The sequence below is a fragment of the Lactuca saligna genome, chromosome 4 (genome assembly GCF_052625555.1).
Source record: "Lactuca saligna cultivar CGN05327 chromosome 4, ASM5262555v1, whole genome shotgun sequence".
In the NCBI taxonomy this organism is placed as follows: Eukaryota; Viridiplantae; Streptophyta; class Magnoliopsida; order Asterales; family Asteraceae; genus Lactuca; species Lactuca saligna.
The window spans coordinates 121459577-121531665 of record NC_136420.1 but is presented as its reverse complement, the minus strand read 5'-3'; the positions used below and the strand labels follow the sequence as shown (position 1 = coordinate 121531665).

The 72089-nt window shown below is 38.5% G+C and overlaps 3 protein-coding genes and 1 non-coding gene across 4 annotated transcripts; 2 read left to right on the top strand and 2 right to left on the bottom strand.

The window, feature by feature from the left end:
- Window positions 1–18808: 18808 nt before the first annotated feature.
- Window positions 18809–18915, top strand: LOC145044499 (small nucleolar RNA R71). The gene has a single exon (XR_013681447.1). It is a non-coding gene; the product is annotated as a small nucleolar RNA R71 (small nucleolar RNA).
- Window positions 18916–34777: 15862 nt separating this feature from the next.
- On the top strand, window positions 34778–45121 carry LOC145042705 (Tetratricopeptide repeat (TPR)-like superfamily protein). Its single transcript, XM_078991166.1, has 23 exons — window positions 34778–35085; window positions 35185–35246; window positions 35324–35416; window positions 35780–35852; window positions 37727–38086; window positions 38176–38240; window positions 38422–38553; window positions 38660–38701; window positions 38762–39283; window positions 39366–39520; window positions 39649–40123; window positions 40230–40292; window positions 40368–40469; window positions 40566–40883; window positions 40963–41055; window positions 41813–41914; window positions 42006–42110; window positions 42198–42331; window positions 42437–42620; window positions 42701–42832; window positions 42967–43079; window positions 43179–43257; window positions 43612–45121. Exons 1-23 carry the CDS (start codon window positions 35016–35018, stop codon window positions 44995–44997), a joined length of 4860 nt encoding a protein of 1619 aa, XP_078847292.1. The 5' UTR covers window positions 34778–35015; the 3' UTR covers window positions 44998–45121.
- Window positions 45122–49052: 3931 nt separating this feature from the next.
- Window positions 49053–49834, bottom strand: LOC145038781 (VQ motif-containing protein 11-like). The gene has a single exon (XM_078987029.1). The coding sequence runs from the start codon at window positions 49730–49732 to the stop codon at window positions 49193–49195; it is 540 nt and encodes a 179-aa protein (XP_078843155.1). The 5' UTR covers window positions 49733–49834; the 3' UTR covers window positions 49053–49192.
- A 9601-nt stretch (window positions 49835–59435) lies between these two features.
- On the bottom strand, window positions 59436–59900 carry LOC145040100 (uncharacterized). The gene has a single exon (XM_078988080.1). The coding sequence runs from the start codon at window positions 59898–59900 to the stop codon at window positions 59436–59438; it is 465 nt and encodes a 154-aa protein (XP_078844206.1).
- Between the last annotated feature and the right edge of the window lie 12189 nt (window positions 59901–72089).

The following is a 72089-nucleotide window of genomic DNA, read 5'->3' as shown; positions in this document are numbered from 1 at the left end:
CCTCTAAGAAGCATAGCTAGTCAGTGGAGTCTTCCAGTGTTATGTGTTGATCCCGTATTACTTCTAAAGGGTGGGGTTCTCTAGGAATTTCTCCAATTCCCTCTTCCTCATCTGTCTCCTCATCAAATCTCTCATCTACATAGTCCATTTCTTGATATTCTTCGAGTCCTATCCCTGGGTCTCCCCCTTGAACCACTGTTGGTTCTTCATCAATCCACTCGTGGGCCACTAGGGCCTGGTAGTAGAGGTCGCCTTGCTGAAACTCAGCCATGGTGCGTGCGCGAGAATGGAGGTGTGATAAAAGTCTAGAAAGTGTACGTACGATGCTTATATCATATCCTAAAATACTCATATAGTATTTTACTTATTTAGGTTTGGTTCCTTTAAACTTTTGGATACAATGTTGGTAAGTTTTAGATTTATTGCTCACCATGATCACTCCCAAGCACATGTTGGTCGTATTTTGAATAAATGTAGTTGATCAGGCTATATTTACCCCCAATACAATTATATAACTGCCCGGGTTTAACCACGATGTTCAATTCCACTATAAACTTTTATAGTTTCTTCTCTTGATAATCTTCTAATATGCACACATATGTATGTAATTTATTTTTGTGACAACCATCAATTTCCGATCAAGTCAAAGTCAACCAAAGTCAACCGGCCAACTCATCTAACCCTTGTACATTAGGGTTTACACTATGTTACTATTGTACAACTCACTATTTTAAAAAGAAGTCATCGCTTGGAAAGTTTATTCGTTTATAAATTCTAAACCCTAATAGGGGTAAGTGATGAAACTATTCGATAAAATATTATTCTATACCCTTCGGGGGCATCTAACTATCATAACGAAGCTTAACGGGGTGTACGAACCTTGCGTTGCAAAGCTAAACACCCAAAAAGGTCACAAACAAAGTCTCTCTCAATCTCTCCCTGTCTATCTTTCTCTCTCCCAAATCTATCTAAGTATATCAAACCTCTCCCAAATCTCTTCGTGTATATGAAACCTCTCCCAAATCTCTCTAAGTATGTGAAACCTCTCCCAAATCTCTCTAAGTATGTGAAAACTCTCCCAAATATCTCTAAGTATATGAAACCTATCCCAAATCTCTCTAAGTTTGTGAAACCTCTCCCAAATCTCTCTAAGTATGTGAAACCTCTCCCAAATCTCTTCATGTATGTGAAATCTCTCTCAAATTTTTATAGTCATCCGAGTCATCCCGACCCTTAACTTAGCCAAAAACTACACAAAACAGAGACTTAACGTGAAGAACAGCCTCTTAGAGCCAAACCCTCTTAGGACCGAACCTCCCTAAGGAGTCGAGACTCCAAGGAACCACACCTCCCTAAGAGGCGAGGGCCCAAGGAACCAAACCTCCCAAAGGAGCCGAGACCCCAAGGAACCGAACCTCCTTAAGGAGTCGAAACCCTTGGAACCGAGACTGTCAGAACCGAGCATTGTCAAAACCGAACTTGCTAGAGCCGAAACTCGCATAAGCCGAAGCCGAACCAAGCGAACCGAGAACCCCCCTTTCGAACTGAACCTTCACCTTCACCTCCTTACTTCTGCGTTCGGTTCCTCGCCTGCGAATTTGTCTGACCAAACCTCTTTCTCGGTTCTCACCTCACAACCGAACCCTTCTCTCGGTTCTAAGCTTAAAGGACCAAACTTCGATCCTTCGTCCGGATCTTCGCTGATTCACTTGCTTTTCCCAGTTTTTGACCATTTTCGCGTTTTAAGCCCGTTTTTTGTGATTTTAACGCGGGATTTTCACCCAAACTTATATTTTGACATATAAGACCCCATATTTCCATAATCTAAACACATTTTCATAGAAATCTTTATTAAGAATAAAATATGGTGGGTAAGTTATTTAGGTGGAGTGTTGACTTATCCTTTGTACAAGAACACAAGCAACCTCCCACAATCACTCCAGGGCCATACCCAACCACTATTTCCCCATACCTAGTCAATCATTGTCCTCTTCCCACCATTTTTCCAGCCATACTCTTGATCAAAAGCTGGAAATCTTCATCCCTCTTCCCATTCCACTCCTTCTCCACCAAAGAGCAAAAAAAATCCATTCTCTCTCACTTTCTCCTACTAATATCGAGATTCAAGGGCAACTTCCAAGTTCTTCATCTACTTTTGGTAAGTAATATTATCCTTCATAAGGTTATTCCACATCTTTCTACTTAAATCATGGATATCTTACACCAACATCATCATAATTGTGTTAGATCTTTGAATCTTCAAGCAATCTTCTAAGTGTTCTCGAGTTGAACACTTCTTTTCCTCATCATCCATCTACTGAAATCACTCAAGGTGAGTTCATACCCCTACATTTTCATGTTTTCTTCAAGTTTTAAGGGGAGGATACAAGTTAAAACACCAACAACATAACTAAACTCAAACAACAACTTTCAATAGAAAACTTAATGTTCATTCAAGAACTATTTTGAACATCTTAAACTTTTTAGTATTCAAAACTGTATTAGGTGAAAATAGTTCAGGTTTATAACTTTAAAATGACTACTTGTACATGTCCATACGATGTTTCTACAATTTATGATGATTTTTACAAAACTATCTATCACTATAGCTACGAATTTGGACTAGTCTGTGAATATGAACATTTTCACACCAGTTAAGGACTTCTAAAAATCATAATAAAATGTTTGAACAAACTAGACACATTTTCTAAACTCTCAAAGTTTACGGATCTAGTTTTTGACCTCGTATGAATTTTCTGTGATTTTCTAAATCAGTGCAGAAATGGTAAAAACAAGTTCACAGATTACAACTTTATTAACACTTTGTAATTTGTTGAGCAAAGTGTAAAACCTTGATGTCTTCATATTTTCCATGAGTTTTCTATCTGGATACATTTATGTTACAGAAAAATGTTCACTAAATTATAAGAAATCTTTATCATTACAATTAATGCATTATGAAGCATGGTAAACCTAGAATCATTTTGTTATATACATTCTATTTACATAGAAAGTGAATACTACACACTACAAACATTGGATAAACTATAATAGGTGTAGTTTATGTTACATATACAATACAAAAGAATACATTTCTACAAAAGGGGTTTTCATTATCACATTACATAAATTTGTTAATGAATAAATTTGTGAGACATTCCCTTCACGTTACTTCCAAGTAACGCAACAAAAGTCCTTTAATTATAACCAAAATCTCTTGTAAGGAGAACATGATAGTTATGTATAGATATATATTGGGTTTGATAAACCCACACCTTAGCTACATGCAACAGCTAGACCAGCAGGTCTGGGGTGACAAATGTCATTAACATTCTGGCGCCTGAAGAACGTCGTATATAAGGCCAACTAAGTCATAGTATGGTTATAATAACTCACATGTGGTATTAACAAACATAAGATTTATGGAATTTCCATTTAAACTAACAAGTTTATGTCGATTTAAACTTGCATGAGTCAAATTTTAAATGGAAAAATACTAGCATACTATTAGTCTTGGCATTTTAGACTACAATACATTTTAGAGAGAAAATATGGGATTTTCTGGAACAAACACTACTTTTACAAGAAAGAATTCCAACGTTTCATTCTAAAAGATTCTGAACTCACCAACTTATTTATTGACACTTTTTCAAAACTACTTGTATTCTCAAGGAATCCGTAAAACAGGTAAGCACCGGCTTTTGAGGATGGAACGCTAAGGCATCAAACATTGTATTTTTGTCAACATAATGTAATTGATTTGGAAACATGTAAACCTATACTATGATGTAGCTTTTTCAATTATATTTGTGTTGGTTGTTTGTACTTTGAGCACTATTATAATTGTTATTATGATACTACACATGAAGTCCTCCACCCCCGGATGTTTCCGCCATCCTTGGTTTGGGGTGTGACAGATTGGTATCAGAGCAATGTTTATAGTGAACTAAGTATATCGAACCACATAAGATATACAAACTATAAACGCATTTGGGACTAAAAGTCTCTAATCAAACACTTTCAAATGACTATACTTTTAGAAAATAAACAGTTTCTTGGTAAAAGTATATGTACATGCATACATGCTTGCGTAGTGTCATAAATAGGAAAAACATAAAATAAAAGAGGAGGAGTTGTGCATTATGAGTATGCCTTGGGATATGTGGTCAAGTCTGGGATGGATATAGCCTGATCAACTATATCTGTCTGAGAAGTGACTTGCATATATCGGGGGATAGTCGTAGTGGGCAACAAATCTAACAACCTAACATCACCCTATAATGAATGCGCTAAAAACCAAACATAACATTTAAAAATACTATGGGAGTATTTTGTAACCTCATAACTTGACATTTTAGGTTCATTTCATATATCTTACACCTCTATTCTCATACAGACGACATGGAAGGATTCCATCTACCTGGAGACCCTTACTTCCCTAATAAGGGAAATGTTGGATGGCTCGAGGCAGAACCTGAGGAAATGATCGAGGAGGATCCTGAAGAAGACCCTGAAGAGGTTGACGAAGAAGAAGAACCCGAGGAGGAAGATGAAATGGAGGATGAAGAAGAAGAATCTGAAGAGGAAGAAGAAGAAGAAGAACCAGAGGAAGAAGTCATCAACCCTCCTTACATAGCCAGGGTGCCTGCGAACCGTTTCGGTTACAACAGGCATGAGCCCCATTGGGCAACAGTAATCGAGAGGTGGAGCCGACAACAATGCCAACGATCACCATATGGCGATCAAAGGGGTTACTATGACCTCAGCCATGGGGGACCGGATGACAGAGCCCTCCCCATCATGGTGCAGCATATTATGAATCTGGGAAACCATAATAGGGAAATGGCAGATCAAGTTCGAAATCTCGATGTTGTTACGAAAGCCACCGATGCACGCACCAGGGAGTTGGAAAAGGGACTTCTATCCCATGGACCAACTTATCGAGGACCTTACCGCCACTTGAGTGGAGGTAAGGGAGTACCAGGTGAGACACGCAACTATTGAGGAGAGAGTGATCGCGGCCGATTGCGGAGCTTCAGGGAGACTCGACCTCATCTAAAGGCCTCAGTGGACCAGATGCCTCCCGCCTCGAGTAGTGTTTACACTGCTCACATTTTGTTATAAAACTAGGATTTCAAGTATGTGTTGGTGCTACTTTTATTACAAGTAGGTTCGACCCTACGTCTAAGTGATTACACTATTCGAAGGGTCGTTATGCTGTCAAAATTTTCTTCTACATTGATGTAATGTAGACCTCCTATGAGGTCAAATTTTCTTAAGAAATATGTACTAAACTTACATCAATGAAATTGACTTGCATGTTATTTTGTTGATTAATTGGCATGAGAACTCATAACTTGATAATACAAACAATTGTAAATAAGAACTCTAAAATTCTTAAGTTGTACATCAAGGTTATGTGTAATTAAGGGACGGTCGACTTAGAAATGGTGAGTCCGCGTTAGGACCTGTTCCTTGTTTGGTTTTAGACTTAGCGCAGATTCATTAGGTTCAACGGTTTATTCAGGAGTGGATCAAGCGCAAAGTAAAACACAAGTATTCGGTTGAGTCACTATTTCTAAATTCATAATTCTAATCATGTAGACTTTTTTTTATGAATTGTTTACAATTACCGTGAAGTTGGGGCATAACACTAATAAAGTAGCACAAATATCACCCGACTTTCTCTTACTATTAATGACTTACCAAGGTTTTGTTAATTTTGGAAGAATTATGCCACGGAAAAATCCCAGACCTAATCGCAATGATCCACCCTCTCCACCACCATCTCCACCACCACCTCCGCAATTCGACCCCCCATATTTCAAGTTGTCGTAACAGCAGCAGTGGCGATTACAATGTCGCAAATAGGTACCAACAGTGTCAGTGGTTCTAGATCTGGCGCTACACACTCTAATCACGGGGACAGTGCGAGGCGTGTGAGGCAATGTTCTTACAAAGATTTCATGAATGGAAAACCTGATTCTTTCAATGGAACCGAGGGCATCGTCACTCTAATGCAATGGTTCGAGAGGACTGAAGCAGTCTTCAAAATCCGTGCTTGCCCCGAAACGAGCAAAGTCAAGTATGGTAATAATAACTCACATATGGTATTAACAAACATAAGATTTCTGGGATTTCCATTTAAACTAACAAGTTTATGCCGATTTAAACTTGCATGATTCAAATTTTAAATGGAAAAATACTAGCTTACTATTAGTCTTGGCATTTTAGACTACAATACATTTTAGAGAGAAAATATGGGATTTTCTTGAACAAACACTACTTTTACAAGAAAGGATTCCAACGTTTCATTCTAAAAGCTTATGAACTCACCAACTTATTTGTTGACACTTTTTCAAAACTACTTGTATTCTCAGGGAATCCGTAAAACAGGTAAACAGCGACTTTTGAGGATGGAACGCTATGGCGTTAAACATTGTATTTTTGTCAACATAATGTAATTGATTTGGAAACATGTAAACCTATACTATAATGTAACTTTTTCAATTATATTTATGTTGGTTGTTTGTACTTTGAGCATTATTATACTTGTTGTTATGATACTACACATGAAGTCCTCCACCCCCGGACGTTTCCGCCATCCTTGGTTTGGGGGTGTGACAGATTTGTTCAGAGTATTTTAGTCCCAATGTATTTATAGTTACATATTTGTATGATCAGATATGCCAGTTCAGTATGAACATTGCTCTGATACCAATCTGTCACACCCCCGAACCAGACGGCGGAAACATCCGAGGGCATGTGACTTCATCTTGTAATATCATTACAGTTTATATAATTGAATCATAGACAACATCATCACCATACATGAAATATAACAACCATCATAGTTTTACATAATTTCATTTGTGTACAAAATACATCACAAAATGTCAAATGTCCGATGAAAGAAAAAATACGACAAACATCCACATTTCCTTGGCGACCAACCTGTTTAACGAGTCTCTGAGAATAAAAGTTATTTTGCACATTGACAACATATATAATGTTGGTGAGTTCATAAGCATGTTTTTATGAAAAGTTTTGTAGTAGTTTGTAAACACCATAAAATTTGATACTTTCAGTAAAAGTAATTTGACAGTTTTATTTCAAATCTTGTATTAGAGCATGTGTGACTTTGTTTGATAATGTATAAAGAGAGTTTCTACGCAAATCCTATATTTTCTATATAATGAAAAAGTGTGGTCTTAACCCTAAGACCTGAGGGGTGAAAGTTTAAATGTGAATAGTAATTGTATAGTTTGTACTTTGTATCATGCGTATAGTATGTGCATTCCGTAAATTTATTTGTTTGTTATTCTCTATGTGAGTCGTTATAACCATGCTTGATATGACTGATATGCCTGTCATGATGTTCTTCAGGCGTCAGTTTCGGTAAGACATTTGTCACCCTAGACTAGTTTCATCTAGCTGTAGCAAAACAGCTCAGATGTGGGGTGTCAACTCCGTATAGATCTATACACAAATTCTCGCTCTCCTTCAAGGAGACTCTAATTCTAACTACAAGACTTATCGTGTACACTAGGTGGGTACGTGTGAAGGAGTGTCTCACAAGAGCCTTAACTAAATTTATGCAAATAATGTATCTCATTATTTAATAATTTAAATAACGTTTCGAGTATGTATTTTGACTACAAAGCATTGGTGATAAAAATATATTTGTTTTTATCAAAAACGTCAAAATATTTTATTGTTATCGTGGATAACTCATCGTTACCCTAAAGTATCGCGAATGACTCGAGTGTATTAAATTTTTTATTAACGGCCCAATTAACATAGAATGTGTCATAAAAGACCCAATTTGAATACAATTATCATATATGGCCCAATAAGAATGTAAATGGGCATATATAAGGCCCAATCAGAGTAGGATTACCATATATGGCCCAATAAATATGTAAATGGGCTTATAAGGCCTAATTAGAGTAAAAAATGTCATAAGGAGTCTGTTTGTTATCAAAATAATCGTTTTAGCTCAAATAGTACAAAAAATGACATAAAATGCCCACTTTTAGTAAAAATGACCCTTTTGGCCTAACAAAACCGAAATTGACAAAAAAGGCTCACTTTTTGCCAAAAATTCATATATATTTGGCCCATTAAAGTCGAACATTACCACCAAGGCCCATTTTTGTTAAATATAACATTTTAGGCCCAATAAAACCGTGTTTTTTCAAATAAAGGCCATTTTTATGAAAAATGACAGTTTTGGCCCATAAAACTGTGAGTTGTCAAATAAGGCCCACTAAACCGTGGGTTGTGAAATAAGGCCCATTTTTATAAAAAACAAAATAACACTTTAGGTCCAAAATAACTGAAAATCACACTAAAGACCCATTTTGGTTATCTTTATTGTTAAGTGTGGTCCTTTTGTATACTTTCTTTAGTTTTCTAGTAACTTCTAACATGTTTAATCTTTCCAAACAACATAAAAAGTTGCTTCAAGTAGATTTCTTACTAATATCACCATATCTTGGATGATATTTCGAATTTGTGAGTGTTTAACATATTTTCATGTCATATTCACTCAACATAACATGAAAAATATACACATACATGCATAATACTAAGATTGACCACAAAACTAGCTTGTATTCTCCCCCAAAAGATAGTAAAACTCGAAAACAAGGGGGTATGAAGCTTACCTCGGTGTTAGATCGGTTTTGAAGAGCAAGTAAATATGATTTTTGGCTTAACTTGCTCCTTTAAAGAGATTTTTAAAGCTAAGAGAATTCTAGGATTATAAACACGAATATATGGTGGTTTTGAGAAAAGATCTTAGCATAAGATGGAGTTAAACAACTTGAATGTGAAGTAACTTACCAAGATTCTATTTTTAAAGACCTTCTTGAGCTAATACACACAATCTTCGAAAATTTAAAGGGAAGGATGAATAAATTTCTTGTGTTCTTGAGAGGAAAGGAATTAAGTAAGTAAAGTTTGAAGTGAAGAGTGGAGAGAGGTGGGAGGTCTCGGCCAAGATAAAAAGGAGAGTGGGAAGCGGGGAAAGATTTGGTGGTATTTCCATGTTGGTTTAACATTTAAAGTTTAGAAGTATGGTGGTTAGTGCATGGATGTCCTCTAAACAAAGGTGAGGTGTCAAACACAAGTTAATCCCTCATTTATCTTTTTTTATATAAAAACCGAGAATTAGGAGAAGGAAAGAAAGAAAAGAATATTGGGCTTGGATTTAAAGTGTAATTGAGACTACATTGGCTCATTATGGATTTTTCGGTTTTGAAAGCTAAGCATAAATGATTTCTGGCATAATGAAGGGTCCATGAAGAGTATTGGCCCATTTAAGTTTCCAATTAAATCCTCGTGGCTCAATAAGGCCCAGTTGGAGGTTCACGGCACAAAACTATTTTGATGAAGAGTTTTTGGTCCAACTATGGCCCAAATAATGATTTTTTTGATCCATGTGGGCCTACATACGGGTTTGCAGCCCAATAAGTTTAAATAATTGGGCTTTTGGCCCATAGGAAACAAATTAAGAGGTCATCGGTGGCCCACGAAGGGTCTTATGGCCTAAAATACTATTGCTTAATAAACTTAGGTCCAACTGGGGCCTAAATATGGATTCTTGGCCTAGAAGAACCAAGTTGAGGGGTTATTGGCCCATTAGTCCTAATAAGAGAGTCCTAGTCCATTAAGAGGTTTAAACCGGGAAGTTTGGGTTAAAACCCAAAGTTGAGTGAATGCAGCGTATTGAATTAGCTTTAGAGCTTTCACGAGAAATTTTCGACTTGAATTGTCAATCTTTAAATGAACAAACTTGTATTTTGATGAAATTTGGCTTAAATCAAAAGTAAGGTTAATAGATTACACAAGATGTTGTTTGCACATGGATAGAATTTCCTAGCCCTAAAACGCTAGTTGTGAAAACTAGATAATATGATTGTATTCTGTATGCTGATGCAATTGGAGAAATCATATATGTCATGATTATGCATAAAGGCCAAATAAGTCGTATGCTTATAGCATGTCGATGATACCAGTAGAATCCGAGAACAAGTTATTGTGTGACTTACAGGAACATTCTAAAGTACTTGCGAAAACTAGAGAAATATTCCTAATATGCAGAGTATTTGAAAGAAAGTTATGTTTAAAGCTGTTACACATGTGCTAAATTTTCAAGTAAATTGAGATGACTCTCATTCACAATCAGGTGTGTCCTCATTATGAATGAACATATAATTACATGTATAGTGGTTCTATATAGATTTTAATTATAGTTACACATTAGACTTAGAGTACCTCATGGTTTGGAGAACCACATACAAATAAGATTAATGTATAGCTCATTATGACTATGAGTAATCCCATCACACGAGTATTGGTATCTAAGTCATATTTAAGCATCTAATTCATTATCAATAATTTTCTTTATATATGAGTTATATATAAAACTGAAAATGATTGTATTCGCAAAGTTTACATAAATAAAGTTTGTCAAATCTATTTAACAAAGTTGTTTCATTAGCTAAAGCATGAAAGTCAAGTTGGTGCTATAAAGCGTTGTTGATACAAATAGATGTATTGTCTCAAATTTAGTATTTGGATATTGGAATAATAAAGCAACATATATTGTAATAAATGATACATTAGATATGAGTCTTTCATTAAATAATTGTTGCGTTCTATATTAGCATGTTTAAATCCTTGAATAACTAGGCTATTCTAAATGTCCATAGTCATTCATAGTTGTGGGAACACTTAGGAGGTAAGGTTAATATGAGTGGATTGGTGGATTCTCAAAGAGATGAGAATGGAAAAGAGCTGCTACCAAATTCATAGGTACTTGATTGGGAGAATAAGTATTGGACTTGACCTACATCAAAACCACTTTATGGATCGTAATTAAGAGTGATGTTTTGGTCAAGGTTGTATCTTTTTAATCTTAGACCTAAGATACATATTTTAGGACTTGAAGTGTAGGAATTGTTGTGCTTAGACATGGTTTACCGTTGTTTCGTAAAAAGCAGTCATAAGGGCCATCGTTGGGTATGACATGTACTACATTGATAGACATATGTAGTCAATATGATCTTTGTATTCTTAGACTTGAGATACATATTTGGGACTTGATGTGTAGGAATTGTTGTATTTTGACATGGTTTAACGTTGTTTCATAAAAGGCAGTCATAAGGGACATCGTTAGGTATGACATGAACTACATTGATGGGCGTATGTAGTAAAGATGGGATTTGTACCTCTTATTCATTAAGAGCATGACATCTAAGGCCTTAGTTAAAGTTTAGCAGTAAATGAGATTGCTCGTGATCCATATCTCATTTTTGACATGATGTTTGAGACAAAGGAATAATTGATACCACACCTTTAGTAACAATTGCAGCTTAGAGCTCCTGGAATTGGCTGTTGATGAGATTGCAGCTTTCATATGTTGTTAGGGGTAGTTGCCCGTTGCTAGATGTCAGCTACTGTCTATGTCAGTCTATAATGAATCTTGTGCAAGTGGGAGATTGTCGGATCTATATGCCCAAGAATCATTATGGAATGATATTGCTAATAATATATGATCTTATATGGTCACACATTTATCAAGTTGACACATTTTGTATATTTATTATTAATATGATTATTAATAAATAATATAAATTCTTATATTTTAACTAGGAAATAATTATTGTTTATGAAAATAATAATTATAAGAGAGTATTACTAGTTATTATTCATAAGGTATTGATGTGCACGAAAGTACCCACTAATTTTAATATTTATAACCTAACAAACTTAAACTAACTATGCACTTATAGGCAGTGTACCTAGTCAGATTACAATATAGCTTGGGTAAGTCGGGTGTCGATCACAGGGAACGGTGTTACTAATTAATATACTTGCTATCAAATTAACCTAATTATTAACAAGTTTAGAAAGGGGTTTTATCTGATTTTACAAGATCAGACGAACTTAACACAAATTCAGTCAATTAAGTAAAAACACTCTTGTCTAGTTTGAATCCACTTTGTACTTATGGCTAGCTAATGATTATGGATTATCAAGTTGGTTGTAACTGTATTAGTAATTTAAGTCTAACTTTACCAATAATTGATTAATTAATGTCAAATTATGTATGGTTACACACAATTAAACACATAGCTAATTATGAATATGAATATGCTATGTAAGAATTATTATGCAAACGCAATTATAGTCACAATCCACGTTCTCTAACACAACTAAGTTTATTTACTATAATTACTAACTAAGATTGGTCAATCCTAGCTCTAATAATTTAATGTTCATTAAATCACTAGGTAAACAAGTTCATGCAGTTAATGGTCACTAAGCTACACAGAACATGGAATCAAGCAACTAGAGAAACAAATGCAAGCATGCCAGCTAACTATAAATCCAACACAAGCAATTCACCAACTAAATAAATCCATAAAAATTAAGTTATTCATAAGTTGGAAGCTTCATCTAGCTAAACAAGAGCAGCTAGATTCAGTTGCTCATAATAGCAACTAACACTCTCACACAAATCAAGGTATATTGAAACATGTTCCTAAGTAACAATTAAATAACCTAAATTATAGACCTTCACTCTTTTGGTGTTGAAAGCTTCTTCCCGGGACTTTTCTTCTGCTCAAAATCGCCTTTAAGAATACCTTTTTCTGGCCAGCCAAAGTCTCTCTTCGTCATAACCAAGATTGCTTAAATATCCTCAAAAATATCGTGCCACGTCGTGATCCCCAAGCAATCTGTATCAGGCAAGGACTCTTTCTTTACGCGATCTTTATCTTCTAGAATACTCATGCCATATCGTGGGCATCCATGCCACGTCGTGGTTTTAGTAATTTTCGTGGATTTATTCATTTCTTGTATTCCAAGTCTCCGATGTTCTATAAATTGTCACTTTTGGTCCCCCTCTTCAAAAATACTTCTAATTGACTGAAAATAACAATTTAAGGTCATAAGTATCATTATTCTAAACATATTATCAACTTATTAATAAAAGTGTACTTAGATATTGCCTAAAAATAGGTATAAATATGGCAATATTAAAATACCCCACACTTAGGCTTTGCTTGCCCTCAAGAAAATCTAAACTTAACCCTTTATTACTAACATCACATAGGACAATCCGATTCCAGCTCAGCCATTATGCCAAGACCTCAATGCATGCATTTGTGTCTATATTTTTCCTAAAGTACCCGACCATACTTTAAATACTCACAATCTTCATAAACACTTGCCCACTTCTTCCGAACAATGCTCATTTTATGCATCCCTCCGAATCCATCCTCAGAAAACCTCCTAACCTCAAGGTATTTTTGGTTGAGCAACCCAAGCATACATAATCTAGAAAATTACAATTTATGATACCACTATGGAGCTCTTTTGAATTTCTTTACTTCATTGACAATTTGATCTTTGATTTCTTTGAATTCGCACCTTGTTTGATTTGATTTCTGGTATCTTCAACTTTTTGAATTTCTTCGGAATTTTGATCTTTTGATCTTCACTTTAGTTGCTCCAAAATTCTTCAAACTTTTTCTTGTAATTCTCTCTCTTTTTTTTTAATATGTAACTCACTTTTTTCACTCAAATCCTACATGCTTAAGCAGGGGCGCTCAACTTCAACCTTTATTGGTTAACGATAATAATTTTCCTGGGTACGTTTCTGGTATACGATGCTAAACATATTGCATCCCTCAAACTAAGTGAGGTTGTGTTTTTGTTCCATGATTTGACTAAAATAAAGGAAGCCACAAATGCACTATATCGTGTGTTGGCTCAACTAAACATTTGAACTTTTATCGGATCATCCCAAATAACATCAGCAACTACAGTTCAAATTATTATTACTAGATTTAATTAAAAGCTTCAAATTTTACCATTATCTAGCAATTTACTTTTTCTACCCCCTACCCCACACTTGACACTTATGTCATACAATGCCCTCATTGTATGCATAGACTAAATCAAAATTGAGAAAAAGGGAGAAAAAGGAACAGACTCCCCTGGGATAGTGGTGTGCGTATCTCCAAAAGCGTGGAAAACGTTCTTCTCGAACAAAGACCTCTCGAAAATATAAAGTTGGTGTAGAACTGGATGAATATGTAGATAAACCACGAACATAACTCGAAACGTCAATTCTTCAAAGTGGGTGCAAATATGTAGAAAAATGTGGGAAAGTATGAAATGATTCACGTCGTGGTGGAGAATGCCATGTCGTGACCTTAGATCAAAAAGCGAACAGAAGGCTTTTGCAATTCTTCAAATTGGATGAAAGCCACGACGTGGTGTAAGAAGCCCACGTCGTGGAAACTGAATGTCAGAAAAAATATGCTTCATTGCTTTACTCATGCTAGCAGCTTGACCAGTATCTAAATGGGTTAAGACTCTTCTATGTAATAGACGTCCCCAACTGTAACCTCTCCCCCTCTAACGTACCCCACACTTATCTTGAATTGTGGGTTCCGACTCATGACTTTAACTTTCCTTGACACGACTAGACAAACACAGCTCTTGAATTGTGCTTCTGAAAATTCCAATGCTAATCTAAAAAGTGAAACAATCCAAAAGAAATAAAAGAGTAACATCATAGATTAACAAAGTCTTACATCACAAACCAAAGTCAAACATAAAAAAAACTACTTAAAACAAAAGAAAAGAAACTAAAGAGAAAAGAAATTCAATCATCATCTCCTTGTCCCTGTGCTCCACTCGGTCTTGCACCATCATTCTGCGGATTCTAAAGCTCCTCCCATGTTGGAAAATAAGGATAATGTGGTGGCATAGAAGGTGGCCGTGTCACACCCAAATGCGAATAAATACCCTCAGTAAGCTGGGTATTATAAATAGCATGCCCCGGAGGTTATCCAAATAAGTTCCTACCCGACTCTGAAAAGGGTTGGTGGGTACTCCTTGAAATTGCTGTGGAGCAGCACGCTCTATCTCTCTATCTCTCCTCTAGCTCGAACATTTCTTCACCTCGGTCTGGCAGGTGGTTACTCTGGTTGCGCCTCCTCCTGCTCGTCATCTACTAGCGGTATAACAAAACCGCCCCCGACATTCACCACTACCCGCATAACTCCCAAAACTTGAGTGGTTAAATCAGTGTTCGGGAATCGGGTAAGATTCCTCACAAAGTCGTGAGTCAAAATATGATACGACCGAGCAAGGCGAGTAACCAAATGTCCTCCCGTAATCGGACTCCCAGGCCTAGAACTGGCCGCTTTCTTCCCCATGAACCTCGCCAACATATATGGTAAATCACAGCAAACCCCAGGGGTAATAAGACTCCACAGATAGAAAAAATTCTGAATAGGAACTTTATCGCCATGATGCTTGTGATTTATAGAAAAAGTGATAAGGCGATGTAGAAATCGGAAAACAGGATTCCGAATTTGTGACTCACTAGAGTCACGAGTATTATACTCATGGTTGGAAATACTCCGCCAGAACTGGACATCCATAATATCAGGATTAAATCCCCGAACACACCCATGTAGAAATGGTATGAAAAATGGAGATTGAATCTCCACCTCCGTATAAAGTCCCATTCGCCAAGCAAACTCTCGAAGACTACACTCCTTATAAACACCGCCCAACTGGAACACAAGTGCCCAGTTGTAAGTAAAGTCAATGGTGCGTTCCTCGAAGCATACTGTAGAGAAAAACTCCACCGATAACTCCCGGTACACGGGTTCTTGAATCGCGAATAAATTCCTCCACCCGTGACAAGTGAAAGAAAAATGATCCCCTTCGTATGTTTTTGTCCAATATCGTTCTAGCTCAGCAACCATTCCGACACCACCGAGCCATCCCCAATCGACAATCGGAGCTATCGCAAATTCTCTGTTGTACAACCATCCCAACCGATTTTCATATGTAGTCAATAATCGTCGGGGAATGTTTTTTGGAAACCGATATAAGGGATGAATAGTCGCCACATCAATCGGATTTTCCTTCTGTGGAACAGCCCTACGAGGTCCTATTTCTGCAAATAAAATCAAACCAAAGCAGCAAACACCCAAAGCATTAAAAAAAATTAACTTGTTTGCCCAGGAGTCACGACGTGGCCAAGCACGCCACGTTGTGGACCCAATCGGGACATGGGTCTGGATCGATCACCCTATATACGACTTTAACCAAAAACAACACTTGGGGTTCGTTCCTATTGCTATTCAAAGTACATGCAACCTAAAATCAACAACTAATTTCCACCAATTTCATGAATCTCATTATTCACATAAACCCTAACCATGAAAATGTAAAAATTGTAAGTAATAACTACAATTAATGAATAGCATACATACCAAATGGAGTTAGAAGACAAGAAAATGTGAAGGAGTTGGAAGACAAATTAAGAAATCGGTTGTGGGGACCTTGTTTCCATTCGTGAGGCAGCAAGCAAATGGGAAATGTGCGGTCAAAGGGTTTAATAAATGGTCCCCCTGACTTTTTAAAGGCCACATCGTGGCAGGCTTTGCCACGTCGTGGATTGTAAAAGACTATAATCTATTAAAAAAAATTTATCCCCGTAATTACTCTTTAACCACGACGTGGCTTACGTCTGATCTCAAAAATAACAAATTTGTTTACTTAACTACTTTGTATTTTATTTGTTAATTAAAGATCCCCACAACTAATTTTTACTAAGTATCAGTTATTAGACGATGATTTGATATATTTCCTAATTAAAACTCAAAAATTAAAAGAAAAGAAAATGCAAACCAAGCTCGGGTTGCCTCCCGAGAAGCATTTCTTTTTCTTGGAGTCTTGAGCTGGACTCCGTGTCTCCTACATCGAATCTTTGGAAGATTCCATCCCTAGCTGGACCTTTTGTTCCTTGAAACGCCTCTTATAAGCTTGAACTTGTCTTTTGTACGCCTTCTTTGAATTCTCCTTTTTAGCTTTGACCTCTTCTTCATCAAGCTTGTGTTTGGTCCCTTTTATTTCCTCCCTGCACTCCGTAGCATCATTCTCCTCTTTCACTACTGTCTCTGTCACCCTTGAAGTAACCTCCTCTTCATCACTTATCATCTCATCTTCCTTGCTTACCCAAGAAGGTGGACTCTTGTAAGCAATGACTTCAACCAAATATGGAACAGATGCTCTTGGTTTTGTTCTTTTGGCTTGATGAACTGCCATGATTTCTTCTTCCATAAGCTTTTCCAGTTCTTCTAGTTCATTATCTTCATTGATTGTGAACACCTCTTCTTTAACATGATTCCTTTGGAAGCCATCTTCTATCCCAAAAACTTCTTTTTCATCTCCAACCCTCAAGGTGAGCTTAGAATCTCGAATATCAACAAGAGCTCCAACAGTGTTGAGCAATGGACGACCAAGGATAATTGGAACATCAGAGTCTTCCGTCATGTCCAATACTACAAAATCTATTGGCAAAGTAAATTTTCCAATTTTTACTAAAATATCCTCCACGATGCCCCGGGGTTGTGCACTGAACGGTTCGCCATGTGAATAGTCATTCTTGTAGCCTTCATCTTCTGAACTTCTAACTTCTGATAAAATGAATAAGGCATCAAATTGATGCTAGCCCCATAATCGGCTAAAGCATTAACCTTCATTTTGTTACCAAATTCACATGGAAGAGTGAGGAGTCCAGGATCCCCCCATCTTCTCAGGTATCTCTCCCAACACAGCTTTTGAGCTTTGCTCATGTAGAACCACCTTTGAATATTTCTTTAATTGGTTGCGAGTGTCTATCAGATCTTGCAGTAATTTTTGATACTCGGGAATTTTGGATAAGGACTCGACAAAGGGAGTATTAATCGGAATACCCTTCACGTGCTTAACAAACTCCATATGCTCTCTTTCTAGTGGACTAAGGTCAGCTCGGGAAGGAAACGACAAGGGTGGCTGATAAACCGAACCAACTTCAAAACTTTTTTGTTCCTGATGGGCCCACGTCGTGAACTGATATGGTTCACGTCGTGAATTCTGATATTCAGCAGCTTCTTGATTTTCGAGCTTGGGCTTCTTCAACTTTGGATCGGGCTGCTGTTGTTCTTCTTCTAGTGCCTCTAAGAACTCATAGATGGCCTCTTCTTCAGTATCTATGGCCATTACATGAGAGTGGGTCTTCATTTCGGGATTTTTCGGGGACAACTTCTCATGAACCAAAGTGGCTAGTTGACCAAGTTGTACTTCAAGGTTATTGAGGGAGGCTTGTTGATTCTTTAGTAAAGTTTGCTGCTCAATAATAGCAGAATCAGTAGCATCGTGTCTCTTTTCCGAGGCTTCCATAAACTTCATCAACACGGTCTCTAGATTAGGTTTCTTCTCGGCTGGTGGCTGTTCCTTTTGATAGAAGCCTCGACCTGTCTGCCTGTACTTCTCTTCTTTTTGCTTCTTATACTCTTCATATGGCAGCCACTCCTTCTTTGGTTTCCTCCAGTCTTCATCAAACTTACCCCCACTCGAGTAGCACACTTGAGCATTTGTGTTCCCAAACTCATCTAAATTGCAGTCCTTTGTCAAGTGCGGACCACTACACCTCTTGCAACCCACTCTTATGGCATGAATTGAGTGATCCATTTGTGCCAACCTCCGGTCCATATTATTTAGCATAGCTATCATGGCTGCTATTTCTTCAGTTTGGGCTCCTTCTCCGCCTTTAATTCCTTCCTGCCTAGGGTTGTGGTATTCACGAGAGTGTTTCGCGAATTCTTCAATTAATTCCTTAACTTCACCCGGATTTTTCCTAGTGAGTGGTCCTTGAGAATCAAGGAGTTGTCTTGTCATCACGTTTACCCCATTATAAAATATTGATACCTCTTGTTGAATGTTAAGGTCATGTTGAGGACAATTCCTTAACAACCCTTTGTAACGGTCCCAAGCTTCGTAAAGTGACTCTCTCGGGTTTTGCTCAAAATTGGCTATTGCCTTTTTGAGTTTAGCAATCTTGGATGGTGAACAATATTGATCTAAAAATTGCTCATGCATTTGAGCCCAAGTAGTCACGGTACCGGATGAAAGTGATTTTAACCAATCCCTTTTAGCCCCTTTAAAGGTAACGGGAAGCATCCTTAGCAAAATGGTGTCTCTGTTAATATTTGGGATATTGAAGTAATCAGCAATGTCATTCACTTCATCTAAGTGTTTGAATGCATCCTCGTGATCCTTTCCATAGAATGGGATATCCTTTAGTGCGGAAAGGATATGTCCCTTTAGCTCGAATGTGGCAGTGGCCCATGTTGGCAGGTTGTACTAAGCCTGGACCAACATCTTCTCGAATTCTCTTCCTGTAAGCTCCCGCGGACATTTCCTCAATATTTGACATCTCATGCCTTGGCTCGTTCTCGGGTTCGCTCTTATGTTCTTCAAATTCTGGCTCGGTATCATACTCGGACTCGGTTTGGAAGGGTATTTGATCCAAGTGTTCAAGCTTGCTTTTGCTCTTCGAGGATGAACTTAACTCCCCAATCTTCTTCCATGATTTCTTTGAAAACACTGATTTGAATTCTTGTAATGGCGTCTTCTTCTTGTTAATTGCCGACTCGGGATCTTCAAGTGGTGTCACCAAAGGTGTGTTTGAGCTTCTGGTCATGAACTCCTGCAGATTAACTAAATAAACAAAACGTAAAAATGAACTAAAATAGACAAATAAACTAAAAACTAAGGAAAACTGGAATTCACAGTTCTCGCGTCGTGAATCTAACAACTCACGTCGTGAGTTCTGAAAAAAAAAATAAAAAAAAAAGATAAAAAAATTTGAAACGGATAATGAAAACTAAACTAAAACTTTTGCTGGAAAATTAACTTTTTTGCAAGTTTTACCCACAAAAAAGGATCGATTAACCTAAAGCAAATAAACTAAGTCGTTCCCCGGCAACAGCGCCAAAAACTTGATGTGCACTAAAGTACCCACTAATTTTAATATTTATAACCTAACAAACTTAAACTAACTATGCACTTATAGGCAGTGTACCTAGTCAGATTACAGTATAGCTTGGGTAAGTCGGATGTCGATCACAGGGAACGGTGTTACTAAGTAATATACTTGCTATCAAATTAACCTAATTATTAACAAGTTTAGAAAGGGGTTTTATCTGATTTTACAAGATCAGACGAACTTAACACAAATTCAGTCAATTAAGTAAAAACACTCTTGTCTAGTTTGAATCCACTTTGTACTTATGGCTAGCTAATGATTATGGATTATCAAGTTGGTTGTAACTGTATTAGTAATTTAAGTCTAACTTTACCAATAATTGATTAATTCATGTCAAATTATGTATGGTTACACACAATTAAACACATAGCTAATTATGAATATGAATATGCTATGTAAGAATTATTATGCAAACGCAATTATAGTCACAATCCACGTTCTCTAACACAACTAAGTTTATTTACTCTAATTACTAACTAAGATTGGTCAATCCTAGCTCTAATAATTTAATGTTCATTAAATCACTAGGTAAACAAGTTCATGCAGTTAATGGTCACTAAGCTACACAGAACATGGAATCAAGCAACTAGAGAAACAAATGCAAGCATGCCAGCTAACTATAAATCCAACACAAGCAATTCACCAACTAAATAAATCCATAAAAATTAAGTTATTCATAAGTTGGAAGCTTCATCTAGCTAAACAAGAGCAGCTAGATTCAGCTGCTCATAATAGCAACTAACACTCTCACACAAATCAAGGTATATTGAAACATGTTCCTAAGTAACAATTAAATAACCTAAATTATAGACCTTCACTCTTTTGGTGTTGAAAGCTTCTTCCCGGGACTTTTCTTCTGCTCAAAATCGCCTTATAGAATCCCTTTTTCTGGCCAGCCAAAGTCTCTCTTCGTCATAACCAAGATTGTTTAAATATCCTCAAAAATACCGCGTCACATCGTGGCTAGCTTGGCCACGTCGTGATCCCCAAGCAATCCGTATCGGGCAAGGACTCTTTCTTTACGTGATCCTTATCTTCTAGAATACTCATGCCACGTCGTGGTTTCAGTAATTTTTGTGGATTTATTCATTTCTTGTATTCCAAGTCTCCCATGTTCTATAAATTGTCACTTTTGGTCCCTCTCTTCGAAAATACTTCTAATTGACTGAAAATAACAATTTAAGGTCATAAGTATCATTATTCTAAACATATTATCAACTTATTAATAAAAATGTACTTAGATATTGCCTAAAATAGGTATAAATATGGCAATATCATGTATGAATTAATAAATCATGCACAACATTTTGGACTGGTTGGATTCTATTGTCTTTTACCTAAAGACAAACTTTATATTTTATAAACTTGGAGTTTATAAAAAATAAATAATCTTACTTTTTAAAAGGCATAATGATGGTGTGGGAGGTTGCTTTTCAACCTTCCACCTTTTTGACTCCCATGCTTCTAAAGGCTACCATTCCTTTAGATTATTTTAATGGTTAGGCCTTACTTTTCATAGGCTATATAAGAGATGCATGAGGCTTGCATTTTTCCAAGAGTGAAGCTCTTCTTCTTCCTTTGTTTTTCTCTAAAACCATGGGTTTTCTACTGCTCTCTCTCTCTCTATATATCTATCTATCTCTATCTCTTGAAGTTAGTTTGGTGGTTTAGAAGACCTATTGAGTTGTTCCCTTTAGTGCTAAATGGAGTTAAGCACTTAAAGGCTTTAGACAATCAAGAATACAAGAAGGAACTAACATTCCTATAACAGCCCAAATTTCCTCATATATTTTTCATTTTTAAAACAATCAAAATATTCCCATAAAATAAGAAATCTCAACGCCAGTTGTTTTCAAATCCATAACATCAACATTTTACTCAAAACATCAGAGTGTCCCAATATAAATCGTCCGAGAGTGTATGTCGCGCTATCATGTCATGCCCTTGCTCTTAGGCTCTTGAGTTGTTCCCTTTAGTGCTAAATGGAGTTAAGCACTTAAAGGCTTTAGACAATCAAAAATACAAGAAGGAACTAACGTTCCTATAACAGCCCAAATTTCCTCATATATTTTTCATTTTTAAAACAATCAGAACATTCCCATAAAATAAGAAATCTCAACGCCAATTGTTTTCAAATCCATAACATCAACATTTTACTCAAAACATCAGAGTGTCCCAATATAAATTGTCCGAGATTGTATGTCGCGCCATCATGTCATGCCCTTTCTCTTAGGCTCTAAGTACCTGAAACAACCAACAAACTACAAGCTAGTTCTTAGTGAGTTCCCTAGAGCATATCCTACACAATCCACATAATCACATAAACCATATAAGCTATAACAACTACATATACCACATAAGCTATGCATACAAAACGTATCAAGATGCCATGGAAACCCTCCAAGGTCTTATACCGAGTGTCATTGGAACCCCCACGTGGTCTTAACTAACTGTCATGGGAACCCCCACATGGTCTTCTCTAATTTCCATGGGAACCCCCACATGGTCTTTACTAACTGCCACTAGAACCCCCACGTGGTCTTGACTACCTGTCATGGGAACCCCCACATGGTCTTCACCATCCAAAGAAATATCATACGAGCTGAACATGTAAACATACTAGGATGCCATGGAAACCCTCTAAGGACTAATAACAATGCCATGGGACCCCCCCCCCCCCCGCATGGTCTTAATCTACTACCACATGAACCCCCGGGGTCTTCCATACAGATATCCTATCGACATATCACATAATCAACTATCAATCCACATATCATATAATAGGGCGGCCTTGGTGCCTTCGACCAATTGGTATGGTGAGGAGACTCACCTCTCACAGAATGTTGAATTGATAAGATAAGTCCCAAGTCGTAGCTCCAACTCAACTGCCTACAACCATTATGAAATTGTCTTGTCAAAATCCCGAAATACCAAAATTACTCTCAAAATCAAACTTAGCCAACCAAGGTCATAATCAAGGCCAACAGTCTATGCTGACCCCAACTCGCCGAGTGCATCTAGCAACTCGTCGAGTTCCTTTAGAGTTTAAAAAGCCAAAAACTTGGGTCAACTCACCGAGTTACCTGAGTAACTCGTTGAGTTCTTTGGTGTCCAGGAGACCGAAAACTCCAATCAACTTGTCGAGTCATCTCACCCACTCGCCAAGTTCACTCAAAATCTAGAAGGAGGGTAAACTCCACCCAACTCGTCCAGTTAGCTATGCAACTCATCGAGTTCATTCAGCCCTTTTCATGTTTAGTCCTTTCCAGTTAAATGCAAAGCTCCAAACTACATATCCAGTCCCCTAGGGTGTAGTTACTACGTAAAGTTACCAACTTTACATGCATGCAAAGCCTCAAGAGGCTAAAACACTCAAAATTAAGCTTATGAAGAGGTTTAGGGCATGGAGGAATGCCAAACGGTTATAAAGCTTGAATTTAGACCCAAGGAGGCTTAAGGTTTCCAAATCTAAAGTCACAACTTCAAATCATACCTAATCTCCGAAAGTGGCTCCAAAATGGGTTAAAAATGCACTAAACTCCCATGGGAGGAGATCTAAGAAACAAGAGGTCAAGGTAAAGACTTTTTTACCTCCAAATGGTTGCTAACTTAGGGTAGATGCCGGATCTATAGCCTCCTCCTCACTTCAATCCCTTCAAACTTCGAGTTTCCTTCCAAAGAGCACAAGAGTCACTTCCAAATCTCCCACACACTCAAGAAAGCACTAAAGCATGGCTAGGGTATCTCTCTGGATAGTAAGGACGATGAGAGAGGCCACAAATGAGCCATAAATTCCTTAAATAGGGTACAGACCCTTGGAAATTAAGGTTTCTCTTAACAGTGTCTACTCGACGAGTTGGATCTCCACAACTCGTCGAGTTTCAGCCCAAATGTAACACCCCATTTCCAAGACAATATCTAAAAGTTGAAGACGTGTTTTAAGTATTATTTTATTTCGATATATGTATATATTTAAATAAAGAGTTTAGTGAAAAGTGTTTAATTGGCATCATAAATTGCTTGGGAGGTCTAAAGTATGCCTTCGGGATTCGTAGTGGAAAGAATATATGATCATAAGGTTAAAAGATAATCAATTGGGCTCGTTATGCATTCTGCGGCCTAATATTGAAAATATTTTGTACAGGAGGGACTATTTGGGTAAATTTGGATTTAATATAAAAGAAAAAGATAAAGAAGGGTTGAATATGTCATAATTGAGATTTTGGGGTTATAAGGGTAATTTATGGATTGGCTTTGCAAATAATCTCGAAAGCAAAGGGGCATTTGGTAAAATGTTGGACTTAAATTGAAGTAATTATGGAATGATAAGGGCTGAATGGTAACTTAAGGATTTATTTCAAAAGATTAGAGATGGGAGGAGCTGGAAGTGTCAACCCCCATGAAGTTTGTATGGGATACAGGTATTAAACCCGTTACCTTCTCCATATCACACCCTAAACCTAGTTGTTATGTCTAAGCCGCCACCACCTGGTTTCTTTCATCCTTCGATCATCCATGTCCGCCAACAACTGTCGCCCAGCCAACGTCGTCGCCATTAATGGGAGTTGTCAGCCATCAAGCTCCTTTATTGATCTCGTCGCCGACAAGGATCACGAGTAGTCACCTCCATGTTCTGCCAACAAGTTGTGAACCATAAGGACCGGCGACCCGTTTCTCCCATGGATTGGTCGGACCACAATGTCCTCCTCCATCTTCTTCTTCTGCTGCTGCTTGGTTTTCATAGTCACCATTCTGGATAGTTGTTGTGGCTGGCATTCTTCTCCAACTGTCTTGCGCCACCACGAGTGTGGATGAGATCGCGGTACACTTCAGTGTTGAGCTCACAACGAGCATGATCGTGTGGACGTGTGTTACTTGCCTAAGACTCAAGAAAAGTCACCACCACCGTGAGGTGATGGCTGTCAATGCAAACCACCGGCTATTGCCGCTTCTACTTCCTACTTCCGTGTCTTAACACCACTAGCCATCGTGGAGGTGGTTGTGAGTTTGTGTAGGTGTGTGATTCCGCTTTTAATGTGTGTTAGTTCGTGTATGGGGTGTCTTGTATAGCCGGAAAACCAAGGAAGCCACCATGTGCCACCATGTGTGTGTGTTTATGTTAGTTAGTGTGTATGTTTATTTTTGGATTTTTCATTGTAAACTGTAATCATGTCGGAATAATGAAAAGGAAAACTCAAACCACCACTGTAGGGTGGTGGCTGCCGCCACCGTCCATCGTGTCGGGTGGCGGTGTGCCTCGTTTATATTGTGACTCGTTTGGGATGCTTGGGCAGATTGGGCCCAATGAAACCCTAGTGGGCCCAATGAAACCCTAATGGGCCCAATGATCCCTAATTGACAAAAAAAAGCCCAAACATGTGACTAATAGACCTAGTGAAACCCTAATAGGACTAATGAACCCTAATGGATCTAAGGACTTGACTTTTGGGCCTATTGGGTTATGATAGGGTTAGAAACCCTAATTAGGGTTAAGAAAACCTTAATTTTGGATATATAGGCCTTGGACTTATTAGGACCCACATTTGGGCCATTAGACTGGAATTGTGAATTACACCCAATCACACCATATGACTTATCTAGTAGAGTGATGGACTTAATTGATTAAATCCTTAATGGGTTAAGTGAGAAACACTTAACCGTAATCGTTATTTTATGTGAAAACCCTAATTTCACTTGAGCTTTGTGTTGGGCCTTTCTATTGGGCTTTTGGTGTTTGGGCCAATAATGGGTTATCGAAGAATAATCATATAGACTAGCATATGCTGATGGGCTTTAGGGTAAGGCCCATATGAGGGTTTAGGCCCAATTTGGAAAATTAGGCCGTAGATGGACCATAGTTTGGGCCATCATGATTATAAGATATTGGGCCATTAGAAATGCCAAATGTTGGACTGGACTAAATGGTTGGGCCTTTGAATAAGATTATGTAAAGGTTTGGGCCCAATTTGGATAATTGGGCCATATGTTGGGCTTTGGCTCATTACTTGAATATTGGGCCTTTGGAGTGTTAGTTAGACCTTAGGATTGGAACCTAATTATTAATTTGGTATTGTTTGATGTTAGCGGTTCGGGAACCTATCAACCAACAGCTGGAGTTGCAACTGTGGGACTTCAGCAGTGCCAGGTGAGTTTCCTCACCATACCAATGGGTCGAAGGCACCAATGTTGGCCCATTTTATGATATCTGATACACTAGTTGAAGTTGTATTATGTATCATGTTAGCTGGTTATGTGATAGGGAGTATGCTAGTGATTATGTGGTATGCTAATTGACTATGTGGTATGTAATATGCTAGTTGTCTTTGTGATACTTGCATGGAAGACCTTGGAGGGTTTCTTGGGCACTTAGGTGTAAGACCTTGGAGGGTTTCCATGACATCCTAGGTAAAGACCTCGGGGGATTCCCGAGGCACTGGGGTGTAAGACCTTGGAGGGTTTCCATGGCATCCTTATTTAAGACCATGTGGGGGTTCCCATGGCAGTGAGCTAAGACCCTGGAGGGTTTCCAAGGCACCCTGTGTAAGTCCTTGGAGGGTTTCCATGGCTTCGATATACGTTTATATGCATGGCTGGTGTAGTTGATATGATTTACGTGAGTATGTGAATAAGACCTTGGAGGGTTACCATGGCATCTCTATATGTGTATATGCATGCTTATGCGATTGTTATGGTTTATGTAACTGTTATAGCTAATATGGATTAAGTGGTTATGTGGATTGTGTGGGGGTATGCTCTAGGGAACTCACTAAGCTTCGCGCTTACAACTTTGTTTATGGTTTCAGGTATCATTGATTTGGAAAAGAAGGGTTCAGATTGATTGCAGTGCACACACACCTATGTTTTCCGCAATGAATTATTTTGGGATAAACTCGTGGTAATTATTTTACTTAATGATGATTTGAAATGCTTGAAATAAATGGTATCAATGCTTTAGCTATATTTAAAAATGAAATTTTTATCCTTGATTTTTGGGTTGTTACATTAAAACCCTAAAATCCTGAAAAGTAATTGATACCTGAAACGAGCGTTAGAATTCCAAGTGTCTTACTCTTGATGGTGGATACTTGTAGAGATATCATACATTTTGATTTTTGCTATCTTCTTTAACACCCCAAAACCAAGTGGGTTCAAAGGCTTCAAAGGTTATCTCTAAAACATCCTATGGTTATTTTTATTTCATTCTAACCTCTGTAAATGGATCCATGATGGTTCGGTTTTGTTATGAACTAAAAATAAACTTGTTATTTTTAGAGTCTTCTATTGCCGGTTTTTATGAAAAAAAAAACTTTTATTTTGTATCAAAACCCAACACAGAGCTCACACTCGTTCTTTTTGTGGGTTTTGTACGTGTGAAGCTCCTGTGTTCTATTGGGAGATGGACCCCATTTCTAGTAGGATGTGATTAGCATATATGGCTAACACGTTCAGGATGAATTTTTGCCCCGAGGAGGCAAAAGTCAGATATGCTTCCTGCCTATTGAAGGATAGAGCACGAGATTAGTGGGAAGAGGTTAGTAGCAAGGTGGGTGATGATGTTGTTGATGTTATGTCAAGGGATGACTTCTCGACCTGGTTCCAAGTTGAGTTTGCACCGATGATTAAGTTGCAACAGTTGGCACGAGAGTTTGAGGATCTCCGCAAGACTACTGAGATTGTGGCTGAGATCACTACCAAGTTCTGGGAGAGGGCTTTATTGGTTCCTAAGTATACAGCAGATGAGGAAATGAAGAAGATGAGGTATCATGAGATGTTGTGGGATGATATTAGGGACTTTGTGAGTATTTCAGGGTGCAACACCCTGAATGATATGATTTCTAGAGCCCGAGAGCGGGAGATCGATTTGGAGCACCTCGGGAAGAAGGGGATAGATCAGGTGCTTATAGTGGAGGGTCCTGCAAAGAGACCCAAGACTTTTGATCAACATTTAAGAGGACAACAGGGCCAAAGTCAGTGCAGCATGTGCGAGAAACTACATGATGGAGTTTGTCGTTCCAGGGCTATGGGTTGCTACAAGTGTGGCAAGGTTGGTCACGTCAGCATGGATTGTCCTTAGGGGGCAATCCCGTTATATTTTCACTACAACCATGTGGGCCACAAGAAGTTCGATTATCCGATGCCGAGGGGAGGGGCAGTGAGTGTGCCTGCTCTGACTACTTTGAGGATCACCGATGGACGAGAGGGTAGAGCTAGAGCCCTAGCAGAGAGGATTCGGGCATTACAGTGTCAGATAGGAGAGGTCAGGACTCCATCAGATGACATTGCAGGTATGTTATATTTTGTTTTCCTTTCGGTTTATATCAGTATTTATGTTGTTTGGAATTTTGCATCAGTTTGGGTAAGTGTTATCTTTGGTTTAATTATTTGTTCATGTTTAGGTTATATCTTCAAAACTTGTTATATGCCATCTGCATGTCATGAATAGTTAGTGGGTTAGTAAGGGGTTGTATCTCGTGTAGAGGATTCCAAAGTGTTCGGTTGTTATTCTGGTTTTTGGTCGAGATCGGTTCAGGGGCATTGTTTGGAAGGTTTATGGTCAGGATTCAGTGGGTTAGTTCTCCAGTATCGTCAGGATTCAATGGTTTTAGTAATTGTGCTTGGTTGGATCTTGGGGTGCCAATGGAAGTGGTCTATTGTTGATGTTTTGGTCTGAGCATCTGTTCATTGGGCTTCAAGATTTAACGGTTGTATAATTAAAAGCTTCTGGGGTTATCTGTTTTTCTAGGATTTTAGGAAGTGTCCATCTGGTCTTTAAGGGTAGTGTGTCCTTTTGGGTTTGGCTAGTGATGGATCACTAGCATTGGTAAGCTCAGGTTGTCAGAAGTTCGGTTATTGGAGTGTAAGAAGGATTGGGAATCCTTCAAATCTTGTGAGTCATAAGAGATGGGTTGAATCAAAGTGGGGGAGAACCGTTCAGGTATTCAGGAACAGAAGTAGGCGTGAAACTAGGATGAGTTTCGCATCCCCGTCGGGGATGAAAGCGGCCCAAGTGGCCGTCTGGATTGAGGATTGTGTGAGTTGGGAGTTCAGGAAACTTCCCAACATTTGGTTCACGCCTTCTTGGTGTCAGATAGCGGCTTTAGTAGACCCAAGGGTGACAGCTGTGGAAAATTGGAAGTAAGACCATGGGCGACAGCTGGGGAAAATTGAAAGTGTTGTAAGATTGCGAGGTGGCCCATAGCATTCACTAGTGGACAGTTAGTGTGGGAGTGTTGTAATACTACGGGGTGGCCCGTAGCATTCACCGGTCCCTATGCAACGGTAAGAGTGTGTCAAATCTATGATTTGCTCATGGATTTCTTCATATGGTTTAGGCCAGGGTGGGTCAATTCGCAAGACTGTGGGAGGGCCACACCATGATTAGAATCAGTAAATGGTAGGTCGTTGGAGACCTGGTATGATGTAAGACTACAATTGGTCTTGTAGTGTTCAGTTTAGCATTGGGTTTGGTGACGAGATGATTCGGGTAATTATTGTCAGTTGAGGCTTTCTTTTGAAAGTCGCATGGGGCGACTGTATGGGTGTCTTGTGGCTCAGCAATTGGGCAGGAATCCAGTATTTCAAATAGTTAGCAGACAAGTTAGGACCAAAGAGGTGTCGATTGCTTTTGGAAAGCAGCTAAGAGATAGCGTGATGTTTCAGGCAATATTAGTGAATTGAGATTTGCATGTGTGGAGTAGCTTGTTGTTCGGGAAATGCTAAGTCACTTGCAGTTTAGATTAAATAATCTCAGAGTAATTGATTTGACCCTATTGCACAACTCTCGTTTGAGTCTAACTGTTGCAATGACGAATCTTCTACTCGAAGAATTATCTGAGCCTTTTGTCAAGTATAAGTGTTTCGCAACTATTTATGGTCAGTGACTTCGTTTCCACCCGTAGCATCAAGATAATCAGGGTTGGAAGTGTTTTATTTAGTTTGTTATTCGATGAGGGATTGGAATTGTAATGATTTAGCATGGGCGGTTTGTCGGGGAGTCAGGCCAATGTAGATTTTAGGTTTCAGAAAAGTATAAGTGGTTTTCTTCAGGGGCTAAGGATTTGTTCTTCTTCGATTTGGAAGTTTCTGTTTCGATTTCGTTGTCTTGGGAAGGTCGTTTTATGCTTATAATTTTTAGTTGTGTTCCTCAGGTGGTTTGGTATCATCTGTGTGTTAGTAAAGAGCGATTTCGAGGATGAAATATAAGTTAAGTGGGGGAGAGTTGTAACACTCGGTTTTAGATTTGCTTCATTATTCGGTTTTGCAGCCCAATCATCAATTTTCATGAGGCTTAGGGCCTTGGGGAAGAAATGATTTGGCCCTTTTCGGATGTGGGTGTTATGGTTTAAGTGGTCCAAGTGTTCGATGGTGTTTTTGGACCCCAAGGGTATAATCCTAATTTGATAACTTGGTCCTTTATGAAATTTGGGTTTTGTTCAAGAAGTTTTAAGGTTATGGTGAGTTGTTAGAAGCGTAGGGATTCTCGCCACCTTTCCATGGATATAAGGTTCATTGGAAACGTACCTAAGATGAAGAAGTTAGGGCAATTTGAAATAATGGCAGAAATGGTCCTAGTTGAAAAGATTTGCTAGATAGGTCCCATGCGTGCATGGTAAGTTGGCGCGTGCCTCGGTAAGTAGCTTGGGTACGCCCACCGTAATTGGCATAGTGTCAAAACCTAGTTTTCATGGCTTGTGCACTATTTAAATACACTTATAAGCTCAAGGCTCTCTCATTTCACAGCCTACATTGACCTGTAGCCTCATTTTGGAAACCATACTCTCATTGAATGTTTATGAGATCTAAGTGTTTATTTTGGTGTGTTTTTGCTCATTTTCAAGGAAAATGTGTTTGGTGCTATCTTGTGGTTCAAAGGAAGACTTATAGATCCAAACTCTTGGCTTCATTTCCAGCTCATTTAAGGTATCAAGTTCATATATTGGCTTCTTGTTATGCTTTATGGATTTAAGGCTAGATTTGTGCTTATTTTAGGGTTTTGACTCCTCCTTGTGAGTTTGAGCCACTCTAGGAGCTAAGATTGCTAGATCTTGCCCTTTCTGAGTTTGTAAGATTGTAAAAATGGTATCTTGATCCTTGCTTTTGGTCCATGCATGTTCTAGTTGGATTTATATGGGTCTTAATGGATTAAGATGGTTGTTGGGTCCCATTAAGACATGTAATTGCATAAAGGTGCCAACTTTATGCATTAAAAGCTTTATTTTAAGGTTCTTTGAAGTTTGGGTGCAAAGTGCTTAAGTGGTTAAGCCATAATATCAGTTCTAGAATAAGTCAGTTTACGATCCACGTAACTGACCGTAACTGAAGTTTGGGTGCAAAGTGCTTAAGTGGTTAAGCCATAATATCAGTTCTAGAATAAGTCAGTTTACGCCCCACGTAACTGACCGTACGCAGCGTACCAAGTTGTGGTCACGATCTGGATTCGTCGAGTACGCCCAATGTAACTGAGTGTACGCCCCATGTACACTGCTTAGTTGGGCTTTGGACTTGATGTGTTTTGGGGATTTGCATCTTTGGGCCACTCCTTTGGACTTTGTTGCTTTGGGCCTTTTGGGCCACCTGAGATCAACTTTTGGACTAAGGAAATTATTGGGCTTTAGGATAAGGCCCCTATGGGGGTTGGGCCCAATTTGGAAAATTAGGCCATAATTGTGGATCTTTTGGTTTTGGGCCTTTTCGATTTACGAATTTGGGCCTTAGTTTTGGTTCAAGTTGGGCCAGTGGTAAAATGGTCATTTTACCCCACGTATGGATTTTGGCATAAAGTGGAACCCAAGTGTTAATTGGGTGTTATTTTGTACTAATAGCTCGGGGAGTCGTCAGGGCAGCAACTAGGGATTACTTTCAGTGAGCTTCAACATTCGAGGCGAGTCTCTTCACTGTACTATGGATCGAATGCACCAATTCTGACCATGTGGTTTATGTTTTATAGGAAGATCCGAGGGTGGCCCTTGGCAATTATATGAAAGACCGAGAGGTGGCTCCTGGCAATCTGTATGCAAGACCAAAGTCTGAACTTTGGCAGTTAATTAGTTAAGTAGTTGTAGATCGTATGCTAGTTGTCTTTGTGATACTTGCATGGAATGCCAGGAGACGGATCCTGGCACTTGTCTGTAAGAACCAGGGTTTTGGCCCCCGGCGTGGCATGAAAGACCATGATATAGCATGTGGCATAATGACAAGACTATGTTTGACATATAGCACTTTATTGATTGTTGGATATGTATGATATGTATGACTCGTTTGATACGTATGATATGTGATATTTGGGGAAGTCACCAAGTTGTGCTTACAGTTTGTGGTTTATGGTTCCAGGTACTTCTAGTTCGAAAAGGAAGGGTCCGACTTGATCGCAACGCATACACCCATGTTTTTTCGCAATTCATGATTTTGGGAATTTACTTTGATAATTGTTTTACTCTAGAATACTTTTAAATGTTTGAATAAAGATAAATGAATGTTTGAATATATATATATTAAAATTAAAATTTTTACCCTATGATTTTCGAGGTGTTAGAATATATATATATATATATATATATATATATATATATATATATATATATATATATATATATATATATATATATATATATATATATATATACTAATTTTCTCTTAAATACAATATCTTATTAACGATATCCATGAATCATATAAACACAGGGAAAACGCCCAAGTCATAGGAATATTAATGGGGGTAAATGGGACGGAAAGTACATCCCCGCCTTAGCCCTCATTATCGATTGATTTTGGTATGTCTTTTTTGGGCTAAAAACAGTTCTTATTTTAGCTAAAAGAAACTATTTTTTGGTAACAAATAATTATTTATAGCATAATTTTACATGTTAAAAACAAAAAAGTTATGGCATCTTAAAAACATGGGAAATCTCCAATAAAGTCCTAAAATTTTAGCTCGGTTTATGTTTTAATCCTAAACTAATTTTTGTTTACGAAAAAGTCCCAAAAACCGGCAAAAGTTTGCATTTTGACCCTTTTTGACTGGTTGGAACCGGTAACAAATTAATTTAGGACTATTTCATAAATTGACCCAAAATATTGGGACTTTTCTGCAAAAACAAAAAATATTAGGGTTTTTCTGCAAACAAAAATCTTATTATTATTATATTAAAAGTATAAATAAGTATACTATTTTTTAAATTTGTTATTATTAATATTATTAATAATACATATAAATACATTTAAATTAAAAAAATATTAAAGACATTTTATAAAGGTGAAGGTTAAGTGGATGATAATGCTTTAAGCTTTGTAATCATGAATGTCTGTTTGTATATTCTAACTTTGTATATGGTCATTTCACATTTGTTATTATTGTTTTTAATTCAGAATATTAACATTTAACAATTTAAAAGAAGCTACTGATTTTTCAAATTGTTTACAAATAGTGAGCATGTGATATGCGTGTATGTCTTGTGTGTAAGTATTTTTGAATTACTAACATGTATGTTGCTCTTTTTCATTACTTTATCTTTGTGGTTTTTTGGAAAGATAGCAGATATAATGTGATAAAGCAAAATAAATCATATTACTTTCTATTAAATAATATATTTTAATTAATATTTTCGAATTTTGATATGGGCTACCAATGTAAATATTTATTGTAGATCTGTTGGATTTGAAAAGAAATCATTCTACCTTAAGAAATTTTATATACAAAGTGAGAAATCCTTTTATCTTAAACTATTTATACATAATTTTATATATAGACAACTTTTTTTAAATTGTTAAGTGTTAATATTTTGAATTGAAAACAATAATAAGAAATGTGAAATGATCATATACAAAGTGAGGACATACAAGTCGTGATTTCTTTAATATATTTTTATTTAAGTGTATTTATATGTATTATTAAATATATTAATAATAATGAATTCAAAAATTAATATACTTGTTAATAATAATAATAATAATAATAATAATAATAATAATAATGTTTTTGTTTGCAGAAAACTCCTAATATTTTTTTTTTGCAGAAAAAATCCCAATATTTTAAGTCATTTTGTGAAATAGTCCCAATATTTTATGTTAGTTTATGAAATAGTCCCAAATTAATTTGTTGTCGGTTCCAACCGGTCAAAAGGGGTCAAAATGAATACTTTTGCCAGTTTTTTGGACTTTTTCGTAAACAAAAATTAGTTTATGACTAAAACGTAAACCGGACCAAAATTTTAGGATTTTATTGGAGATTTTCCTAAAAACATTATAATAAAAACTTAAAAACATGTTTTTTATTGAATTTTAGAACTCAAAATTATATTATTATTTATTATATTTATATAACTAATATATATAAAATTTATTAATGGGACCCCATCAGGGTTTCAGGACAGAACTGTCCGCCCCGTCCCGGTCTCCATTTTTTTTAAATAAATACTCTAAAACGGGACGAGTCTTTACCAAATCATTTGACATCCAATTAAATATAGAGTAAATTATATTTTCAGCTTAATCTTTGAAAATTTGATAAAATGTATCCTTGTGGTTTAAAGAAGTTACACTTTATATCCCTAGTTCATGTAACATTTATGTCAATAAAAATTATAAAATTTTATAATGATAAATCAAAAAATACAAATTTGAAAACTAGTGCTTAAATCTTTAAAAAAAAAAAGTTTACTACATAAATACAATAATTTGCTTACTTTTAATGATACTGTAAACTTTTCTATAATTTTAACGATTCTTGACACGTTTGAATATATCATCTTAAATAACAAAGTTAATTGTTAACCCTACTTAAAAATATAACATTCTCTCTCCTTCACAATGTCACACGGTCTCTCTTAAAAGGACCATCACATGTATCTTGTAGTTAAGAGAGAGAGATAGGGAGAGAGAGAGAATCACAGTAGCAAAGGAGAGGCCAGGAAAATTTCAGAAATCCACAAATAGAGATAGCTCCCAAGACACACTCTTATCCTTATATCTTCATCTTCATATATCTTCACATATCAACCAATTCTTCATTAATTTCTCAAATGGCATTTTCCATTCGCCATTGAAGAGCCCTCTTTTTTCCATTCCATTCTCAATACACGGAAACAATAAAAACAACTCAGAAGCTATGGCACCGAGGTCCAACAGAGGAAAAGGAAACAAAACCAAAGCCGATAAGAAGAAGAAGGAAGAGAAAGGTCTTCGTCTTCTTCTTCTCTTAATCTTCTCTGTTCTCTAATCGGAATCTCATTCAGAATCAATAACATTTACAGTAATATGATTTTTAATTTTTGCAGTTGTTCCTAGTGTTCTAGACATAACTATCATCACTCCTTATGAAACTCAAGTTATACTCAAGGTAAATTACAACTAAGGATTTTCGAATTCATTTACTTTGTTAGATGGATTTCAACTTAATTTGTAACGAAAATGCAGGGCATCTCCACAGACAAAATACTCGACGTGAAGAAATTACTAGCTGTTAATGTCGATACTTGCCATCTAACCAATTACTCTCTCTCACACGAGGTGAACTTCCCAAAGAAATTCACGATAATTGCACTAATTTGGTTTGAACATTTCAGATTAATTATCAATAACACTCATTACTAATTACTAAAACTATTGATGAATAACTACTATGTTTTCGGCGCTAATTTCAATCCTTGATTATTGGAGAAATCGGTGACAAAACTAATTTCTAGAGCCTAAATTCTGAAACTCACAACACCATTAAAGCTGTAATTAATGATGAACAGCATGTCATAGTGAAATTGGTCTGTATTTGAAAATTTTGGCTCTAGAAATAAGGGGTAGACTGTAATTAATTATTGGCATTGAAAATGTCTGTAAATCTGTAATAATTTGTTGGCATTGAATAATTTTAAACAGGTTAAAGGAGCAAAGTTGAATGATAGGGTGGATTTGGTTTCTTTGAAGCCATGTTTGATGAAGATGGTTGAAGGTAGGTTGCTTTTTTCACCAATATCCCACAAAACTACAAACCATAAATCATCGATTAAATCTTATACATACATTTATATCAACATATATATATATATATATATATATATATATATATATATATATATATATATATATATATATATATATATATATATATGCATATAAATGTATGTATTTAGGTATAATATTTTCTTAACTTTTTTTGGGTTTTTAATATTTGTTATCTACAACTCCTATGAAATATCGCTTGTCTAGATCTTTGGATGCAGTTCAAACAAGGAAAAAAATTGAAAGCTTTTTACAGAAAAAATTGACTGCATATTCTTAAAGCTGTCATATTTATTAAAGAAATCACAGCTACATAAGATAGATTTCTTTAAATAGTAATGTTTTTTTGTAAAAAGGTTTCAGTTAAAAGAATATTTATTTATTGTTATTGTTATTATTACATTATAAAATTGATTTTTGTTGAAATTGTTAGTTTCATTAAAGTGCCACCTCTAGTTTTATTAAATTGCCTATATGTATTCAATGTTTCTCGTTTACATAAAAAGATTATTTATTTACTTATTAATGCCTATATATTATATGTTTTTTTTTTTACTAAATTATATGTTTTTTGAAAAACAAAAATTTATTGATATAAAGGCATATTCTACCAAAATGCCCATGGGATACATGACAAAATTATTGTGTACACCAATGTCGTACGCTATGGCATGTTCTTTACTTATTTTTAAAGGCTCACCCAATCGTGAATTTAAATGATTACACAAACCTCGAAAAATAATATAAAAAGCCCAATTGGGAGGATAGAAAAACTATTAAATATTTCTGCCAATTATCTTTATTTTAGTATTAAATAATTAAGATTGCGGAATTTCAAACAAATATTATACAACAAAAGTTCTAATTCTTTCACTGATTGTTTTTGCTTCGGATTGTAGCTTTAAATAGTCAATGTTACAGAAACAATATTATGATTGTAATAAAATAACTTTTATAATGATATTTTATACATAATTATTATTATTAGTTTTTAAATTAAGAATAATTTAAACTCAAACAAAAGTTTTGTATGAAATCGATGTGTTTTAATAGGTACAGAAATACTCATTTCACCTGTTACATATAAGTTTCGTCTTATTAATTTTACCACTTTATATAACCCAATGGGTTCATTCTGCCACCAGTAATAAACTTTACAAAATTAAAAATCATGACTATTGACTAGTGAACTTTTTTTTTTTATATAATTTTTTAGTTATACTTCTGTCTTTTGATTTCCTTCAAAGTTTTCCTTATTATTTATTTATGTCTATTAATTTCCATAAAAGCTTCCTTTGCAATATTCCCAACTTGTCCATTTTTGTCGGGTAGTTTCACAATTATATAAAATTACCAAAATAACTTTCTTACTTTTTATATTTTTATGGAATTTGGAGTTTTACATGTTTATAACGCTCTTGTAGATACGTATCTGTTCGGATAAAGTAAATTTGAGAACTATTTTATTAAAAAATTAAAATTAAAACAATTTCATAAATTAATACTTTTGAAAAGTTACATAATTATATATTATATATAAGTAATATGGTATAACGGAATAGCTCATGATATATACTATAAATTAACGAGATATGTTTTTGTATTTATTTAGCATAGCAAGCTATTATTTAATTAGTTGATATAATGTTCATCATTAAAATTACAGACATAATATAAAATTATATGTCAGAAGATTTATTTTTATAATGTCATGTGATATTTAATTTCTCTTTTGAAAAATAAACTATATCGATTTATAGAATATTTGTAAAATTTGAAGACACGTGTTTTTTATTTACAAAATTGCCATTGACATTTTTGAAGAGGACTACACGGAGGAGGCGCATGCGGTGGCGCACGTGCGGAGACTATTGGATATCGTCGCGAGCACAACGCGTTTCGGGAAGCCCAAGGCGAGAAGAGCCACCACAGTCGCCGGAGGAGAAGCTCGATCCAAGAAGGGACGATCTCAAAATGTGCAGGTTACAGCCGGCCGACCTGTCTCTCCCTTGTCTGATGGAGGAGAAACCGTTGAAAATGGCGGTTCCTCCGAAACAGAGACAACTGCGGCTGCAACTTCTCCGGTATCGGGGAACCTCGACATGGCAGCCATTCATCCGGTTCCGAAGCTCTCCGATTTCTACGAATTCTTCTCTTTCTCAAATCTCTCTCCACCTATCTTACGTAAGCACCAGGTTTCCTTTTGAGTTTTCGTTCTTATCGGAGATTAACGCCAGTTTAATTAATCGATCTTTGGCCTTTTTAATTCTCAGAATTGAAAAGAATTGATGGCCAGGATGCGCAGGAGAAGCGCGAGGGCGATCACTTCGAAATGCAGGTTCTCTCTCAAACTCACACACATTGTTTCTCGAGACGAAACTCCATTGTCACACAATTATGAAATCATAAATTGCCATCACAACTTAAGAAGTTGTTTGTGTCGATCATAAAATTCAACATACTTTGAAGAAAAAACAGTGAATTATTCGCAAAGATGATAATATCTTCTCTATTTGCAGATTAAAATATGTAACGGAAAGTTATTTCAAGTAGTTGCATCCACGAAGGGCTTCTACGCCTTGGGAAAGCAGTTTTTGCAAAGCCATTCCCTGGTGGATCTTCTTCAACAGCTCAGCCAAGCTTTTGCTAACGTCCGTATATTATTTCCTTTTCTGCTTCATCTCTATGTTCTCTCTTCTATTAATTGGAAGAAGTGTGTAAGAGAAAAATACTCAATTTTATGTTGAAATTATGCAGGCGTATGATTCCTTGATGAAAGCCTACTTAGAACATAATAAGGTAATATATAATTGATGCTATAAGAGTGTAATTGGAAACTGACATTATGTATTTTTTCAGTTTGGTAATCTTCCATATGGTTTTCGGGCGAACACTTGGTTAGTTCCTCCATCCATTTTGGACTCAGAATCAAACTTCCAGCCACTTCCATCAGAAGATGAAAACTGGGGTGGCAATGGTGGAGGCCAAGGGCAAAATGGTCAACATGACCATAGACCATGGGCCACAGAGTTTGCAATATTAGCCAACCTTCCTTGCAAGACTGAGGAAGAAAGGGTGATTCGTGATCGAAAGGCATTCTTGCTTCATAGCTTGTTTGTTGATGTCTCTATCTTTAAAGCTGTTTCAACCATACGCAAAGTCATAGATTCTGTTGCAACATCAAACTGTTCTCCAGGATCAATAGTACGTGAGGATCGTGTGGGAGACTTGTTTATTACAGTGAGGCGTGATGCAGCTGATGCAAGCTCAAAGTCAGAAGTGAAGGTAGTTGGTGTTGGATCTCCTACCATGTCTTCTGAGGAAGTTGCTATAACAAATTTACTCAAAGGAATAACAGCAGATGAGAGTGCAGTAGTCCATGTAAGTATGCCTTAACTCATTCTTCTGCTAGCTATGGAATATTGGAATCTAAATAAATATAGCCAACTTTTACTGTTTACAGGACACCACCTCCCTGGGTACTGTATTTGTAAGACATTGTGGATATACAGCAACTGTAAAGATTGTTGGTGACATCAAAAAGGCAAAGTTCATATCACAAGATATATCGATTGATGATCAACCAGAAGGTGGAGCTAATTCCCTTAACATTAACAGGTATGGAATTAATAAACTCCAAGATTATAAACTGATACTTCTGGATCACCAAATCACAATAACAAAAGGTCCCCAAAATCAGTAGTAAATTAGTAACATAAAACTTGGTTATATGGAACCTTTTACAGCTTAAGGGCTCTGCTTCCCAACTCAAGAGATCTGGAATTATCAGGATCTCTATCATCTGAACAGGGGAATGTTGAAGCTTCAAGGGGTTTGGTTAAACAAGTAATAAAAGAAAGTTTGAAGAATCTGGAAAAGTCAGAAGCTTCTGGAAAGCCTATCAGATGGGAATTGGGATCTTGTTGGGTACAGCATCTGCAAAAGCAGGAAGCACCATCAGGAGACAGTTCACCCAATGAAGATAAAGCTGAAACAGTGGTTAAAGGCTTAGGAAAACAATTTAAAATGCTGAAAAAGCGGGAAAAGAAGCAAAATGATGCTGATTCCTCTGATGAAACAGAAGAAAACAATTTAGGTCAAGAAAGCAGTGTCAGTGAGTCAGACATCAAAGAGTCAAACTCGGAGTCAGAGCTGACTAAACTGATTCCAGAAGAAGCCTTCTTAAGGTTGAAAGAAAGTGGAACTGGTCTTCATTTGAAGGTTTGTTCATCTCTTTTCAAAAGTAAACGCAAGGAATTACTTTCACATACTTTGTTTGAAAAGGCTAAGTGCTCTCTTTAATCTTTATATGCTCCTTGTATAACAGTCACGAGATGAGCTTATTGAAATGGCACATGCTTATTATGATGAAGTTGCATTGCCTAAACTGGTAATATACTTTTTTACATAATAAATTTTACCATATACTTGAATGGCAAAATGAAAATTTTGGTCTCTTTTTTAGGTGACAGATTTTGCATCACTTGAACTTTCTCCAGTTGATGGGCGAACACTCACTGATTTCATGCATTTAAGAGGGCTACGTATGCGCTCTTTAGGACGTGTGGTGAGTTTTTTGAATAATGTTCCAAGATTTCCGTTTACATTTATTAATAAATAAAAAAATAATAAATATCTGACCTACTCTAGTTTTACTAATTAGGTTGAACTTGCTGAGAAGCTTCCTCATATACGATCACTATGTATTCATGAGATGGTGACACGTGCCTTTAAGCATATAATTGAAGCTGTTGTTGCTTCTGTTGAAAACTTTGCTGAGCTGTCAGCAACAATTGTGTCAGCTTTAAATTTCTTGTTTGGGGTGTGGGGAATAGATGATAAGAGTAAAGAATTTACTGAAGATCAAAGTCTTAAGCTACATTGGTTGCAATCTTTTTTGGCAAAAAGATATGATTGGAAGATGAAGGATGAATACCAACAGTTGAGGAAGTTATCAGTTCTACGTGGATTGTGTCACAAGGTACCATTTCGTATGAACTGTTTATTTAGTTTTGAAATTTTTTTAAAAATAAAATACTGATAGCTTCAACCACATCCAGATTGGTTTGGAATTGGTTTCACGAGACTATGATATGGAAACTCCAAATCCATTTAGGAGTTCTGATGTTATCAGCATGGTCCCAGTTTGTAAGGTAGCTCTCTCTCTCTCTCTCTCTCTCTCACACACACACACACACACACACACAAGTCAAGGACATGTATTGGATAAAGTGGCTGAATGGATAATGATTTCTGTCTGGATAAAATGTTGAATGCATGAAGTCTCTTCCTTTTTTGAACAGAAATCAACTATCTGAATCTGAGTAAATGACCATTTTACCCTTCTGTAAAGACATGATGGTAAATAACAAATGGTTGCTTATTTAAGAACTGTTGTAAATCACAGCTTATATTCTATAAATAATAGTACAAATTTAGTTATATTTAATCATAATATGATTAGTAACTTCAAATTGAACACAATATTTAATCATAATATTAATAATAATTCAAACTGTACCTAATAGTTAAGAATTGTTTTGACACTTTCTAAATTTCAGCTTTATCAAATATATTTAGCCAAGAAGGGTTTAATTAGTTTTGATCTTCATAAGTTATTAGACTTGAAAATTAATTCAAAGTTGAGTATTTAACAATGTTATTCACATTTTTATAATCTTATTTGCTAATTAGGTAATCCAAAGTTGAATATTTTATAATCTCATTAGTTAATTTCCCTAAAATTGGATGAAAAGTACTAATCAATATAAGAAAAAGTAAGGGAAAATAGGTACAGGGTTAGTGTCTGAGTACATTAAACTAGTTTTTTTTTTGGCTTAACCCATTAAGTCATTCTGTGTAGATCAAGTAAAAAAGAAACAACCCCTAACATTGATGTATATGTAACAGCACGTATTATGTTCTTCTGCTGATGGGCGGACGTTACTAGAGTCTTCCAAAATTGCCCTTGATAAAGGAAAACTAGAAGATGCAGTTAACTATGGAACCAAGGTAACATTAAATAAAAAAGTTTCATTCTTTACATGAATAAAAGCAAGGTGTTATTTGTTAACATTTGTATATACTATATACAATATTGAAGGCACTTGCAAAGATGATAGCTGTATGTGGCCCTTATCACCGAACCACTGCTAGTGCATACAGCCTCCTTGCAGTTGTTCTTTACCACACTGGTGACTTCAATCAGGTAAATAAATTCATGTAAAACTCTATTTACTATTCTCATGGAAAAATCTACCTTTTTTTAAAATAATTATAATCTTGTATAATGTAGGCAACAATTTATCAACAAAGGGCTTTGGACATAAATGAGAGAGAACTTGGGCTTGATCATCCAGACACAATGAAAAGTTACGGGGACCTTTCGGTCTTTTACTATCGTCTCCAACATATTGAACTGGCACTCAAGTAAGTCAATCATGCTGGCTTTTTAGTCAAAGATTGGACCAGGTGGTTAATGATTAATAAAATAAAATAATAAATTAATATTACATTGTGATTGTGTTTTCACAGATACGTCAACCGTGCTCTGTTTCTTTTGTATTTCACTTGTGGGCTCTCGCACCCCAACACAGCTGCTACTTATATTAATGTGGCTATGATGGAAGAGGGTATGGGAAATGTCCATGTTGCCCTCAGATACCTTCATGAAGCCTTAAAGTGTAACCAAAGATTACTAGGAGCTGATCACATACAGGTCCCTCTCTCTCTCACCCTCTCTCTCTCTCTCTCACACACACACACAGTTGTTTGACTAAATATGTTTTGACTCTACAGACTGCTGCAAGCTATCATGCCATAGCTATAGCTCTTTCATTGATGGAAGCTTATTCCTTAAGCGTCCAACATGAGCAAACTACATTGCAGATTCTTCAAGCAAAATTGGGAGTAGAGGATCTTCGTACTCAGGTAAGCATTTTACATTAAATTTTTTACCCATTATAGCAATGAGATTTGAATTATGAGATGGCATAAGCCTTAGAGCAGATTTCAGATGATGGTGTATTGATTTGTGTTTTCTTTTTTAATTTTGATGTGATTAGGATGCTGCTGCATGGCTTGAATATTTTGAATCAAAAGCATTAGAGCAGCAAGAAGCAGCAAGAAATGGAACTCCAAAACCAGATGCATCAATTGCAAGCAAGGGTCATCTTAGGTATTAATATGGTATATCCAATTTTTACTCAAATGTAGAAGACTGTTTAATAGTTTACCTCTGTTGACTAATAAATTTACTTTGACTTCATTCTTGCAGTGTATCAGATCTACTTGATTTCATTAATCCAGATCAGGATTCCAAGGGAGGAGATGGACAGAGGAAACGTCGTACCAAGGTAGTTAAATACAGAGTTTAACAAAGCAACAAAAGTTTTTTTTTAATAAATATATTTTTTTAAGTACTTAACTTGACCTACAAACAAGGTTTGTTTGGTTGGATGGAATGGAATTGGATGGGGTAATGGAATTAGCAAGGTGATGGAATGAATGATTACATTCCATGGTCATGTTTGGTTAGCCTAGTTGAACGAAATAAATTTTTGAATGGAGTTTCTATATTATGTGTAAGTAAAAAGATATATAACTTTAAATATATTCTATACATTATTGTAATTACAATTAACGAACTTGAATGTGGAAACCAGAAAATGAAAAATAAAATAAAGTATGTTCTGCTACTATATTATCAGGCATCACCAGTTGGCGAAAAGTCTCCTGAAGTACAAACACAAACAGATTCAAAAAACAATGATACTGTTGAAACCACTACTATTCAAGAAGATGAACCAGAGGTGGTTATCCAAAAAGCAAAAAAGGACGAAAATACCCCTAAAAATGTAACACTAGTCACAGAAGAATTCCAAGAACCAATCTCCGATGAAGGATGGCAAGAAGCCAATCCAAAGATCCGGTCAGGGTCAGGACACACGGGTCAAAAAAAGTTCAACAGAAGACGTCCCGACCTAACCAAACTACACGTCCAGGAAAAAAAGGAAGCCATTGTCATTCCAAAAGTAACCCCAAGAACAAGTTCAATTTCCAAAATCACCCCTAGGGTTTCCCCAACTACCGCAACTATGGCTTCCAAGTCTGTCTCATACAAAGCAGTTGCAGTCGCCCCACCAGGTACAATTCTCAAACCCTTACTCGAAAAACAAGAACTTCACGAGGACAAAAACGTAAAAAACATCGCATCAGAGGATGATGTCAAGAACGAACAACAACTACAACCTGATGTTGTGGATCTCACAATACCAGAGGATGAAGTCATAAAAGAAGTCGACACAGTTCACGAAACTACACCAGAATCAGAAAAGTCAACGGATGAAAATAAAGATTCAGAAACAAGTAGTAACATAACAGACAATACAACCGAAACAAATGGAAGCAAACTTTCAGCTTCAGCTCAACCATTCAGCCCTCAAAGCAACGTGTATGATCTCATCCCCGAATATCCACCAATCGCAGCTCGAGTTCCGTGTGGGCCCCGCTCGCCGTTATACTACCGAATGACACAATCCCAATCGTTTCGGTTAAAAAACGGGTTCTTAAAATACCAAATCCCCGGAAGTGGGTTCGGGTCCGGGTCTGGGTCTAGCCCACGGATCATGAACCCGCATGCACCCGAGTTCGTCCCAAAACGGGCCTGGCAGGGTTCGGAAGGTGGGACAATTGGGTCCGGGTCAGGGTCGAGTGAAGATGAGAAGGTGAAAAAGATGAGTTCGGATGTTGAGAAAGCTGAGCTGGCGAGACAGATTTTGTTGAGTTTTATTGTGAAGTCAGTTCGTGATAACTCGGAGGTGAAAAGTGAAAGTGAAAGTGGAGTGGTTAAAAGTGATAGTGCACCCCCACAGTCACAGTCACAAACACAGACACCTGCGATTATGAAGATAATTTATGGGGATGATGAAGGAGTGGTGGAGAAAAATAAAGATGATAATGGAAATGGAAATGGAGACGGTGAAGGGTTTGTTATGGTGACGAAAAGGAGAAGGAATAAACAGCAGTTTGCAAGTGGGGTGAGTGGGTTGTATGGACATACTCAACAGCAATCTGTGTCTGCTTCCGTGCGTTGAGTTGAGTTGAGTTGAGTTGAATGAATAAAATTGGTTCAAATCTGTTGCGATTATTGTTGTTGTTACTCTTGGTGTAAGAGGTTTTGTTTGACTCATAATAATAAAATCATTAATGTTTGGTTTATGTAACATTAAATCTAACAACTGGGTTGTTACTTTTTTTCAAACATGACCATTTTGTTTTTGGATCAAATCAGTAAAAGGATAAAATACTCTTTTTACTAACATTTAACGGCAATGTTTAACAGAGATGGTGATAAAGACCATAATAAATCGGAAGGGACTGCCTATGTAACAAAAAGTAAGATTGGACACAAGTTGTAATTAAAGATTATTTGAAAATAAGTATAATAATTTACTTAATATTGATCTATTTGATACATTGAATGATTATAGCAATTGACATATTTTGTATCCAGCCTTCAGTTCACAAACCAACAACAATTTTTGGTTGTTATATCAATAAGCTATTAAAAAAAACTATATTTAAATGAATTGGTAATTAAGCCTTTTTATTAAAAAAAAAGTGTTATATCAATAAGCTATTGAAAAATCTATATTTTAATATGTTGAAAATGGGTAAATGTATTGGAATTTTTGTTTGAAAACATGTTTTTAAAGATAACAAGTCTTGTGTAATATGTTATCACGATCGGGTTCAAAATCATTTGGATATATATATATATATATATATATATATATATATATATATATATATATATATATATATATATATATATATATATATATATATATATATATATATATATATATAATTTTGTTTCTAGTAATTATTGTGTGCCAGAATCCACAGATTTGGACCATCGGATAGAATATAATCAAAGGTAATTATCTGAGGGTCTATGATAGTAGAATATGATAACATATACCATATAAACACACAAATTTCAGCATAAGGACATTTTAGTCAATTAACCTATATTAAAAAAGGAAATTTTCGGATTTTTAAGGATAATTAATTCCTTTATTTTTAAAAATCTGAATATTTTAAATTAATTCAAAATTAGAAATTCGATTTTATTCTATCATAATGGTAGAATGTTAACCATAAACTAGTAAATATATTCGTCGATTATATTCTGTCAGAATGACAGAATGCCAACCGTAAATTAGTAAATACATTCTAAAAAGAATACACAAAATCAATTATTGAACTAATAATATCCAAATAATTACATTGTATGATTATGATTCATTTAATAATAACAACATTCTGAAAGAAAAAAAAACATCACAATCTAACAAAAACACTAATATATTCTAATAGAATATTATTTAGCAAGACTTTATACATTGTAGCATAACACATTCTGGTATAATACACTCTCGTTCTCTATGTTTTCTTCCTTCTCCACATCAATGTTAGCCTCTTCAAAACCTAAATCCACAAAGAAAACATAATCAAGTTTCAAAAATTAAAAAAAATCAATGCATTCTAAGAGAATAAAAACTATAAATTCTGACATAATGTACTTGTTGTTGATAATTATTCTCAAACATTCTAACAGAATACATCTATATAAAATAAATTCTAATAGAATCAACAGCAACTCATTCTTAAGTACTTGAAGTTCATCCTCACTTGAGCTACCATCAACGACAAAAACAAACGTCGGTTGAATCGTCAACACACATCTGCATTCGTTGCCAGTCAAGAACACAAGAAACAAACACCCATGAATTCCCCTGTCAAATACCAAACACCCATCTTCCCTTTTTGAAATACCAACTAAGCAAAGTATTGTAGGATTTGAGTTGCAAAGAGGGTAAGGTGTTGTTTGTTTTTCTATAAAAACCTCTTCAAACCACTTATTGCTGCGCGGCGCAGCACACGCGCAACACTTTCCCTCTCGCAGCAGTTTGTTTTTTGGAAGACTTCAGACTACAAAACCTCTGCGCGTGTGCTGCGTGGCGCAACACTTGACTTGCCTCTTCTAACCTCTTCAGCTTTCATTTTTTCTAAGTGTTTTTTTAAGAATTTTTGTATAACTTTTTTTTTTTTTAATTTCTTTTTTTTAAACTTTGATTTTCTTAAATTTTTATTTACGGATGTGATATAATTTATTTTTATAATTTCCACAATTTTTTTAATTTGTTTTTTTTTTTTAATTTTTTTACCGTTTTATTAATAATATTTTCAATTTCAGTTACATTTTTTTTAACGTGTGTAATTTTTTACGAACTTTGTAGACAACGTTTGCAATACTTTCTTAAATTTTTTATTATTTTCTTTTTTAATGCTTTTTTTAAATTAGTTTTTTTTTTCTAGAATAAAACTATTAGCTTCTTTTACATTTTTTTATGTTTTTTTTTTTTTAAAAAAAAAGTTTTATATTTTTGTTTTTTACATGTTATTGTTATTATTATTTCAATGTTTTAAGACTAGAATTATTAAATTTCAATGTTGAGAATTATTTCAGTTTATAAAATTAGTTTATTTAAATTTTAGTTTACCGCAGCAGTTTGCAGATGTTAAAAAACAAACGTGCTTCTTATTATAGGCTGCAACCGTTTGTTCCACCTCTTCTGCTACAGAGGATTGCAGAGGTGGTCTGCAGACTTCATGAATTTTCGCTTCGAAAAAACAAACAGCACCTAAGTGTCCATCAAAGCAGCAAAAATGGAGTTTGAATTGATACCCATGTCAGATAATTGTGTAAAAATTGATTTAGCAGAGGCATGCATTCTTGCTTTCACTAGTATATGAACAGTTATACAGTAAACATACGTGAGATTCTTGAGTTGTTGAAAAGCAGGTTGTTTGATTACCCAATTGAGAAATTTCAAAGCTAGGTTTCCATGAACTGGCCTGAGGGAAACCCGTTTATAGTTCATTTGAGAAGAAACCAGTAAGAAGAAGGTCGTAAAGAAATCAAACCTGATGATGAAGACGACGAGAGTTCCATCATAGAAGACCACCTGTTGGTGCGCTTGGAAGGAGATATGGCGGAAGTGAAGGGTCTATGGGTTATTACAATCCAAATTTATAGAGATACATTACAAATGGGTAGGTCAAATTAGATGCTAAACTTGAAATTGAAATCAAAATTGAAACAAAGATGGATGAAAAGAGGGAAACAGGGGATTCCATACAGTAGAGGTGCGGGGTGCCAATCGGAGAACGTTAGATGGATGCAAAGAGGGAAACAAGCCCTAGGTCGAAAAAGGGTAGTAGTTACCCCTTGAACCAATTGTTTTTTTTTAGAAAAAGCGTGAATTGGATGGTGATGTTATAGGATTGTGCAAACTGATTCCTAATTCAATGGGATATTCTGTGGTGTGCGTCGACTGGAATAAGAAAGAAGAAATCGAGGTCTTGATCGGTTGTGTCGTGGGGTATCGATCAGACGATCACCATAGCTGTGGCTCCAATTCTTCGTTCCAAACTTGTTGAATCGGTCAAGATGTAATTCCTTGAATATATGACACGATGCAAGAGAGACTAGGTCAAAAATATTGATTTTATTTCCTTAATTGCAGGATTTCAATTAAATGATTCCTTAATTAAAAAGTACAAAATATCCAATATACCCTTAAATGATTTATTTAATTGTTTATTATTTTCTAAATTCCTATTGGTGCATTTATGCACATAATAGTTGCTAGAAACATTTGAACTTAACTATATATATATATATACATATATATATATATATATATATATATATATATATATATATATATATATATATATATATAAAATGGTCCCTCACTTTGCTCCTTATTCTTTCTTTATTTTGACATTTTTGGTCATTGCAATCAATATTTTTACACTTTTTAGCAACCTTTTAATATTTAAAGTTTTGCTAACGGTTTGACAACTTTGATCAATTTTCTAAAAATTTGTTATTTCCTACCCCTTTAATTCTTTAACCGTTTTGAAACTTCTAATCCTTGCAGTCAGAACTCCGAACTTTTCATCCTTTCACTTTCTACGTCTGTCATATTTATCGATTCGGAAACAATATTGAAAGATTATAGCCCCGCGGAACGGGGTAACCTTTCTAGTTGATATAAATGAAGTGTGTGGTTAACAACATATCCAAAATACATAACGTGACATGCAATTATTTATTAATTATCATTTTGTATAAATTTATTTGGTTAATTTATTGTATACTTAACGAGTCAAATCACATGATCACAATGAATGATTAAAACGACTGTGACGCTTTTATGAAGAATAAGATGGATCGTTCTTCGGCGACGTGAGAGGAAACAAAACTAAGAGTTCGGGTTCGGGTTCTCGAATCGGACTCGGGTGCAAGTAAAAACCCTTCTCCGCAATGGCTTTCTCTTCTTCTCCTTCTTCTTTTTCTATCGGCGTTCCTGGGCTCCCTCTTCCACAAACAGCCAGCGTCGACACCGGCGATTCCTCCACCATCTTATCATCCCCACCGACAAACCCTACTACACTCCTGTCTCTCCCCACCACCAACGGAGACATGAAACAGACAGGCTTTGATACGTTGCTGAGAGTGATCTCGAGTTTCTTAACACTTTTCCTTCGTTCTTGAAGTTTATAACCGGATCTCCGGTGAGCAGTGGGTTTTCCGGCGTTGCGGAAGGGGATGGAGTTTGGGAGTTTGTGGGCGGTGTCTCCGGTGAGTCTTTGGACGACGGCCCGGAAGTTAGAAGGGTCTGCTTGCACGAAGGTGGTGGAGTGTTGTGGTTTTAGATGAGGATCCGGGTCGGGTCCTTCTGAAGAAGCCATGAAAATTGAAAAAAAAATTATTAATTAATAATAAATATTACTTAGATATAAACGAAGAGAGAAAATGGGGAATGAAATGGATGTGATCAAACAATGTGGCATGTGGATATATACTGAAGCTAAAACTAACCAACGACAACATAACAGATGTAGGATTTTGATATGTGTTATGAGTTTTGACATGCAAATTGGGTTTAGATTTATGTTGCTTTTGGTTGTTTTGCTGTTTCTGTTATCAAACACTTTCTTACTTCACCGCCACGGGAGCTTCTTTGTCTTGATGCTTAACAGATTTTGTTTTATAAAACTTATCAAATAAATAAAGTTGTATGATAATATATATATATATATATATATATATATATATATATATATATATATATATATATATATATATATATATATATGAAATGACACAAATGCCTATTATATTTTCTACTATAGGTCTTAGTTATTAAAGTTATTTTATTGCTTTATATGGATATAACATTAGAAGTAACCTGTGTTTTTAGTCATCCAGACCTATTTTAACCAGTTTCAATGGGCACATCAAACGTGTTTTACCACCACACTTTATATGTCTGTTGAATATTTTCTCTTTTCTCTCTCCATGCTCAACCCAAATGTAAGCATGGGGAAATTTTTTTGGCAATAGATGAACTTGAAATCTACTCCTATGATCAGACAGTTCTCAAATCTCTTCGGGATGAAGCTTTTTGCATCTTTCCAATCGTAAGTCCGTTCCACAAAGCGCATACATGTACAAGTATCTTAGGGGTCGTTTGATAGTTGCTGATTGAGAAAGTGCTGATTGAGAAAGGTCTGTCTGAGTAATAAGTTCTGAGTGAGTAAGAAACTATGCTGTTTGATTGTACATCTGAGTGAATGTACTGACTGATGCAAAATGACCATTTTACCCTGATGCTCTTTATAATAATAATAATAATAATAATAATAATAATAATAACAATAATAATAATAATAATAATAATAATAATAATAATAATAATAATAATAATAATAATAACAATAATAATAATAATAATAATAATAATGTATACAAAAACTTCCAGCATAATAGACATTAAATATATTATTTTAGAGATTAAAACAAAAAAAACCCTTTAGCTTGCTGGTAAACATCATTATATTTATAAGGGGGACTCGAGTTCAATTCTTGTAACCTCCTGTTTCACTTGTTTTTATCCAAGGCCAAGGGTATTATTGTAAAGTCTTACTTTCTTTCTCAGTCAGCCTCCTCCCAACTCCTTTCTCAGTCAGACACTTCTTACCGAGTCAGATGGCCAAAGTTGGATAATCAAACACATTTTGCTGACCGAGTCAGCCAAAAACGTCTGACTTGACTCCCAAAAACGTCTGACTTGACTCGGTCAGACACATATCAAACGGGGCCTTAGTCTTGGTTGGAATGTCATATCCATCGACGTTGCAATCTTGTTGACATTCTCTGGGTACTAACAAAGGTGTAGGAGCATGTAACATCAATGTTTCCTTTACTATTAGTTTTAGGTAATGCAAGCTCTGTAAATCTATTTCGATGATTGTGTCTCCTTTTACCACCAATCTCATTTATATGTGTTCTCTTAACCATCTTAGGGTTCTCCGTGTTAATTACTCGTAGATAATTAATTGAAATACAATGTACATGTTTGGTGATTGACAATTTGTATGGGTACATATGAATTAAAAAACCCTGATGATAATTATTTCCCATTTGTGCTCAAAGTTTGTTCAGATTATCGTAAGGTCCGGAAGGGACAAGAGGTTCATGGGTTGGTTTGCAAATTGGGTTTCATTCTGATGTATTTGTTGGGAACACCCTTCTACGATTTTATGGTGAATATAGTGGCGTAAATCATGCAGATAAAGTGTTCAATAAAATGCTTGCGAGAGACGTAGTGCCACCATCATCAACTTGTTACTCGTGTCTGCAGCTATTAACGTCATTCCATCTATTGTCATCCATGTCATTGTTGATGTGGCTGAAAGAGTTGATGTGTCCATTGAAACCTACTAAAATAGGTCTTAGTGATTAAAAAGACAAGTTACTTCTGACCTTATGCCTAAAGCAACAAAATAACTTTAGGGACAAAATCGACCAGTTTTTAAAACATTGTAGGCCATTTGTGTCATTTCCCCTAATATATATATATATATATATATATATATATATATATATATATATATATATATATATATATATATATATATATGATGCGACCTCGCTCTTTCTCTATTCGCAAACTTCTCACGAATGTCTAGCTATCACTGCAAGATCACAAAGAACAGAGGTCGTCAGTCGCTTTCCGGGAGGAGCTCCTGGAAGAACGCTCTAACGGTCAAGTTAGAGGATGTTTTAGGGTTTGTGTGTATTCTCTCTAGAAAGCCTAGAGAACTTACCTCGCATGTCTGAGAGCACATCCTTTTATACCTAGCGCTCCTGCCTGAGCCGTACTAGACATGATCGCTTTTGGGGAGACAAGATCAGAGGCGCTGATTGGAGGGTCGTGCGCCTTCAACCGCTAGAGCGCTCTTATTGGCTCCGACGGTAATGCTCTGATCCTTCTGTTTGTCTCCTGACCGTATATTTTGTCTTGGATCAAGGAGCGCCTCTTGGCGGGCGCGAGCCTTCCGCCTGCGCGCTTCGCTCCCGGGGACGCCAACGGGTGCTAAGCCTACTGGGCTGAGCCTAGTTGGCGTGCCCGGTTCTTGGGCTAGACGCGGTTCTGTTGTACTGCCCTAGGCACGCCATCAAGTCCCCCAGTCCAGTAGTCGTAGCGTTGCAACGCTAGTTACGGCGTTCTGGGCTTAATTAACTAACGCGTGTTGGTTTTTCTTTACCCGTCACTCCGTCCTTAATGGTGACGTGACTGCGCATGATGACCGGTAGTTATGTCATTGTGTTAGACATTTAAATGTCCTGCCTCCTCCACTTCTTTATAAGGGTATTTTCACGGTTTCTCTTGCCTCGTCTGTTCCTCCTTCTCCTCTTTGTGTTTATCTTCCATTTTTCTTTCATGGAAAACCTTCCTGGAGTCATTCCATCCGCCGCCGAGTATCGTCAGTTGGAAATCACTTATGGCTTGTCTTCCTTAGAGGGTGTGGAGTTTCCCTCTCCTAGCTCTAACATCTCTTCCCCTCCCCTGGTAAGATTGGGGTTTACTTGAAAACCCTAGACGTTGGTATACGCTTTCCTCTAACGGATTTTCATGAGGAGGTCCTCCATGAATGGTTGCAGTCTTCAGATGTTGACTCCCAATGCAGTTAACAAAGTGGTCGCGTTTGAAATGATCTGCAGGGCCAATGGGTATCTTCCGGATTACTTCGTCTTCAAGTTTTTCTTCCGATTCTGTGTTACCGGAGATAAATGCACCTTCTCGGTCCAGCAAGGGGGATACGCCTTAGTTCCCGACGGGCATACCCCCAAAAACTGGCAAGATAAATGGTTGTGGGTGAATCAGGAGCTGGTTGGGAGTGGTCGCTATCGTGCCAGTGCTTTCACCGATACCATCCTCCCTACAACCAGGGTGTCGCCGACTACTTGAAGAGTGTGCGGGTATCCGCTGAAGATTATTCTGAGGCGCTTCTTTCTGGGGTAGGGAAGAGCCCCTCTTGGAGGCGGTGAGGCAAAATGACGGTGTTCTTCTCCGTCGTTGATGGTGAGTGTTGTATCCTTCTTTTCCTTTTCGTCCCCTTATTACTCCTGTGTTATTTATTTTTCCGTTCTGCTTTCCCTAGGTGTTGAATCTTCTCTGTCTATGGATGAGGTGCTGCGAAAACGTTATCGGGGCAAGTTGGAGTTTCGCGAGGTCGATCTAGTCGATCGGCTTCCTCCACCTTGCCGGATGGATCAGCTTGCTCTAACCGCTGCCCCTCCCGTTCCTCCGACAAGTTCATCAGCGTCCGAGGAGAATCCACTGCATGCTCGCCCCATTTCTGTTGTCATGCCCCTGGATGGCGTTACTTCTTCCTCCATGGAGGATAGTGAGGACAGCAAGGAGGGAATCATCGCTGATGTCCGGTGGATGCAGGCGAAACGAAAAGATGTACAAGCCATGGGTGAGCCAGTTACTGGCGCGCCCACTGCTACCAAGAGGGTACATACTAGGTGCATCTTTTCTCGCCTGCTGAGTTCTATGAGTTCCACACCAACTGGTGCGGTAGTGATCCCTGATGACGACACGCAACAGTCCGAAGGGATCAACAGGACGACTGAACAGCCCGCTATTTCAGACTTCTCTGTTGTTCCTTCTCCAAGTGTTCTGTTTGTTCCTTCAAAGCTTTCCCCAGCAAAAGATTTTGGCGTCCATACCCTTGGCGAGATGGAGACCGCTCATGCCGCTTGTGGATCACGTGTGGCGAGTCTGGAGCGTCGTCTTAGCGAGCTTGGTGATGATCTTCGTTTATCTGAGAAGAAGTGTGAGTTGCTAGCGTATGAGAAAAACATCCTTGATGAAGCCAGAGTCATGTTGGAGGCCAAGGTTAACTCCCTCATACAAATGAATGAGGGTTTGATGATTCAGGTGGAGAGTCTTGAGCGTGATGCTGCTGATCGTGACAAGCTTGTGTCGTCGCTACAGTCGGATATGGATGCTTCTCGTCGAGACCTGGATTGGTTGGTGCGTGTTGGTGTTGTTCGTACTGTTGATAAGTTGATTTAGCATCCCGATTTTACTAATGACATAAGCCTCATCCGCCATGTTGCGTTTGTGGATGGGGTTGAGTCCCTTCAGAAGGCTTCTGCTGGTGTTGGTGGTGGGGAGGTAGTTGTTGGTGCTTCTTCGGTTGGTCCTGTGGGTAGTGTAAACGATGCTTTTTTGTCTTTTGGCAGTATGGATCATGCATCTCTGTTGGGTTTAGGGGAGTTAGGTATTGAAGGTCTTTGGGAGTGATGTTCTTTTGGTGGTTCTAAGGGTACTCCAGAAAGTGTGATGGGTCATGAAATTGTGTCGGTAGTTGAGGTTGATGCGGGGGAGAATGATAAGGATGGTGAGGCTGGTGGTGAAGGTGATCGCGGTGTTGGAGCAAGTATTGGTGATGGTAATGTTGGTGAGGTGGTTGTGGGTGATGGAGAGGATGTTAGGGAGGGTGCCCCGGCATCGTGTGCTACCCCTCCTGGGGTGTAAAAATTTCTCTGCTTAGTTGGTTTAGGTTTTGATGCTTTTGACTTGTGTAATGTTTGGACTTTTAAAAACAATGTTTTATTTTCCTGGATGCGTATTTTGTATGCTCTAAGCATTGTCTATTTTTTGCTCGCTTTGCTTATCATTTTGCTTGCTTGTTTATCATACATTTTTTAGGAGATAAAACGCCCTGATGCGCTAGGCATTTTGCTTTGCCCATGCTATCGTTGACACACTAAGTGTCGGTATTGGGCGCTCTTAGCATCCAATGATCGAGTTTTGCATGTGAACATTCAATCGTTATAAATTAATACACTAAGTATCAAAGATCAGCAATTGCATTATCATTCTACATTGACCGCTGATGTGTGTAAGCTCAACTAGTTTTAAACCTACTTTTAATTATAAACACACAAAGGCAGTGGACCTATCAATTGTGGTAAAGCTAAATAAGTAGGGTATCGAACACAGGGAACGGTAAATTAAAACTAAAAACTAATTTTATCTAAATTAATTAATAAGTAGGGGTTTTCCTCTAGTTTTACAATACTAGAAACTTACTAACTATCACTTAAACTAAAAACTAGAAAAGCAAAGATTTAACTAGATTCAATAATGGGAAGGAATTCTATTTAGTTCAACTCAGTTGATCCTATGGTTGATATTATGGTAATAGTGCAATGGATTAATTCTTCTATTGGTTACCGATTCAAGTGATTAGATTCACGTTCGCTGCACTAATCCTTAGAGAACAAACTAACTCAAACAGTGATTAGTTATCTAATTTAATTTAATTCACTATATTATTTATTCGGGTTAATTTAGACTTGTAATAGCTAACTAATTTGGTCCTTTCGTTAACTTCTTGTTGATGGTCATCACACAAGCTCATACACGAATTTACCTATTTTTCTTATTAATTCTAGTTTCATGTTCATTAATCCTAGTCATATGATGAAGTGGTCACATAAGCATATGAGGTTGACAATTAAAAGTTATTCATACTATTTAATTATCTTCCTATTAACAAAAAAATAGTTATTATTCACACACAAGGTTCTTTAACAAGCTAAAATCAACAAAATCACCAATATTAAATTAATCCTACCATAGATAATCAAACCATAGTATCAATATTGTATCCCCAAACAGAAGTTTAAGAGTTTTAGCTCATGATTGAGGTGATTAACAACATAAAACGAATTCTAATTGTCTAGCCATAATGGAAAACAAAAGATTATGTAGAATGATGTAGATTTGCCTCAAGTCCATAACTATTTTGGTATGTACTTGACCCGATGGTGCATGGTCCTTTTGGGTTGCCTTCACCAAAGCAACTTGATTGGAGAAATAAATAAAGAGAGAAAGGTTATTATGATTTATTAATATGTTATAAGAATAATATATTAAAGGAGAAATCATATTTGTTTAATTATTATGATTTATAGTTGTTTTGCTATAATTAAGGGAGAGAATATTATGCTTCATTTCAAATCTAAAGGCTTAGGTTGAGAAATGTTAATAAATTTAGTCAAGGTACATAGTGTGTTCTTAAAATTTCGATTATGATTACGGAATTCCTTTTCACAATTCGAATTTTGAGAACATAGCAAATAAAACATTGTGCATCGTGTCCCATACGCTTCGGGTATAGGATCGATTGCAAATGCTTTAATGTTTGACCATGCTTAAATTTTCCAAATGTCTAGTGCATTTAGAGGGAAAAGGGACTAGAATCGGTTTTGACTAAAATAAAACTATCAAAGAACAATCCAAAGTTCGACGAGGATTGGTTGCTTGTGAGTAGTTGGAAGCATGGTATTGGATGGACCATGTTGACATTATTATGAATAGATAAGATTCTATTAAGAATAAGTTGTCATATGGAAATATGGAAGCATGTCCATATTGGGAAGTAAATATTGAAAATCTATGACTAGATTAGAAACTTTTATGCAAAAGGATGTTCCAAGGAATGTACTTTGAGTGAGAGACATAATATCTAAGGAATTGTCTTGTAACAATCTCCGATAGAAGATTTTGTAACATCATTAGCAATAGTCTTTGTGACTTTGATGCAGTGACATTACGAAAGAATTATTGCATAGAATGTTAGAATCTAGCATATTCTATAAGTAGCAAGAATTTGATATTCTTACACTTATGAAAAAGGGATTTGGAGTTGTAAAATGAGAATGATTAGAAATGTGTTCAATTTGTCTATTTCACAAAAGTAAGAACCATAGGTAAACATTGTGTGCATGCTAGGAGCATGAGACAAGTGTTGGAATTCAAGTAAGAAGTTGATTACCCGAAACGACAAATAATGAGTAATCGATATGGTGATAAATAAAAGGAGTTTTATTTATACTCAAAGGGTTGAGGCCATATGGGATTAGTATTATTCTTGTGTTTCACTTTGCATGTTTTGACTTCCAGAATAATTGACTTTATTAAGAATAATCGAATTATTCAAACGGGCCACAATCGTTCATATGTTGGAAGTAGATATGAATGAAGACTGTCGTGAATTGGTGTGTGGATTGTCTAAAAGAGTATTAGACATAAGCAAATGTTTTCTGCAACATTCATGAGTGCTTATGAATATGATTTGAGCATTTGATTAAACCCACGCTCACTTGGATCACTCCATGAATTGTATTACGAGTGATTGGTGAGACGATAACATCTTATATTCTTGAAACTGAGATGTGTGAGTTGTATCTTGCGAATCGGTTGCACATTGATAATATGTAAACGCACTAGTAACTTGGTGTTATAAAACATATTGTTGTGTGTGATTCGGTGAGTGAGTGCAAGCAAACATTGTATCAAAGTTTATCCGTTCCTTTTATTCAAAGAATAAAAGCGATATCTTTGGGCCCCTCGATGGTTTAGTGATGAAAAACGTAAATGCTCGGCCGTGCTAGGGCTAATTTGATTTGTTCAATTAGTCTGTCGTCATAAATCAGAAATAGAGATATAGTACAAAGAGAATGATTTGAAATCATATCTCATATGATATCTAGAATGGAGGAATATATGATCCCTTATCTAAGGACACGCGTATCTGATAGGATCAGAGTTGACAGCGGCTTTGGAAAGCTACGATTGCATATCAGGATCTGAAGTCATACGCATAATAGTTATTAGACTTATCCAAGTGGGAGACTGTTGGATTAGTGTCTAAGTCCATTACTATTTTGGTATGTACTTGACCCGATGGTGCATGGTCCTTTTGGGTTGCCTTCACCAAAGCAACTTGATTGGAGAAATAAATAAAGAGAGAAAGGTTATTATGATTTATTAATATGTTATAAGAATAATATATTAAAGGAGAAATCATATTTGTTTAATTAATATTGGTCAATAATTAATTAGGAATTAATTTTGTGATCAAGTGTAATTAATTAAACTAGAAGGGATGATTTGTAATTATGTGATAGTTACAAAATAAGGTAAGGATTATCTTATTATTAGGTTGGACGAATTTAAGGTGATAAGGCCTTAGAATTCAACTATGATAAGGATTCAAGGATTATCTTATGGGTTGCTTTGTGGATAAGCAACTAGATAAGGATAATGACTGAAACCCTATCTCTACACCTATATAAAGACCCTAAGGCTCATGAATTCGTGTATCCCTTCCCAAGGAGTCCTAAGGACGAATTCTAATGTCTCTCCTCTCTCTTTATACCTTCTCCATTTTCTCTTGGTGTTTGTGAACCATTAGAGGAGTGACACTTGTGACTTTAAGCCTTCCAAAGTCAATTCAAGGAGATTTGGGATTGTTATTGCTACATAACAATCAAGGTATGATCTTAAACCTAATTACATATTAATATGATTACTTGAATGCTAGAATTAGGGTTTATAGTCTTGGATTCAAAGCATGTACAATAGAGAAACCTAGATCCAAGCATTAGGGTTTGTATGAGTACATAGGATGTCTTATGACCAAAACCCATCAGTATCTTCGTTCTTCAGATCTCTCCTCGCTCTGATTCGCATCTTACTTCTCCCCAAGGGTTCCAGAATTATCAATGACGATCTGGGCAGCCGTTTTTATAGATGCGAACAGACTCGCCGAGTCCATGTCTGACTCGCCAAGTCCATCACTTAATTCCCGTGCACGGTAAGTCACAGAGTCTTTATCTTCTCCTTATCTTCTCGATCCTTCGATCGGACTCGCCAAGTAGTCGACCCTACTCGCCAAGTAGGTGTTGTTTTTGGTGGTTTTCTTCTTTGTTCAATTCCCGAGCTCCCAACCGCTTCTCCTGCTTCCTTTTGCTTCCAAGCTTCACCTTTGGACTGAAAACATAATTCAAACACTTTTAAGTATCTTTTGTCCATGATATGCAATAAATTAGCTAATAAATGATGAAAATCTATGCTTAATATAAGACTAAAATATGCAAATATCAATCGCGGACTTTTAAATACACTAAGTATTAAACTCATGTCACTAAGCATGGACATATGTACTCTAAGTACCTGGGACGTGCTACACTAGCAGCACATCGATCAGCTGGGATTGCGTCTCTTTCCCTCTTTATTGTTTAAAAGAAATACTTCTTCAAGTTCCTAGAGTTCCATGTTCTTGGAATTTGCCTTCCTTCCATTGTTTCTAACACATATGCGCCATTCCTGTTTGCTTCTGTGACTATGTAAGGGCCTTCCCATGTTGGGATCAAATTGCCTTGGGGCTGGTCTCGGCTTGCTTCATTTTTCCTCAAAATGTATTCACCAACTTTGAATGCTTTTTCCTTTACTCTTTGATTGTAGTACCTTTCCGTTGCATGCGTGTATGCAGCTTGGCGCATTCCAGATTTTTCACGCTTTTCCTCTAGGATATCCAGGTTTATCCTTAGGTCTTGTGCGTTGCTTTCCTCATCCTTGTTAGCCACCCTCAGTGTGTTCACTGCCACCTCCATGGGAAGCATGGCCTCTGTCCCATACGTCATGCTGAAAGGGGTTTCCTTCGTGCTTGTTTGTGGTATAGTTCTGTACGACCACAACACCATCGGTATCTCCTCTGCCCAATTCCCTTTTGCTTTGCCCAACCTCTTCTTGATTCCATTCACAATGGTTCAATTGGATACCTTCGTATGTCCGTTCGCTTGTGTGTGTGCTACCGATGTGAAATGTTGGCTTATCCCTTTGGTGGTGCACCATTATCTTAACGGGTTCTCAGCAAACTGTAGGCCGTTATCGCTGACAAGAACTTTACGTGTCCTAAATCTTGTCATGATGTTCTTCCACACAAATTTTATCATGTGTCACCCCGATATGCATGCCAGTGGCTCCGCTTCGATCCATTTTGTGAAGTCGTCCACGGCCACCACCATATACTTTAGCTTTCCTGGCGCTTCTGGGAATGGACCTACTATATCTATACCCTATTAGTAGAATGACCACGGGATGGATATGTTATGCAGTGGCATCGGGGGGTTCGCTTGGACTGGGGCGTAAGACTGACACTCCCCACATTTCCGGGTCATTTCTATCGCATCTTGCTGTATCGTCGGCCAATAACCTGCCAGGTCAACCCTACTCGCCGAGTCACCCTACTGACTCGCTGAGTTCATAATGTTCAGAATCCTTCCATTCGTGACTTGACTCGCCGAGTCTACCGATTTCTGGGTCCTGACCTGTCCAACTCACTGAGTCTCCTCCCGACTCACTGATTCAAGTCTCAACTTAAAGGGTTTGGGGTTTCACGACCTGACTCGCCGAGTCCAAGAACAGACTTGCCGAGTACAAGGCAATCTTCATATGACTCGACGAGTTATTCATCCCACAAGTCGAGTTTCTCCACAACTTCATGCTACTCGACGAGTCCACTCAAAGGACTCGCCGAGTCCCTTCAGTTCTCCTTACATGCAGAGGACTTTTGAGTCATGCATGGGCTCCAAACTGTAGATCTTCCCTTCCCAAGCCTATTCCTCACGTAAAGTTGCAAACTTTACGTGTAGAGAAGGAGATCTAGGCAAAATATGCCATAAACTAGGGTTTAAGGCCAAGGGGGTTCAAAATCAATTCAAGAGCTGATACTTTACGGGGTTTTAGATCAATATAAGCATGGATCTGAGGTAACAACCTCAGATCTGAACCCCTAGCCCGAAAGGTCACTCTTATGCCATGAATGCCCAAAAACACACATAGATCTAGGTGCAAAGATGGGGAAATAGCAGCTTGTTACCTCCAAGATGAACACCACTGAAGTAGATCTCGGATCTACACCTCCTACTTTGAAGCAACCTTCTTGATCTTCAAGTTCCTTTCCCAAAGTTCCTTCCTCCAAGCTATATCTCTCAAATGATGGAAGCTCTCACGAAATCAAGGGTGTACTGGTTCTCTAGGGTGATATGGGGGCCGAGGGAGGGACATAACACCCTTTAAATAGGGTACAACTCCCGGGATTAGGGTTTTCCTCGTTCAGACCAGACTCGCCGAGTCACCTTGGCCGACTCGCCGAGTCGGTCGCTTACTCCTCGACCAGGATGCCGCTCGTACTCGCCGAGTCCCTCCTTGGACTCGCCGAGTCTACCCTTAAAATTAGGGCTTTTCTTTCCTTTCTTGGCCTTCAAAACTTTGGGTGTTACAACTCTCCCCCACTTAAAATAAACTTCATCCTCGAAGTTTACTATACTCCACTGCCTGCGATCTGCCTCCAATACCCCACCATTCATTCTAACAGCAGCTGCCTAATTTTGTTGGCCTTCCGCTCAGTCATTCAGACTAACGTCAATCCTTATCGATAATAATGTCGGTGCATCCTTACCCTGAACATCCTGGAAACACAACTTACTCAACCGACAATCTTTCTGGTATTCTCCAAGTACTGCAACATAGGGGTTCACCCCTTCTTTCATTGCGCGATTTCCTTGCCTTCCCAAGGCAACGCTCCATAACCATCTATCTCCTCTGCCACTGTGAAGACCTTGTCTTCACCCAATCTATTACTCCCGCTACTCTGGACGGGTCATCATTGCTCGTATCCACTTGGCATTCTTTCTACTATCATTCGGTGTCGAGCACCCCACGATCGACTAACTGAATTCCACCATACTCTGCATACTCGCACTGCTACTGACTAGAAATTCTGTTATTCCTTATCTAGCTTCCGGATGAACTGGGACCATCCTGGTCCCTACCAACCTAACAATATCTGGATTACCGACTCTCACCGATTGCTGACCCAACACAACCACTAGTCGCTCCCAGCGACATTCGAAGAAACTTCCGCCACCTATACTGTTCAATCTATTCTACCAGGCTGGCACTACAATATTCTGGGATCCCCGATCCCCTATTTAGACACTAAGATCCTTACCAAGTCCCACCTGTGCTGCTAAAACTTACGGGCCTCGCTTACGGGCCTCGCCCATGGGTCTCACCCGTCCCTATCCTTTTAGTCCTACTTGTCTAACCACTCTCGCACGGGCCTCGCCCACGGGTCTCACCCAACCATACTACTGAGCAACCCTGCTCTCAGGTCTCACCTATATTGTTATTCTCATACGGGCCTCGCCCATGGGTCTCACCCGACTATATCCTAGAGCGGCCTCTCCTAAGATCTCACCTCTCAAGGGCTATACAGGCAACTCCTTACCATTTTCATCCATTCCCCATTCCCGATCCCTATCTGAATGCTAGGAGATAAGGGCCTCGCCCCGACTCCGCCAAAGAAGCTACTACGGAATGCTACGGCTGCCCCGTAGTCTGATAACACTTCCCACCACTGACTGCTAGTGAATGCCACGACCGCCCCGTAGTCTTACATCACTTCCCACCACTGACTGCTGCTGAAGAAAGTTGAGGCTCTCCCGCCACTCTTCCATGCTCTACATGCTGCTTCTGCCACTGACTGCTAACACGAAAACATCTCCTGCTATTTGGCCTCAAGATCTCCATTCCGACTCACACGAGTCCTACAGGCGACTCTTCAACCTGAATCCGAACCACATACTCACCATTACCCTTTACACGCACGGACTGATGGGGAGTTTCTTAAACTCCCAACCCTGAACTACTCGATCCGTCAAACGCTGAACTACCTCTTTTCCTTCTCAGAAATCACATACTCGTTCTGGATTTGCGTGCCCTTACCCTTATTCACTCGAAGGATTCTCCCCCACTTCGATCCTACTCACACCTAGTTGCTCAATGAATAGAATTCCAAATCCTTGCTACCATTCCATAATTAATCTACTGAGGAATCCCATGCTTACCATAGCTAGGGATCTAACCAGTCCATTTCGAAAACTTATACGGCTCCGAACTAGCGAGACATACTGAGTCCCTCCAAGGCATGCTACAAATACTGCACCCTAAGTAACCTTCTTCGATAAAACCCATCCCTTAACTACTAACCAAAAATCCAAGTCATACAAATGGCATATAACTCGATCACAATCAAACCACTCAATGAAATGCTCATACAGATAACGATGCAGAACCATAACAATATAACATCATGCACAAACATAAGAACTGAAAACGGAAAGCACATACCTCCAACGTCTGGCGCTGCTCACGTCTCCAAGGTAGCCATATGAAAAGCCCTACCTCGTACCGCAGGCGCCTCCGCACGGCCCTGACGGCCGTCTGTGATCCTCAAGGTTGCAGGGGCAGGTGCCATCACACATCCTGCTGAAAACAAACTGGGGCACTGGGCCTTCTTGTGGCTCCGCTGGTTGCAGTGAAAACATATCAAGTCTGATCCTTGAGTGATGGTAACAGTACAATCTCTACTAAAATGACCAGTCCGACCGCACCTGAAGCAGCCAGACTCACCACCACTACCACTCCTGCACGCGCCCCCGTGCGTCCTACCACACTTTCCACATCGACTGCGGTCCTGATGATCCCTCGATCTCGAATCCAATCCCTTGGGCTTTTGCCCGAACTCGCGGCTACCTGAACCTTATCCGGCTTCCTCTTCCGGATCTGCTCCAAATCAATTTCCCTCTCCCTAGCCCAAGAAATCATAACTTCCAGCATCTTACAACCAGACCTGCTCACGAACTCCCTGATGTCATCCCTCAGCATCTCGTGATATTGTGCCTTCTTCATCTCCTCATCTGCGACATACTGCGGAACAAGAAGGGCTCTCTCCCTGAACTTGGCAGTGATCTCTGCCACAGTCTCAGTAGTATGTGTCAAATCCTGAAACTCCCGGGCCAACTGTTGCACCTCAATAATCGGCGAAAACTCCGCCCTGAACCTAGCTGAGAAATCATTCCAAGTCATCGCGTCGAACGCGACATCATCACCCAAAGCATGACCAATCTCTTCCCACCAATCCCTCGCTCTGTCTTTCAGAAGACAGGAAGCGAGTCTGACCTTGTCCTCCTCAGGACACCGGCTCGTACGGAATGCGTTGGCAACATCAGCCAACCATCTGCTGCTAGCGATAGGGTCCCTAGCTCCATGATAATCTGGTGCCCCGCAAGCCCTGAACTCCCGAAATGTCAAGGTACGCGCTCCCAACAAAGCCATCATCTCAGCACAGAAGGCTCCCAGCCTCTCATCCAAAATCTTCAATATACCCTCCTTGACTGTGCCAAAGATCACAGGAGTCTGAGCTAGAATAATGTGCGTAACCTCGGCTAATATCAACTCTCTCATCCGCTCCTCGAGCTGCTCGGCCCCTGAACCCGAGCCCACTCCCTCTCCGGCGCCTGATCCGCCCGCTGGTCTCTCTTGTAATGTCACCATACTGAAACATATAACATAACCATTATCAGAATACTCCTCACTGCTGCGATACCAAACATACTCACTACCAGGTTCCCAGTCTTGTCTCGGCCTTTCCCGAATCGAGTACGGATCCTCTGCTTTCAGTAGTACGGGCCCATACTACCTTCCACATCTATCCGTACTTTCCTCAAGAACTGCTTTGACTCCACCAAGTCCTTTTTCTACCTCTACTGCTCCCAGCACTACCTCATCCTAGGCTTACCCTAGGGAAACCTCTGACTTAACTCAAACCAGTCCTCAACTGCTGAAGGTCTCCTTGTGATGCTAATTAGCCATCACCTAGATACCATCACATGTGATGAGGCTCAGATAATCCTTCGAGTAACAGACTCGTCCCTACAACGGTTAGACTCAAACGAGAGCTGCGCAATAGGGCCAAATCCAGCACTCTGAGATTATTCAACCCTGATCACATGTGACTTGACGTATCCACCTAATGGCTAACTCCCATCACTCAGAATCCCGCAATGCACAAAGTAGACAACATTCAGACAAGGGAAAATCTAACCATAACATACTCAAGCAATCATATCCACATAGCAAGAATCTGAACTAGCATGCAATACAACTCATAAACTCAAGCATAACCTAAACAGGCTTTCCTACTACTATCTATTCAGCACTATCATGCAGATCAAAAGCACATATAATAGGCACATAAGGCATCATCCCTAGATCCTTAGTCCTAATCTAACATGCTATTCTATTAACTGATAATCAAATCATAAATTTGTATGGGTATTTTGGGATACTTACTTGAGCTCGGCTGATTGCATGCACCACACCCTTTTTCTTTTTTCAAAGTTCTTTTCTTTCTGAATTTTTTTTGCCTTTCTAAAACCGTTTTCTTTCTCAAATCTCTTTTTAGAAAATTGTCTTTCCATTTTGAAAACTTCTTTACCAATTCCTCAGTTTGAGTTCAGACACACCCGAGAGCATGTCCGAATCCCTCAAACCAAGGCTCTGATACCAACTTGTAACGACCCAAAATTTAAGACCAAAAATTTCTTTTAATAAATCATTACTTAAAGTAAAGTCATCATTCCAAAACATAATATGAGTATAAGTTTTCAAAACACATGTTCATTATCATAGTAAACATTCCCATGCTATCTAATCTATGGTGTGTGCCATGTGATCGCCTTGAGCTCTTCCCTCCGCTACCGGAAGTACCTAAAACCAAAACTGAAAACCGTAAGCACGAAGCTTAGTGAGTTCCCCACCCTACCACATACCATGCATAACCACATATTGCACATACTGGGCCATGCCCGCTATCTTGGGCCTCGCCCCCTACCTCGGGCCTCGCCCGCTATAATGGCCCCACCGCTCCAGGCCCCGCCTGGCTTCGAGCCCCGCTCGGATACATATCTGTTTTACTTAGGCCCCGCCTGTCACAGGGCCTCGCCCGCCAACAATTAACATCACATAAACATATCACAACACATAACTAAACACATACAACTGGTTCTGTCCTAAGGCCTCGCCTATCCTGGGCCTCGCCCATGTACTGCTACTAATGAGTCATGGAACCCCGTCCACGCTCCTAATGGTAGTGAGATACGGGCCCAGCCCACCCTCACTCCTTCCCTAACTTGGGCCTCGCCCCTGATATGCTATTATTGAGATGTGGAACCCCATCCACACTCTGCTATTGGTGAAATACGGGACCTCGCCCACATTCACCTCCCAACTAGGCACATACATGTATCACACAGACAACAAGTATAAACTATCACATAAACAAATCCTTGGGCACCCGCCCGCCATTACTGGACCTCGTCCTGAAAATCATACTAGCATATTGTGCCTAGGGCTAACCCCCGGGTCTTCTACTCATAACTACATGGGCCGGCATTGTGGCCTTAGACGCATTCACACAAAGGGAAACTCACCTGCACTGGCTGAATTTGTTGATGATCTCACTAGCTGCTGCCCGGTAACTCACTGAACTCCTGCTCCCCTTGCTCCCCGAACTACCAATATCAATGCAACACTGAGTCTAACTGACCCCCGAAAGACAACCAAGTCAACCCTGGTCAAGGTCAAAGTCCTGGTCGAGGTCAACCTGCCAGGTCAAACCTACTCGCCGAGTTCATAATGTTCAGAATCCTTCCATTCGCGACTCGACTCGCCGAGTCTACCGATTTTTGGGTCATGACCTGTCCAACTCACTGAGTCTCCTCCTGACTCACTGATTCGAGTCTCAACTTGAAGGGTTTGGGGTTTCGCGACCTGACTCGCCGAGTCCAAGAACAGACTCGCCGAGTACAAGGCAATCTTCATATGACTCGACAAGTTGTTCATCCCACTCGTCGAGTTTCTCCACAACTTCATGCTACTCGCCGAGTCCACTCAAAGGACTCGCTGAGTCCCTTCAGTTCTCGTTACATGTAGAGGACTTTTGAGTCATGCATGGTCTCCAAACTGTAGATCTACCCTTCCCAAGCCTATTCCTCACGTAAAGTTGCAAACTTTACGTGTAGAGAAGGAGATCTAGGCAAAATATGCCATAAACTAGGGTTTAAGGCCAAAGGGCTTCAAAATCAATTCAAGGGCTGATACTTTACGGGGTTTTAGATCAAAATAAGCATGGATCTGAGGTAACAACCTCAGATCTGAACCCCTAGCCCGAAAGGTCACTCTTATGCCATGAATGCCCAAAAACACACATAGATCTAGGTGCAAAGAAAGGAAAATAGCGGCTTGTTACCTCCAAGATGAACACCACTGAAGTAGATCTCGGATCTACACCTCCTACTTTGAAGCAACCTTCTTGATCTTCAAGTTCCTTTCCCAAAGATCCTTCCTCCAAGCTATATCTCTCAAATGATGGAAGCTCTCACGAAATCAAGGGTGTACTGGTTCTCTAGGGTGATATGGGGGCTAAGGGAGGGACATAACACCCTTTAAATAGGGTACAACTCCAGGGATTAGGGTTTTCCTTGTTCAGACCAGACTCACCGAGTCACCTTGGCCGACTCGCCAAGTCGGTCGCTTACTCCTCGACCGGGATCCCGCTCGTACTCGCCGAGTCCCTCCTTGGACTCGCCGGGTCTACCCATATAATTAGGGCTTTTCTTTCCTTTCTTGGCCTTCAAAACTTTGGGTGTTACATTGAAAGTACCGCCTTAGTCGTCGCGCCACATAGATGAGCGTCGGGACCAGCCTCTCCAGCTTGGGATAGTTGAGTTTCGGTCCTTGTAGCGCTCTACTAACAAAATATATCGGTCCCTGTTCCCCTTCCCTTTCTACAGTCAATACTGGAGATATCGCTTTGCCTGATGTCGAGAGGTATACTTGTAACGTCTCTCCAGGGACAGGACTGGCCAGCGTGGGTAATTCATGTAGCGCTTCCTTGATTCTTTGGAGCGCTTTTTCTACTTCATTCGTCCATTAGAGATTGCTCTTCTCAATGCATCCCTTCAATGTGTGGAATAACAGCATGGCCTTGTCAGTGGATTTCGAAATGAACCTGCTTAGTGTTGTAGGTTTCCCATTCAGACCCTGTGTATCCCTGAGGGAGTTCGGGGTTGGTGTCTCGATGAGTTCATTGACTTTGGTTAGGTTTGGTTGGATACCTTGTCTGGTGACGTAGTATCCCAGGAACTGTCCCTCTTCCACCCAAAACGTACATTTTGCTGGGTTCAGTTTCATGTTTACCGCCTCTAGGGTTCGGAAAGTCTCCTCAATATCTTGCAACATCTTGTCTTCATGCAGGCTCTTAATCACCATGTCGTCCACATATACCTTGATGTTTCTCCCGATTTGTTTAGAAAATATCGAGTCGACCAGGCGCTGATATGTGGCCCCTGCATTCTTTAAGCCGAAAGGCATCTTGGTGTAGAAGAAAGTGCCATGATCCATGTAGAAGGTTGTTTTGTCCTCTTCTTCTTTTCTCATCAAAATCTGATGATACCATTTGTATGCATCCAAAAAACACTTTAGCTTAAACCCTTGTAACGATTCCACTTTCTGATCAATATTCAGGAGGGGGTAAAAATCTTTAGGGCATGCCTTATTTAAGTCGGAAAAGTCTATGCACATACACCACGACCCGTCTTGCTTGCGGACCATAACTGGGTTTGCGATCCGTGTCGGGAATATTGCCTCCCGCACTATCCCGGCTTCTGCCAGCTTGGCCACTTCTGCATTAATTTCCCTATTACGGTCTCCTCCATGGACTCTCTTTTCCTGCTTAACCTCTTTTGCATCTATTTTAATTACAAGTTTATGCTCGATGTCCTTCCTTTCTACCCATACCAAGTCTGTAGGACTCCATGCGAACACATGTTTTTATTGTTTGAGCAAGTCAACCAGCGCTCTTCTTGTGTGACTTGGGAGATTGCATCCAATGCTGACTGGTTGGTCGGGGTATCTTTCATTGATTACTACCTTCCCTTTCACAGGGTTGTTTTTGGGCCTCTTGGTCTCTTTGGTTATCTCTGTCGGCTTCATGACTGTATAGCATTGCAATTCTTTAGGTGGGTGGCCAGCACTGTAGCTGTGCCCATTGGGGTGTCGAACTTCATGATCTCATGCATAGTTGATGGTATTGCCCCCAGCTTCAAGAGGGTTGTTCTTCCTAGAATTATATTGTGTTCCGCCAGATGCCAAATGACCACGAAGTCTATCAAGGCAGTTTTCTTTTGCTGTTTGTCGTGGCTAGTAATGGTCAGGGGGTGGATTGTGCCTAACGGCCATAGGCTATGACCGGTGAATCCTACTAGCCTCCCGGTCGTGGGCCGTAAGTTATCCTTCCAGCGGTCTAGGAGGAGCCGGAATCAATGCTCATAGATGATGTCCAACGAACTCCCGATGTCGAGATAGACCCTACGTATAGTTACATACCTGATGGAGGCTTGTATCACCAGCGGGTTGTCGCCCCTCCATCCTTCTGGTCGGGGGTCTTGTACGGAGAACGAAAGTGTGCATGCTAGAAGTTTGGCGGTCTCCTGCTCCCCCCGTTTCTCTTCTCTGCTTCTCTTACTTCGTATCATGAATATCTCCTTGGGCTGGATCCCCTCACGAGGTGTGCCCTTGGCGTTTGAGCATCAAATTTGTCGCGCAGGCTTCGCGCTACTTCCACAAGATCTCCTTTGAGTTGCTTCTCTTCCATATCTTTCTTTAATACCGAACAGTTGTCCGTATTGTGTGTCTTACTCTTGTGATATTCACAGTATCGGTTCTTGGGAGACTTGGCCGACTGCTATTTCTCGGACACCGTGTACACTTCTGGGCGGCAACCGCGTTTGTCGTCTCTGAAAAACGGTCGAAAATGCGTCGGTAGTCTTCTTGCCTGGCTATAGGGCCTATTTCCCCCCGAAAATCCATGTGACCCGAGTTGTGATGTCTGGTCGCCATGGCATTTAAGTAGGTCTGCTTGGCTGCCTCGTCGTCTTCCTGCCGCAGATACTGCTCTACCCTCTCCTTCAATTCGGCCCGTGTTAAGGGCTTCTTTCCCATGAGTTTTTGCGACAAAGGGCCTGGAAAGAGCCCCCATGTAAAGGCGCCAGTTATGATCCCTTCATCATGTCCCGGTACATCCAACGTAGCATTTATGAACCTTGTGAAATATTCTCGTATAGTTTCCCCCTCTTTCTGTTTACAGCCTATGATTAAATGGGAATCTCCCTTGTACTTACGTAACTGCATGAAGTTGGTAAGGAAGAGGTTCTTAAGCTGAGAAAAGTTTGAAATGTTGCCTGGTTGCAAAGTCTTGAACCACTTGCCGGTGTTGCCATCAAGGGTCGTCGGGAAGTATGTGCACCAGAACTTCTCGTTACGTTTCAACGACATGATTGTCCATTCATATGTGTCGATGTGGCTATCCGGGTCATTGGTTCCATTGTACGTTTTGAGCATTTGGAGCTTTGCTATGTTCGGTATTTTATAATCCAACAACTCTTTAACAAACGGAGACGTCACACTACGGGTAAAAGCATCTTGGCCTGGGACAGTCGACGCTCCCTGTTGGTATTGAGGGTTCATGCCATGTGATGGCGGTGTGAGGTAGCCATGACTTGGTCCATAAAAGGGGTATGGTTGGAATGGCAGCTGGAGGGGATAACTGGCGGAGAAAGGGTGCATGGGGGCTACAGGGTTGATCATTACCGGCTGTTGCAGGCTGCCGTTGGCAGGGATAGTCGGCAGTAACGAGGTCGTTGAACTCCGTCCACCCGTCATCTGGAATGATGATGGCGTTGCAAACGACGGTGAGATGTTGAAAACGTGACTTGATGGAAGTGTTGTTGAGTGGACCGGTTGTGCCTGCTGCAGCGGCGGTGCAAAGAATAGTGACATCTGAAGGTGTGTAGACGGAAGTGGCCCCACCGGAGTCATTCCTTGCTGAGAAAGCGGCGGTTGTAGAACGTTTCCGACGATTGCTGTAGAACTTCCTTCGCCTAAAATGGCCATGTTGGCCATTGTAGACGGTGGTGTTTCGTCCAACGCCGTCATGGGACATATGGGACTGGTCGGTCGTTCTTCACTGTCGTTGGATGCCATTGATGTTTGCTTTCGTGCTTTTCGCTTGTGTTCTTCATCTCATAAATGGATGGCGCCAAATGATGCGACCTTTCTCTTTCTCTATCCGCAAACTTCTCACAAACGTATAGCTATCACTGTAAGATCACAAAGAACAGAGGCCGTCGGCCGCTTTCCGGAAGGAGCTCCCTATTAAAACGCTCCAATGGTCAAGTTAGAGGATGTTTTAGGGTTTGTGTGTATTCTCTCTAGAAATCCCAGAGAACTTACCTCGCAGGTCTGAGAGCATATCCTTTTATACCTAGTGCTCTTGCCTGAGTCGTACCAGACATGATCGCTTTTGGGGAGACAGGATCAGAGGCGCTGATTGGAGGGTCGTGCGCCTTCAACCGCTAGAGCGCTCTTATTGGCTCCGACGGTAATGCTCTGATCCTTTTGTTTGTCTCCTGACCGTATCTTTTGTCTTGGAGCAAGGAGCGCCTCTTGGCGGGCACGAGCCTTCCGCCTGCACGCTTTGCTCCCGGGGACGCCAGCGGGCGCTAAGCCTGTTGGGTTGAGCCTAGTTGGTGTGTCCGATTCTTGGGCTAGACACGGTTCTGCTGTACTCCCCTAGGCACACCATCAATATATATATATATATATATATATATATATATATATATATATTGTACTTCCGACATGAGATGAAAGTCACCATATTTACAAAAAAGAAAATTTCGGTATTGATACTTCATTAATTTTTTTCAAAAGCAACAACATTAAAAAAAAAACGATTTCCTGTTATTCGGTTTGTTAATTCGGTAACAAAGATGATTTAGGTGTTTTAGATCGAACATCATCATCCCAGAGATCCTTTTCTCCATATGTTTTGTGTAGCTAGTTAACATCTTCTTGTTTGATTCGAGGTGTTGATTTAGGAAACAAATTCATACCCATATGGTGAAATATTGATGGGTTTTAGT

Bases quoted from the DNA above. Each gene is read 5' to 3' on its own strand.
- LOC145042705 (XM_078991166.1), top strand. From the start codon at position 35,016: ATGGCACCGAGGTCCAACAGAGGAAAAGGAAACAAAACCAAAGCCGAT. The intron at 35,086-35,184 runs GTCTTCGTCTTC...TAATTTTTGCAG, and splicing joins GAAGAAGAAGGAAGAGAAAG to TTGTTCCTAGTGTTCTAGAC. The intron at 42,332-42,436 runs GTAAGTCAATCA...GTGTTTTCACAG, and splicing joins CATATTGAACTGGCACTCAA to ATACGTCAACCGTGCTCTGT.
- LOC145038781 (XM_078987029.1), bottom strand. From the start codon at position 49,732: ATGGCTTCTTCAGAAGGACCCGACCCGGATCCTCATCTAAAACCACAA.
- LOC145040100 (XM_078988080.1), bottom strand. From the start codon at position 59,900: ATGGTGTTGTGGTCGTACAGAACTATACCACAAACAAGCACGAAGGAA.